Source organism: Patagioenas fasciata, chromosome 29 (genome assembly GCF_037038585.1).
Source record: "Patagioenas fasciata isolate bPatFas1 chromosome 29, bPatFas1.hap1, whole genome shotgun sequence".
NCBI lineage: Eukaryota > Metazoa > Chordata > Aves > Columbiformes > Columbidae > Patagioenas > Patagioenas fasciata.
The window spans coordinates 3,577,158-3,646,589 of record NC_092548.1 but is presented as its reverse complement, the minus strand read 5'-3'; the positions used below and the strand labels follow the sequence as shown (position 1 = coordinate 3,646,589).

Here is a 69,432-nt window from a genome sequence, read left to right as displayed (position 1 = left end):
ATGCTTGTTTTGGGAAATCTAAATCCAAATGTGTATGGGACTCGTATTAGGACTCCAGTGCTGGATTTTATTTTTCTTTTTGCCATTGTTGGCAGGGCCGAATTCACCTCCAGAATAAGCGCAGTCATCGGTCTGTGTGACACTGAGCTCCGTTCTCTGCTTGGACCAGACGGCTTTTGGAGCTGCCCAAAGTGACTGAAAGCTGAAGTGGGCTTTTGCTGCAGCATCTAAATGATTCTGAGGGCTCTAGCGACCCTTACAAAGCCAAAAGTACCTTGCCATCTTCTTTAGTCTCTCACAAACATGCTGAGTCCTGCTTTAGAGGGCTGAGCTCTCCGGAAACATCGGGTGGGACCAGCTTTGGCTGTAGCCCTCATAGCAAGAGTGGGGGACACAGCTCTGACTCAAAGACCAAGCCATTTGGTGACAGTGACAGAACCTTTTTGTCTCCTAGACTTCTCTGGAGATCCCAGACTAGCCAGATTCCCCATGAGGGTTTATGCTTGTGTGAGGAAACTTCTTAGAAATAACTGTAGAATTCAGCCTTTTTTAGTAGGCTGGAAGGTGGCAGGTCAATTGACCTTGCCAAACTTTAACCAACAGTAAGAGAGCAGGGCCCGAGCTGCCATAGCCTGTGAGTCTGTATTATTTCTAATAAAAGAGGAAAGATGGGGCTCTGCAGGTGATCTCCTTCCTATTCTGTCTTGCTACTTCAAACATGTGAGGGCACGGAGGGGTTCAAGGTCCAACCTGAGTATTTGGGTATCTCTGGCATGCAGAGATATGCTTCCTCCATCGCTGTTTCTTTTGAGACATAGAGTCTCTCTGAATGCTATATTGCTGCTCTGCTTTGTGGAGGATGGCCAAGGGGAGCTACTGGTGCTTTTGTCACCAGTTTCTGTGCTATGGTTGTTAGGAGTGATCTGCTAACAGGCTTTCCATTGACTTTGGGCTTCGCTTTGGACGAGGCTCCGCAGATTTAGGGCACGTGGCCAACTTATGGCTCTTGTTTCAGTGGAACTCAATCTTGGACTACATCCCATAGCAAGCCTGGTGGGTAAACTGGATCTCTGGCTGCAAGCGGAGAAAAAGCGAGAGGGATGGCTAAACTGGATATCTGTGGCTTTTCCTGGGACTTGGTTACGTGCCCAGCTCAGTCCTGCAGCAACCCTGGAAAGCCAAGGATGTCCTCCTCCTGGGAGCCGTTCTCAATGCAGCCCCAGCCATCAGCAGCACCCTGACCGTCGTCATCCATGTACGTGCTTGGCAGGGCGATGGGAAGGGGCCGCTTGGACCGGAGGGGCTGAATTTGGCTCTCGTAGCAATCAAGGATTTGGGAGCAGATGACTCAGACAGTGCTGATCCATTCTGTGTGTACATTTTTTTGCTGTGTTATGTTACACTGGGATGGGGGCAGAACCCATTGCCCTCCTCAAGCCTTTACAGTCTTTGAAACATCATCAGGATGGGAAAGGAACCTCTAAGGAACTTCAATTTTCCATAGAATCATAGAAACTGCCTCCAGTTCTGGCTCTGCTTTGCAGGATGCACTTCTTGAATGTGAAGTGCTTACATCTCTTCAAAGCCCTTTCTCCCTGCCCGTTTGCCAAAGGGAAGAATTGATAAATGTTAAATTCAGTAGCAAAATCACTGCAGGCCCCTGGCCATAGAGTTTCCCACAATTTGTGTTACGAGGTGACCCAGATTCTGACGAACCAGAGGCACACAGGGTTGGTTTTGTCCTGTAGTGCTTTTCCTATACAGATGGTGAAGGTGATTTTTTTTCCTCTGCCCTAGTGCCTGAGGTAAATAAACTGTAAATAGCTTGGGAGAGCAGGCTGGGATGTGGAGGAGTAAAAAAGGGTGATTTTTATTCGCAAGGGTGTGGAGGAAAACAGGAGGAGAACCATCGAAGCCTAAATTAACTCCCTCTTGCAAACACAGTTTGATCAGACATTATCAGGCTAAATATATGAGCAGTCTGTAAAAGGAGCAGTTTTCCTCCTGTGCTACTGCTCACATGTTACTTAATTAAAACAGTAGGAGCTTAATGTTGCGCTTACTTTTCCGCTATTAGCGGTACTTGTGTTTTTTTGGGAGGGGGCTACTTTACTGAACATGGACAATGAGGGTTTGTGTCCATGGTAAGACTTCTGCTTAAAGCCAAAGTAAATATTGAAGTGGTTATAGTTATACCGACATAAGCCCCTATATGAACATTCTTGCTCAAGCTTTTCTAAAATTTAACTTCTATTTATTGGAAATAGGTTTAAATCTGAATGGAAAAAGTTGCCGTGTTACTGGAATAGGTGTGTCCATCTGTAGAGCTGTTCCAGTTCAATTTATTAAGCTTTATCTTCAGAAAAGAGTGGCGGGAATTTAATATATATTTCATTGTTGTTTCTTCCTTGTCACTCCACCAACCTTAACTGGTTGTGTCGCACAGGCTGTAGGTTGTAAATCTTGCAGGAGACCTTTTTTGTTTAAATTTTAGCCTTTGTTAATCAGCTCTTGAACATGAAGTTGCCTCCCTTTTAGTGCAAAGGTTGTGGGTCTAACTGGTCTCTTCTGAGGGAATCCTGCTGTTGAAGCCGTCTCCCCCAATAACTGGTTGCAGGCGGAGTGTGTTGGCTTTGGCTTGAGAGGTGCCTGCAGGGAATCTCCTGAACTTCATCAGGTCCTGCACCTGGGGTGGAAGAACCCTTCACAGGGATGTAGGCTGGGGACTAACTAATCCACTCCAAAAATGTGATTTACCTCACCTATCAGGAGCATTTCCCAAGGGGAGTCAGCACGGGATGCTGCCAACAGTGTCCTCCATGTGGTGCTTTCTTACCCCTGGTTTATCACACCTACGGTCTCATCCCATGGCCTCGTCTCACTGTACCGGCCCTGTCACAAGCATTGACTGCTCCATCCCTGCATCTCAACCCTTCCTGACCGTCCTCACCCAGGGAAAGGACGCTCAGTTTGCCAGAAACAAGGAGATGTGCACCATGGACAACAGACCACCAGTGACGGTGGTGACATCTGCAGCAGAAATGCCCTTATGAGTCTCCAAAATGGATTTAGAATCCAAGTGGTCCATCTGAGTTAGAACAATGAAGTTTTAACTGTCTACTCAGCTTCTTGACATCCTACAGACTATTACAGAATGTGTACGATGGGGCATGTCCTGATGTTCCTCTTATGGCTTGAGGAGCTCTCACTGCCAGTGGGAAGTCCTGCTCATATTTTTATTTGCCTGTTTTTTCTTGTGCGGGGGTTGTTATTTCAAAAAAGGGAGGAAAAAAAGAAGTGTCTGTTTTTCCATACAGTGATAACGCAAATACCATAGCTGCTATTTTTTTTCCGGGGGGATAGGTGGACTGGTTCAGATATTAAAATAGGAGTAAGCGCAAATTTTGTTTGATCTTAAATGTTAATTGTTCAGAGACTAATAGTGATAATTACTTTTCAGAATAGCTTGAGTCATTTGTTGGGTTTTTTTTTAAATTGTGTTGTTTTTGAGGCTCCAAGCTGGAAAAACAAAGGTTTGCCAGTTTGCTGGTCATAGGGCAAGTTTCATCCAGGGTGTGGCAAATTTTACTGCCTTTGAGAACTCTTGGGCTTAGAAATGCTGCTGGGTGGATGGTCCTGGAGACTTGAGTGAGGTATTTGCGTCAGTTTTGTCTCATCAATGTCCTTGTTAAAGGTCTACTGGGCTGTGAATTTACCTTTTAAATAACACCACCATTACAGCTTGGGCAGTAAAATGCCATTTTTCTTCTGGCAGTTTCCTTGTGGGTAGATGTAGAGATTCCTGTGTCTCACGTCTGTCTGGGGGTTGTCAGGTGTTGGGGTCTTCTGGGGTGGATTGTGTGCAGAGCATGCTGCCCTACCAGGAGCAGGATGGAGAACCCCAGGTGTATGGGATCTGGTTGTCCCCACTGATCTTACACAAGGATAGAAGGTCTGGGATGGGGCCTGATGAGAGAAACGGGCATGTACACCAGACTCTAGGATTTGTAGGCTTACTTTAAGGGTTTGCAAGATCTTTAAGACTAGCCTGGGCCTGGCAAAGAGGTGGTAAAACACCAGCCAGAGAGGTGGTGGATGAACCATCCCTGGAGACATCCCAGGCCAGGCTGGACGGGGCTCTGAGCAACCTGAGCTGCTGAAGATGTCCCTGTCATGGCAGGGGTGGCACTGGGGGAGCTTTGAAGGTCCCTTCCAACCCAAACTGTGATTCTGTGGTGTAAGATGGACTCTGACGTTCTTCAGGAAGGCCACCATCATCTTTGCTTGGTTTGCATGACACGCACTTGCAGTGTGGTCCTGCTGTGTGGCAGGAGCTTCCTGGTGCCACTGCAGCTCCAGCAATGACAATGAACAACAAAACCGTTTTCACGGTTCTTTGGTATTTTAGGAATTTTGGAGCTGTTGACTGTGCAGCCGGCGTGTGGGAGGAAAGCTGAACGAGAGCAGTGAAATGCGCAAGGGCAGCAGGAAGCCCAAGCAAGTGTATTAGAACAGGGACTGGGGTGGAATCTGCGATCTGTGAAATACATGGAACAAGTTAGACACTAGTCTGTTCTACCAAGTCAACACTGACGGTTTAGTTCAGTTAAACATCCTCGCGAAGCTGGATTTGCAGTGCAGTCCAACCCAGGGTCTTGGTCAAAAGCAAACCCCGAAGTTATGACGAAACCCAGCCTTGCTCTGGCATAGGAGAGCAGCTAATAGCAAAGAAACCAACCCTCATTCACTTGCTGAACTTTCCTTATTTATTGCTTTGCTAGACAGGAATAAATACTCAACAAATAAGCTTCCTGTCCTTAAATTATTGCATTCTTCTGCGTTCTTGATTCCTTTTATTTTTAAATGAAACCAGGCTAAACCCCACGGGATTGATGTCCTCTCATTGCATGAGCTAGAAAGGGTTCATGGTCTGATTCTCGTCTGGAGGATCACACGATGACTTGGGGTGGAGGTATTTTCCTGAAATAGTTTGGAGTAGCTCTAGGGTTTGGGATGTGCTCCCTTTCTCCCTTCAGTGTCTCCCCTCCCTCCTTTCTTCCCTCCCAGCTACAGGGATCTCTGACTTCAAGTAGGATGGAGGATGCTGTGGGAGATGCCTTTGGGTCTCTGGAGCTGGAGGACAAGAGAGGCGATTAAGAGCAGCTGACAGGGGCTTAGCACAGCCTTCCAGCCCCCTCCCCTTGGGGATGTGTTCCATACCCTCTTTGCTGTCTCTCCACGAGACCTTTTGGGAGTATTTCTACTCCCAGATGAATTTAAAGGGATTGTAAATTCTCAGTGGAGCTGTGGCTGCGCAGGTTGTGTCCTGCCATGGGGCTGTGCTGCCGTTTGCCCAGGGAAAAATGAGCAGCCCTTTGGCTGGAGGGAATTTTCGGTGGGATCTACCATGGCCAGGTGTCGGATCCGCAAAGTCGTGGTCCCAGGGAAGCGCAGGCTGGGAATGAGGAGCCGGGCTGTGCCGATGAGCTCCTGGCTTCTTTGGGAGCGTTTCCATGTGATTCCCATCAGGAACATGGATCTGTGCATCCTGTTCCAGTTTGTGCAGCTGCACAGCTCAACCCCAAGGAGGAAAAAAAACCAACATTCTTCAGATGCTGCTTTTGGGGAGGGTGGGGGAAGGAGCAGGCGGGTTCCTTCCACCCCGTTGCTTGAGACTGAGCGCTATTGCAGCGTTTTAAGAGAGCACAGCATCTGCACAAAGCTCCTCTGTGTGTTTTTACAAACTTAGAACCTCCATGTGAGGAAACAGCAGCCGTCTCTGAGCCCCAGCATTTTCAGCTTAAACACAGAGTATGGGGACAATACAGCAAGCAGAACAAAATCCCCGTGCCTCTAGAGGTAGGATCTTCACAGCTATAATAACTTACCTGCGGCCATTCATGTTGTGGTGGCCTGTCGTGTCTTTCCCAGTGGGTGAACTGGACATTTAAAGGGACGTGGCTGGAATCATAGAACCGTTTTGGTTGGAGAAGATGTTTAAGATCATCAAGTCCAACCGTTGACCTCACACTGCCAAGTCCACCTCTAATCCACGTCCCTGAGAGCCTCATCTATGCGTCTTTTAAACCTTCCCAGGGATGGTGACAGTTGGCAAGGAGAATTCACCGTGTGGTCATTAAGAACAGAATTCAGTCCTGTACCTGCTCGATGCTAAAGCTGCTGTGGTCTCGATGAGGCAGGAGGAGATGAGCAGAGGGGAGAGATGTGCAAGGATGCCCGCGTTCTGGCTTTGTGGGGAATCTGGGCTTTGCTCTGTGCTTAAACAAGGACTTGCACCTCTGTGGAGCTGCCCCGAGTTCTTCCAGGAACCGGATGTGCCTGTAATAAATAGCTCGTGCCTCTGTTTGACTCAATTGCTGGCTGGGAAAAAGCGAAGGACCTAAACCGTGTGTTAATGGGGCTCTTTGTGCTGTCATTTTTCCAGGGTGGCCACTGACCACAATGTTGACAGCACCACAGCAATGCTTAGAGAGTGGCTGAAGAACGTGCAGAACCTCTACCACGGTGTGGAGTGGAGGCCGATGGAAGAGCCCCAGTGAGTACTGCAGTGAGGGGCTGACTGGTTGGTCTGTATCTCCGGTTTTCTAGATTTTCTGTTCTCAAATAAGGAGGTGTACTTCAAATGTAGATTTTGCGGGGGGAGGCAGCACGAAACTTGGAATCTTTCTCTCTCAAAACCGCTCCTGGGTTGCCTGAGGTGACTCCAACACTGTTTTTATTTTGGAAAGAAGATAGTAAGGGAACTTTTTATTTTTCTAACTAGCGCAATAGCTTTCTAGACATGGGTTGCAGTCACTTTCTTTTGGTTTTTTTTGCTACGTCTTACCCAGAAGAATTTGGGCCAAAACATTGGCCAAGCTCCCGATTCACTGACGGGACGAAACTCCGACCGGCAGCCCTGCGTGCTGCACGAGAGAAGGGGTCAGACCACATCCTGGTAAGTACAAGGTTTGATTTATTAACTGTCCTCAGGCAAAAGCTTTTCAGATGGTCACTCTGATAACTCCGATGAGCAAGAGAGTTTGCAGCTGGAGAGAGAAGTCCATGGGTAAACCCAAGGTTTGTTGCCCAGCGGTCAGGACTGAACGTAGTCCTGGTGGTGGGTAGGTACCTGCAAGGGGCCCTCAGATGGAAACCCCACCTGTTAGTGATGGAATGTAAGGGAAATAGTTCTACGGAACAGTTGTGAACAGATGTGTGGCTTTGGTGACTGCAGCAGCCACTTTTTAAGAGTGATCCTCTTCGCAGAATAAATGCACCCTGAATTTTCAGCAGTGATGTTTTCCCCCACAGCTCCGTTGCCCCAGTGTTGGAGGAACATTCCGTGGAGTGCGAGGGAAACTCCGCATCTCTTCCCATCTCATAATGTACCTTTAACAGAGATGTGTCCTACGGTATCAAAACCAGCAGCTCAGTGCTTTTTGGGTTTTTTTTGACAACCTCATGCCTCTGGCTGCCTTGTTCCCAAGAAAGCATCAGGGCAAGCATATCATTTAATCTAATAACAAATTTATTTTTCTCTTCCCCTCTTCTCTAATTTATTGATACAGATAACTTACTGACCAACGCAGAAACCCTGAACCTGTTGATAGCAGAAAACAAGACCTTGGTGGCACCAATGCTCGAGTCTCGCTCTCTCTACTCAAATTTCTGGTGTGGCATCACCCCCCAGGCAAGTGACCTCCTGAACGCTACTGGGCGACTGTGCAAGCTGTGTTTGCAAAGGCCTCTTGTGTCTGTGAAGTGGTGGGTTGTGGTTTCTGTCCTGTGGGCTTTCCTGTCTGTTTTTGTAGCGTCCTTTTCTGAAAAGAAGCTGCTGTAGCTCGGTGGCGTGCACTCAGCTCAGCTTGCGCCTCTCTGAGTGGCAGCATCCCAAATCTTGGTGGGTACCTTTGGGAAAGGTCCATACGTTTATAGGAGATCTGGGAATGAGGGCAGAGAGGACACTGCGGTCTATCAGTGTTTTTCAGGCTTTGTTTTCTAACCGAGCTGTAGGTACGAGCAGAGCAATGCGTGTTCTGCATTGGGTGTGCAGGCACGTAGCTGGAACTTGCTGCCTGGTCTGAGATTTCTCGCTTGAAAAAGCTGAATCTGGAGGAAGCTGAGCTTGTTTAGCCAAAAGTCCTGGGAAATGATACAATCCCACTAACTACATCAAAAATACTGATATACACACCAGAATTTATTTGAGGTCACTCCATATGTTTGTTTAATGGCCTTAAATCTCTTGGTACATAATTTTAGACAAGCTTTCCTGTATAGTGATGCTAATCAGAGAGGAATTTGCTTTTCTTTCTACAGCTTTCTGTTGTATATAGGTTGTTTTTCTCACGCATGAACAAGATTTATGTGTTGGGGCAACATTGTTTGCCTTGTAGAAATTAGTTTAGTGCTTCTTTCTCAAATCATATATGCTGCAGTAAATATTGGTACAAAGATGCTGCCTAGTAGGAGTAACATCATTTTTAGAGCCAGAATGAGATTGAGCTATCACTTGACAAGTAGATCCACATCGCTGTGGTCAGTGTGGGTCAGCGGTGATTTTTTGCCTTTTTTCACTCTTTTTCTTTGGAATGTTCTTGACTAAGCTCTAGATGGGCTTCCTCAGACATTCAGCCTTGTGGGATCGTTTCTGGAAACAAATGGACATCGGTGCAGTGAGCAAGACTTCATCGAGCTGATCTAGGCCACAAGGGAAGGGTCATTGAAAGGTCCTTGACCACACAGAATGGGGTAGAAAGTTGATGAGGCACGAGGAGAATGAGGAGTTGAAGTAGTTTGTGGTGAGACACGAGAGGTGATGATTGTCTAAGGTAGCAATCAATCATGTATTAGCTAGAGAAATGTAAGCAGCGCGTAATCTAACTATAATTATCCAAGTATAAATAATGTAACTACAAAATCAGCAGTTTAAGACTATATAACCTGATCAAACTTTACATTAAACAGCTTCAGTTTACAACTCTCATAGAGTTGTCGGAGTCCATTCTTCTCCTGCACAGTCTGAGGTGAGGACTGTAATTAATACTCGTTTCTCCAAGCCCACAGGTAAATCTCCATAATGAGATGGGGTTTTTGACCTGTTTGCTGCTCTGCTGCTGGCAGGTGTTCCGTCATCCCTTGGGGATGTTGGAGAGGCTCCGTGCTCCAGCCATTTCCTGCCCTCTTGCTTTGCTCCAGAGAGCTACCCGGTTACTAATTATTGTCATTATTGCTGCAGTGAAATGAAGAACAAACTCCATTTCCCACTTCTGGTGTAAAACATCCTCTGGCAGTCTCCTTCTGTAGGATTTCTTGAGGAAGGTCTTTGTTTTTAAAGCTCTCGGTGATTATATTTTTTCTTTTACAGAAATCACCGAATCTTTTCTCTTTTGGCCCCCGCACCATCTTATGACAAGGAGTTCCACAAGTCAGACCAACTAATTGAGTAAAAATAGCAGGAAAAGGTCCTGAACTCGCCAAATTCTTGGGAAGTAAATACACAGATAAGAAAAGGGGTGTGTGGGGGGGTGTGTTTACTTGTTTCAGTTTTTGTTTTAAAATGGAGAAATAAACTTTATAGGAAAGGCATTGTCCTTTAAGTGTTTAAGGTGAAGTCCTGATGTAAATCAGCAGTTCTCCACAGCCTGGCATGGGGCTCTGCCAGTGTGCACCAGCCGCAGCCCTGGCCCCTGCTGTTACCTCTCCAGCAGAAAATCTCCATCATTACCAGGATTACTGAGAAAAGGAGGGGAAAAAAAACCTCGCAGCAAATGCATCTTGCAGGATTTGCTGAAAAAAGCTGCTCAGATGAAGAGGAAAGTTCCCACTTTTTTTCCTTTTCTCTTAGTTACTGCTGCTTGTTTCTGTGCTCGCAGTCCTGCAGCTTCGTGCTCTCAGCCCTGCTCTCCCTGGAGACTTGGGGAGGGAGCAGGAACTGGAGAACGCCCTAAAACACAAAGCCAAACCCAGCTGCAGACAGCCTGACATTCAGCTGTCGTGAAGCTGTCCTTAGGAGAGCACAACAGTGCTGACAAGTTGGAGTCTTTCTTGGCTACAGGTGATTTATGAGCCATGAAAAGCCCCACAAGCCCGTAGTGAGCAAGTGGAGGAGGACAAAAATGAAGTTTCCAGCATCTTTCACCTGTGGGCATTCTCGGCTGTCTGTTAACGTTGGATGTTTTAACCCTTCCCGCAGCGGGAATGCCGGTGAGGGCTCTGCCCGCTCGCTGCTCTTCGTGGACATCTGAGACACCCAGGCCTCACAGCGTGGTCAGAAGGTTTCCGAAGGGCAAACCAACAGATGCATAAACAGACAAACGCACCACACGGTGCTTCTGCGCAAAGGCAGGGTAAAGTGGTTCTGCAGTGATTTGCTCGGCTGTTGCTAGGATGCTCTTGGAAAATATAAATCAAAAGTAACTTCAACTGATTTTAGTGACTCATCATTTCTGTAAAGACCAGAATCCACTACGGACCCAACCGTCAGCCATGTTCAGATGTCTAATTGGTGCATTAGGACTTTCTTTCAGGGGGAATTCAGTGTATTGATTTCCAAATCTGATAGCTTTAGACATATGGCACCTGCAGACCCAGCTGTGAGCTGCACAAGGCGGGTGTCGCACCCTCAGTGCCGAAAGGTTGGCAAAGCTCTTTAGGTCGTGGCCAGAAATACTTTGCAGGTCCTATTCGGTGAGACACTGAATGTCCTTTGTGCTTGTTGAACACAGAGGATGCCACAGATGCTCAGCAGCTTCCAGGGTCAGAGCTGAGAGTCTATGTGCAAAAAAAAGGTTTCCAGAGAGCCAGGGGAAAAAAATCCGAGATTTGAAGCTCTGTTGCAAGGGAATTTTGTAGCAGAAAGGCTTGAATTTCCATTAGCTGCTGAAAAGCAGAGAGAAGGTCATATTTTAACCTTTTTGGTTGAAGATTGTTTCTGCATACTTGACTGAGCCCTTTTCAAAATGGGGACACTTCAAAATCTGAGAACTGAGCACTGATCCGTCTCTGCTGAGCAGGACTAAGGGTAGGAGCTTTTGCTGGGGAGCAGCTGTGAAACTGAAGTCTTCTGTCACATCCAGCCCTCTGCTTCTGTTTGCAGGGTATTACAAAAGGACCCTGGATTACCCCCTGATCCGGGAATGGAGGAGGACAGGCTGGTTTGCTGTCCCGATGATTCATTCCACCTTCCTCATCGACTTGAGGAAAGAAGCCTCCGCCAAGCTGATGTTCTACCCCCCACATCAGGACTACACCTGGAGCTTTGACGATACCATGGTCTTTGCCTTCTCCAGTCGCCAGGCAGGTGTGTCTGGAGACTTTGCTGGGCAGGATTCACTCGTAGACATGCAGATCTTTACTTTGGAGTTCACAGACCAAAAGCCAATTTTTTGGCTTCAGTGGTGAGTTAAGACCCTGTTCCCTTTTCTCTTCTGGATCTGGTCAGGGACAACCAGCAGCAAGTGAGTGGCAGTGCAGTTTTGAATCACAGATAGCTTCAAAAGACATGGGAACTATTCTAGGGACGAAGGCAATGTTTCAGAGACAAAATTAGTGGCATCTACCTTTGTTTTTTGTCACAGTGAGATGATAGCGAGCACAAGTGAATGCTGTGAGAGTGGAAGGCACTCTGTAGTTGTCTAAATTCACCACTTCCAGGAGACTCCATGAGGAAGGGGGGAGGACAAGAGACACTTTTTAGACGTTGCAGTGTTTGTGCAAAATAAAACCCAAGTTGCTTGCCTGCAGTGCTTGATGAAGCTTTGCTTTGTGGCAGCTCAGCAGGAATTGTCTGAGAGTTAAGAGGTTTTTCTTTTGTTGGTTCTGTTTGCTTTAAGCAGAATCAGTGCAGCTTTCAGGGAGTGATGTGGGGGCTGTGGGCTGTGCTCAGAGGAAATTTCTTGCTGGCGTGAGAGCGGTAAAATCTCCACAGAACTGACGCCTCACTGGGACTTTGGGAGAATGAGTCAAGAACCAGTCTTGAGATGTTTGGGACCAGTTTCTACCAGACATTGGGAGGATTTCAGTTAGATCTGAAACTCAGGAGTCCTTTCGGGCCAAGGCACCACCTCAGTGTCTTCTTCTACCTGGAACGGCTGTTGGTGTGTGCGGAGCTCCATGTGTCTTGGGGGATTCGCTGTCTCTTAGTGCACGATACCACTGCTACAGCTGCTTGTTCTTCTGGTGAGGATGATTAGTCCTGTTTATTTTTGGATCTGGTGGGTATTCTGTCTCTAGCGAAGTCCTGGCTGGCAGAACTGTGCCACATCTATGAAAGGAGCTCCTGGGAAGGGTATGTTTTTAATGACCATCTGTATTGTTCTTTGCTCTCCTGTGTTGAAAAGGGCAAAGTTTGGGGCCTTATAAAGGAAAAAATGACTGATGAAACCTCAGCGGCACTGATGAAACGCGCTTCTGTTCAGAGCTTCACAACTGGTTTGCTGGCTTACTGGGGTGAATTACTTGGGGAAAGTCGGGTTTTGGGTCTCCTGAGTGATGTGCAGCTGGTGTTATCTGTCCTCTCCTTGTAAAAAGTTAAGGTGAGAAGGAGGGGCTGTTCTTGGGGTGCAGACAAGTAGAGGGAAAGTGAAGAAGTGTGGCTTGTCAACAGTGGCTTCTAGAGAAGAGCCAGGCTGAGAAATCTGCCTTTCCCACCACTTACAGAGCAGTGCAGCGACTGTTCGCAGCTTTCTTTTGAGTGATCCTTCCTGTTGCAAACAGCACTGCGAAAGACAGTGTTCTTGGCATGATAAGCAGGGCTTTTTAAAACTCAGCTTCCAGGGGATGTGGAGCATGGATGAGTGGGAGAGGAGACGCAACCAGAGCTGAAATTGAGCCCTTGGGAGGCAGAGGAAGATGAGAGTTTGCAGGGCACTTTTGGGGCCCTGACCTTTTGAGTCAGGCCGTGGGTTTGTTGGCTCCAAAAGAGAACAGAGGTTTAGGTCCAGTGAGCAAAGCAGGTTCCCTCAAATCTACCTGCCCCTTGTTCCCTCTGACAGCATCCAATTAGTCTGGGAACTGCATTGCATCAGCTCCAACTGCTTCAGAAATATTTCAGGGATTCAAACCCATCATTTTTTCCTTCCATCCTAGAACACTTCAGCTTTTTCCAGAGCTGACCTCGGCAGTCTGGCCCGCTGATCTTCTCAGATTGTTGGCTTGTGTCCTGGGCTGAGTTTTGTCACCCAGGACAAAAGGATGACATCCAAGTTCAGAAATGTGAAAAATGTATGGACTTTGAGGTATACTTCTCTTCAGAGTAATTCCACTTATTTCCCTGAAGCCATAAACGATGTTGGCTTTTGTCTGGGCCAAGTACTGCGCTTAACGCCTCAGGTCAACCCATTGATTTTTCCAGCAGTGAATCTTCTGCTCGAAGCAGGCGGTTTGTGATGCTCCACAGAGACCATCCCACCCGTCCCACTTCTGCCGAGAGGGCGTGGGCTGCGGAGCACAGAACAAAACCCAGCGCAGGTGTTTTATTGAGGAGGGCGGTCTCCGTAGAGCCCTTTGCACTGGCAAGATGATGTTGAGCTGGCCAGACCTTCTGAGCTTCCTTCAGCCTGAGGCTCTGAAGACCTCAGGCCAACCAGGAATGTCCAGTCGCAGGGATGTGGGGGAAATTTAGGTTGCCTAAATATGACTGTGGATTTATTTAAGGCATATGACTGTGAACCCTGCTCACTGCCTTACAAAGGCTAATAGTAACACCAGTATCTCTAGCCTTCTGTCCTTTGTAGCAAACTTTTATTTTATTATAAAAACAGAGCCGGAGAGTGAGTCCTCCTCCCCGTTTTAAGGTAGATTTACCATTTTGAAGTAACTTTTATCCCAGAAGAAACAGAAATACTGGTGTGAATCTATGCAGATTAACTGTGTTTAAGCCAGCGGAAGATAAAAACGGAGATCAGTGAGCCAGATAAGATTAGTTGATTAGATCAGTGCCAAATCCATTAATATTAGCAGGTAGTATTTTTTATTTTGCCATTTACCTAAATTGCAGCTGACAGCTGAATGTGTTTTGGCAGTAGTGTAGCCAGCAGTTTCCTTGCAGAACTTCAAACAGTAGAAACACCGGGGTCAGTAGTGCAGATAATTCTGCCTTGCTAAAAATACCAGGGATTTAGGAGGATTAATACATGAAAGCACCAACTCTCACCAGGTGGTGTCTGCTTTTCATTTATTTCCTAGAGGGACAAGGGTGATTCTGCTTGTTTAATTAAAAAAAAAAAGAAAAGTTATAGCCGATAATGAGCAAACTCTTGGTGAGTCTGGGGGGAACAGCATCTTACTGATCACAGGTTGCGACATTCCCAGCAGCGTGTGGGTCTCTCCCTTGCAAATGGATCTGCTCAGAAGGGAAGCTTTGCATCTTCTTCTTGTTCCATGCCTTCAGATTCAGCTCCTTGAAAAAGCAGTTACAAAAGCTTTTGAGCAGAAGGAAGTTACGGTATCACCTATTTTTGGAAGCATCTCTTTCTCCCTGCTGCTCTCTCTCTCTAGGATTTGGTTGATTTGGATGGTGCAAACCTGCTCCTGCTTCTGGCTCTGTGAAGGGATTGCACCAGGTCTGAGCGGTGCAGGTGGGGTTTGGGGAATACAGGGGTTTCTGGGATGCTCCCCAGTTCTCCCAGCAGATCCGCTGTGTGCATCAAACATCGCTTTGCCAAAGGCCGGTTCTGCCCTCTGCTGAGAGATTGTTTTCATAGCATGAAGGCAAAGGCCAAAAGAGACCCTTTCTCTGGGCTAAGAGGGAGTTTCCAGTCTCTCCTAAGAGAAAACTGATGGCAATTAAAAATACCTTCGGTTATGGAGCAACTGGAAATTGTTTTCAGAGGAGAGACCACGTGCTGCCAGCCAAATGATACAGAAAATGTCACTATGAATTTCATAGACTCATTTTGCTTGGAAAAGACCAAGATCATCGAGTCCAACCGTTAACCCACCCCTGGCACTAACTCATGTCCCTGAGAACCTCATCTCCACATTTGTTCAAGCCTTCCAGGGATTTAAGTTAAACCCCTTCATTTGCTTTTGAAGCAGAACTTTTTGGGACTGGGCTCCTGGCAACGAATTTGATTGTGGGTACATAGCAACAGAGCAGCGAACTCCTTTTAAGAGACCTGACTCTATTTTCTGTTTTTTTATGTGATCCCCAGGTATACAGATGTTCATCTGCAACCGTGAACACTATGGTTTCCTTCCCATGCCCCTGAAATCGCACCAGACGCTGCAAGAAGAAACCGAGAACTTTGTGCACACCCTCATTGAGGCAATGAGTAAGTTACTGTGCCTTGCTGTGATGGACACCCCCAAGTTAAGGTTTGGAGAGCTCTCTTACCCCTGGGAATCTGCCTCCTGATCCGACTGTTCTCATCCTGGTTTGACATGCAGTTTCCCATTTTTCCACTGTTTTTCTACCTAGAGATGCAATCGCTTCACGGTCAGGTCAGCTCCGTTGACAAAACTCCTTAACTTCCCCATATCGAATGCAAAAATGCATCTTTAACGTGGCAAGGATGCTGCAGAACCTCGTGTCTCTCCTGAGCTATGTCTGGCAGATGGCTGCTGGCTTCTGTTCTGTGACATGGACGCTCTGTGCTGCACCCACTCCTGCCTGACTTCATCAGCCAGGTCCCTGGGGCTTTAGGTCCAGAGATGCAAACACACACACACACACGTTATTGTTAGTGCATGAAGGTGATGCTTGGGATCTCTCCTCTCTTCCAGTTGATCGTCCTCCCGTTGAACCCTCACAGTTTGTCTCTGTTCCGCCGAAGAACCCTGACAAGATGGGATTTGATGAAGTAAGGAACTTATTTTGCTGCCATTGTCTTGTCTTCCTGTTTCTCACCTAATGGAGCTGGGATCTCCCTGTAACTGACCTTCCAGCCGTTTCCCATTCCCATCTCTTCATACGTTTAAGCTCTTTCCCAGTCACTCGTCTGTTGGATTTCAGCTTTTTGCCAGGAGCAAACAGCCGTCCTTACGTGGGGAGAACTTCTGAGGTCAGGGAAGCAGAAGGGAAAGGGCTCAGGGAGCATTCTTGCCCTCTGGCATTTGCTGGGGAGAAATGAGGCCACTCAGGTCTGTGGGCATTTCATACCTGCTACAAAACCCCCGATTAAGGTTGGTGTGCCAGGGCAGTGCTCAGCAAATCTGTGGGCTTCCTGCATTGATGGTACGGATGTTTTAATCCAGCCAGGAAGAGATGGCAGAAGTGAGAGTGAAAAACACATCATTTAACTCCCCCGATTCTTGTGCCATTTCCTCTACATCTGACTCTGTGGGGCAGCTTAGCCATCCTTCCATTCTGCAGCAAGAACTGGTCGTTCGGGAAACCTCTCCTGTGTTCCAGTGAGAGACAGGAATGATTTTCTCCCCTGAGAGAGGCACTGGGGAGCCTGGAGAAGATGGGGGAGGCTCTCAGCCGAGTTCTGTCCAAGATGGGGACGTCTAGGAGGGCCGGAAACCATGTGTGCTCCCCCCTTACTGGTGCAGCTCTCCTCCTGCCCTGCTCGGTCACCACATTTTTCTGCTATGGCCTTTAAAAGTGCATTAGAAAGGTGGTTCCTGACAGCGGTCCTGCCCCAAAACCCCGCAGAAATCCCTCTCCTCCCTGTTCTCCATGTTATGGAGGGTGCAGGCATTGAGGGGAAAGGCTGGAGAGGGATCTGCTGTGCTTTAATTAACCAGGAGTTGTGTTTTTATGCAGCTGCCAGGGTGGCAGTTGTGGAGACCAGAGAAGCCTTTGTTTTCTTGGCTTATTCTGTTACATCTGTTTATACGACACGTGAATTCCAAACACGATTTGTTGGAGCGTCTGTGTTTAGGGCGCAGCTGTTGTAGGTTTTTTGCCGTGTTGTCCTTTGTGGCTGCGCTCTATTTATCCAATTTATTATTTTTGCATTTGTGCTGACCTAGAACTGGATCCGCTTCTTACTGGCTCGAGGTTTTTGCTCCACAGGCTACAAAGCTGCACTTGTCTGCCTGGGACTGAAAAACATCCCAGCCCCTCTGCAGTTTACCTGCAAATGAGGGTTTTGGTCCTCTGCCCCCCACCAAAAAGTCTGTCTGCTTAGGCTTGGGCAGAGCCTGGCGCAGACATCTCTGGGTGTGATCTGGGCTCTGTGCTGGGCTTTCTGCTCTGGCAGGGGAAGCAGCAGATTTTTTTTTTGGTGAAAATTCTGTGATTTTTTTGTGAAAATTCTGTGATTTTTTTGGTGAAAATTCTGTGAATTTTCAGTGCCTGAAGTGATTTACAAAAATTCTCTTTGCTGTGTTCTTGTGCTTGGGTGGTGACCCCGCAGATAATCCTAAATACAGGTAGTGGTGGCATTGTGGAGAAACATGTGGGTCGATGTTCCTCTGGGACTGGAGCTGGACATTTGACTCTGTGTTTAATATAAATCAAAACATCTTATATCTTTGGAAATTATAGACTTGGCTGTAACTGGTCTGCTCTCACCTTTATTCATCCTTGATGAGCAGCTTTTCCTTGTGACATAAAACGTCCTTAAAAAGTAGTTGTTAGACAAAGAATGAACCTCTAACCTTCCAACTCAAAACCAACCCCAACTTTCTGACAAATTCTACGCAACCTGGGATAAAATCACAGCTGGTATTTTAAGATCTGCTGCTGAAGAAGGGTAGGCGAGAAGTCACTTCTCCTCCTCGCTCCCAGGCTGTGAGCTTGATGTCTCTCTCTTCAACCCAGATTTTCATGATCAACCTGAAGCGCCGGAAGGACAGGCGGGATCGGGTGCTGCGGACTCTCTACGAGCAGGAGATTGCAGTCAAGATAGCAGAGGCCGTGGATGGGAAGTGAGTTTCGGCTGGGGTTGCTGATGTTTGCAAAGAGGGGGTTGTGCTGGACACCATCTCCTTGGGTGCCCTGACCTCCCTCCTGCTGGGGATGGATGGGCTGAGGGAGAGGTGGACATTTTATTAACCTAACTGCCCCTGCTTTGGGGCAGTTTTACTCTGTTTGTGTCTTCTTTTGTAATTGGTCTTCATGAGAGAACCAGGGCGGTGTGGGTCAGGCTGATAGAATCACAGAATCATTTGGGTTGGAAAAGCCCCTCAAGATCATCGAGTCCAACTGTTCCCCCACCCCTGTCCCTGCCCCATGTCCTGAGAACCGCATGTCCGTCTGTCCAGCCCTCCAGGGATGGTGACTCCAGCACTGCCCTGGGCAGCCTGTTCAATGCCCCACAGCCCTTTGGGGAAGAAATTGTTCCCCAGATCCAACCTAAGATGAAAATCAGGTTAAAATCATACTCCTTTCTGTGAACTGTAACACTTGCACACAATTAGAAAGCAGCGAAAGTGTGTGAGAGCAATCATCTCCTGAGAGATTTGTCTGTCCTCGTGCTACAAAGCTGTTGGGCTACAGTATTAACCCTGACACAGCCCTTACTTTAAGGCATGGTAAGATGTTTTTATCTTGAGAAATCAAGGCAGAAATTTTTGGTCTGGGACTCGCAAAAAGGGAAGTGGGAACCCCCATGCCATCTGGTGGTCTCGGAGACTTGCGCACCCATCAGGACCTCTTAGGAAAATATTTGAAGCCAAGCTCCTGCCATATTGATGGTCCCACAAGAAGTCGTTGGCAGAGTTAAGGATATCATTTCTAAGCTTGATTTAGAATGTAAATCAGTTAGTTAATTTTTCTCCCGGTTTTTGAGCAAAACAAGTGCAGGAATTTCGTGAGTTACAGCTTATCTCTGAACATCAGTAGCACTTCCCCCGTTGTGTCTGTGTCCGACTTGAATTTGCTTTCTATTTAAATGCTGATAGGTGTTCTCTCTTTCTCAGAGCGCTGAACACGAGTCAGCTCAAAGCTCTCAGCATCGACATGCTGCCGGGTTACCGGGACCCGTGCTCCTCGCGGCCCCTCACCCGGGGAGAGATCGGCTGCTTCCTCAGCCACTGCTGCATCTGGGAGGAGGTGAGGGGGGTGCGGGTGCCCTGGGGAGGGTGCTGAGGGCAGGAGCAGTGGGAAGGCACACGGACGGTCCCAGGACAAATATAATACCGGTTTCTGGAAGTGTAGGATGGTTTTACTTGGTTTGTAGGGGATCGCGTACAGGGGTTCTCTTGAACACATTGCTCAGCTTTCTCAGCTCTACTCTCCGTTTGCCAAGTGATTTTTATCAGAATGTTTTCACGATTGGTTTTGCAGACCATCTGATAGCCTGTTTGGAGTGAGTTTGTTTAGGAGAAAGGCAGGAAGGTTTTGAAGAACAAATGGTATTAAAGAAACTCCTGTTTTATTTCCCTGGTTCTTCATGTGTGCTGGAGCAAGTTCCAGTGGCTCTGCTAACTGCTTTTTTTTGAGCTGGTATATCATAAATAAATTTAGCAGCAGGGATCTCTGTTACTTGAGCTAACAGGTATTGTTTGGGTTGTAGTAGCTGTAGCTTCCATCTGTCCTGGTCACCTGGGGAGTCACACTTGAGAGGATCTGGGCTGTGCTGGTTGGAGGTGCTGGAGCTACACAGCCTGACATCAACGGGAGGGATCATTTCGAGCGAGGTGGGATGTGGAGGCAGGGAGAACAACTTGGTGCTTAGAGAAGACCGGTCTAAGGCAGCAGCTGCCCAAATGTGACTGTGATGGTTGGATGATCCAAATACCTTTCAGCCAGCAGCAGGGACTTCAGCACTGAGAAATCAGGCAATGATTTGGGGCTTGAGACTTCTGCATCGCCAATGGTCAGATGGTAAGATGGGAACCCACTTGGAGGATGCCTTTGCATGTGTGTTCTTGAAGTTGCCAGGGCCAGACTTTGGATGTGCTGGATCATTCTCCAGATTCCAGAAACACTTTTTTTCCGAACAGAAACAGGTTTTTCTGAACAGTGGTTTTGTTGTCAAAGGAGGAGGTGGTCGTGCAAGATGGTAGCTCACGGGGTTGAGGTGCTGCAGCATCACATGGAGGGTTTTTCTAGGTTGCAGATGCTCAGCCACAGGATATTTTTGGACAGCTCGTCCCAGCTGAGCTGTGAATCTGGGGCTGGTTCTCCAGCCTCCCTACCTGTATGGTCCAGAGGGCCAGGACCAGGTCAGGATGACCCCCAGAGATTTCGGGGCCACTGTGATCACTTCTGAACCATCTTGTTTCAGGTGGTGAACAGAGAACTGGAGAAGACGCTTGTTATTGAGGACGAGTTCAAGAGGAAGCTCATGAAGCTGATGGATGACATTGAACAAGCCCAGCTAGACTGGGAGCTGATGTGAGTCACTGGCCCTCGTGAAGCTCTGGGCACACAGGGGACATGAGCAGCAGAGATGGAGGGTGATGCTGGAGTGCAGGGAAAGGTGGCAGAGGCTTCTTGATGGCTCTTCCCATCAGGATAACTCTGCTTCTGGGCCAGGCTGGTGCTGGGGTGCCCCGGCTGTGTTGGGTACCACTGGTGCGCTTTGTGGGCAGTGTTGGTCGTCTGGGGACACTGCTGTGACAGAGGAACTGCCACAGCTCAGCGCTGAGGCTTGGACCGTGTCATCTCAGCTGCCTTATCAAGTCTTTCGCATCTGTACCACCCGCTGGGGTAAGATTTGAATGTCTGAGAGTGGTACAGGATAGAAATGTGTCAGGGATTGCTTCTTAGATCCACCCTTTGTCCTTCCCCGCTTGACATGGACAGTTGTGTGGTCCTAACTGCTGCAGATTCACATTTAGGTTCCGATTTCTGTGGTCTTTTCCCCCTTTAAGCTACATTGGCCGGAAAAGGATGCAGGTGCAGGAGCCTGAGAAAGCGGTTCCCAACGTCATGAACCTGGTGGAAGCCGATTACTCGTACTGGACCCTGGGCTACGCGATCTCCTTCCAGGGGGTTCAGAAGCTCATCGGAGCGGAGCCTTTCGGCAAGATGTTGCCGGTGGATGAATTTCTGCCAGTCATGTACAACAAGCACCCGGTGTGAGTAGGTCGGATGTCTTCGTTACTTGGGTTCACGTGAGCTTGGTCTTGCTGAATGATTAAGATCTGGTTGGTAGATTTGTGTAGTGTATATCATATGTGTTAATATCTATATATGCTTATGTATACCCTTGTTTATGTGTGCACACTTAGTGTGGTACATATAAATGATTAATTTTGGAGCTTGGAGTCCAAATTATTCACGTTACAGTTTTCAGCAGGTTGATGACTTGAGTGCTCTGTGGGGCACTTCAGAAAATGGAGCTCACTTCGTGCTCTTCAGCTTCATCTGCAAAAATGTTGATTTATCAACCAGTACTGAGACCTAAACCAACAAAAGATCAGGTTAATAATCATTCGGTTCTTTAGTGTTTTAATGCTGTTTGACTCAAGCTACGCAAAACCTCACGGCGCTTAGTATGCAGCGTGTGATGTTGTGATGCTCACGTTTTATTTTTCTAAAGCTGAATGCAGTGGGTAGAAGGTCAGACCCCACCACAGCAACTACCTGTGCTGCTTGGGACACATTCACTCAGTGGATGGGCTTGTATCTCGCAGTTATAAGCATTTCACTCTGTCCCTGATGATTTTTCTCTCCTCTTTAGAGCAAAGTACATGGAGTACTACAAGTCCAGAGACTTGAAAGCCTTTTCAGCAGAACCCCTGCTCGTCTACCCCACGCACTACACAGGGCAGCCCGGCTACCTTAGCGACACAGAGACCTCCACCACCTGGGACAACGAGACCGTGTCGACGGACTGGGGCAGAACGCACTCCTGGAAATCCGGCAGCAGGGCACGATCCGCAGCGACGCCCAGAACAAGGACGCTCTGCCCTCGCAGTCGTCTCCGGACGCGCCGTCCTCCAGGGACGAGCTGTGACCGCCCGCGGCCCCGCGGCTCTGTCGGCGCTGAACCTGCCTCGCGCTCCAGCTTTTCACCCTTGGCAGTGGCGGAGCCGCTCTTCGTGTGGTCTCCATCCCGCTGCTTCGAGTGGCAGAGCACAGAGCCTGGACCTGATGTGACAGCTGACCGAGACGCGCAGGGCGAGGCGGGAGATGGAGGAGGAAAAAGAACGAGTGATGCAGACTGGCAGGGAAAAAAGCAGAGATCTGAACAAAAGCCCTCGCAAGCTTTTGTAAAAGAAAAACCAAACCTTGAATGACGTCTTTCTACAGTTCCTTGTGTAGAATACTGTATTTATAAAGATTAATATATAGAGGTGTACAAGTGTTCATACCTTTCTGGATCGCTGTCACTAGGCTACTGTGTAACTGTTACTCCTCGTAGGTTCATAGGCTTTTTATAACCCTGTTCGCTGAGAGAAACTGCGGGCGAGTGTTTGGGTATTTGGGTTTGTTTTTTCAAAGGGAATCAAAATGGTTTCCAAAACCATCCAGCTCCCTGGAGCAGCGCTCCATGTAGGGTCATCTCCTTCATCGCACGCTGATAGAAAAGGATCGCTGGCTTCCCCTCTGCAAATCACAAAACTTGCCGGATCTGAACGGGCCTCCCAGTCCGGAGCTGCCATCTTGGCGTGGCTAAAATCCTGGGAGCTGGCAGCAGAAGTGGAGGTTGCAAAAGGGAAGAGTTGGTCCATGCCATGTCCTGCTTCACCCCCTGTGCCTCCACTTATTCCTTCAGGAAAACGAAGCTTCACAGCCTGTTTGCAGGCCTGTTTAATTAGGCCATAAAACCAAGTGTTAGGACTTTCAGGAACTTTAAAATGTTTGGTTACGAACTGCTTGACATTATCCTTATCAAACCAAAGCAACTTACCAAGATGTTGGTGGTGTCATCCGTACTGTTCTCGACAGCCCCGACAGAATTATTGTGCGTTACAGGACGGAAAGGCAGCTTGGCTGGATATTTTTTCACGTGAGGAGCAAACTTGTCTCTTTTTTTGGATGGGTTCTGATGTACTTGCTGCAGAGTATGGTGATTATTTTTAAAAACAAACGATTCTCAGAGGGCAGGTGATACCGGCCTGCACTGCTTGGGTTGGCTGGGATGTTCTCCTGCGCTTCCCACCGAGAAACTCACCTGCTGGAGATCTGTACGGTGGGGTATGTGTGCCTGGGCTTTCACTTGTGTTTGTTCTTTAATAACTCCTGACGGATGTTGTGCTTTCTGCTCAAGAAGATGTGTTCTTACCTGTCAGCCGGTTTGATAATGCATAAAACCTGGTGCAAAATGGCAGCTGTGTGTGCTGTTTCATGGGGTGGGAGCAGGCCTGGCAGGGAAGGCCAGCGCAGGTCGTTCAGCTCTGTCGCTCTACCACGGAGTCCCTGCCCGTGGAAATGCGCCTGTTGTGCCGGGAAGCCGAGTTCCTTCTGCTCCGCAGGCTGGAGCAGCGTCCATGTTGCGTGGTGAGCGTGCGGAGCGGCTGCGCCGCGGGGGCGTCGCTCTCTGACAGCTCCTCTCCTTTCCTCCTCAGCTCTGGCTTTACGAGCGGCAGCCCGGCTCTGTGTGAAGCGCGGTGCAGCACGGCGATGCTCCAGACGGCGGCAGACGCTTGGCGCGGCCCTCAGCAGCAGGACGTCTGCGAAGCGGAGCATCCAGCGCGGTGCCGCTGTCGGTGCGGGTAGGAGCAGCACGTGTGTCAGCACAGCTCTGGGTTCCCAGCCGTTCCTCTTCTGACCCGTTGTGATCCCACGGGAGCAGTTTCTCCATGAAACGGCCCTGGTGTTCCTCACAGTTCTCCCCGCTGGGGGCTGGAGACGGAAGGGACAGACACACTGCAGAGTTCTGTTTAACTTTGATTTCCCTAAGCAGAGCAGTAGCAATTTATTAAAAACTACTTGACACTGCAGCTGGGGTTTTTGCTTTTTTTATTTGTTTGTTTGTTTTGAGGTGCGTGGGTTTTTTTTTTTTAGTTGATTTAGGAAGCGAGTTATTAATAGTACAAGAGGTTTGAAGGTTTCACGGACGGGAGAGAAATAATTAAGGATCTAAATGTAATGAATTAGATGAATGTGTCCCTTTCATGGCCTCAGTGGAGCCGACTGTTCTTTCACCCGTACGTGTGCGTGTAGGTGCACTTTTCTATTTATTTCCATCTGCAAGACCCGGTGGCTGCCCAGCGGTTCCACAGCTCCGACAGGCGCTGGTTCTCTGTCTGTGCTTTCAGCTCCTGGGCTGGTGCTGTCCGGGCTTTCCCTGCTCAGCACTGACTGTGTTTTGGGAAGGCAGGAGCCAGTGCAAACCCTTCTCCGCTGTTCTGCTCTTTTTCTGCTCTTTTTCCCCTTTGCTGTGAAGCTCAGCTGCTCCATGAGTTATTGTGTTCTCCTGTGAGCGTGGGGTTTGTCCTCTGCTGTGGAGCACGAGAGCGAAGCCCCCGGAGCCCCGGCTGGTGCAGACCCCGCAGCGAGGGTGACAGACCCGGAGCCAGGAGCAGTTTCCCCAGGGTGAGGAGCAAGTGGAGCTGCTCACACCAAGGGCACAGGCAGGGTTGGTGCACGTCACCGGTTCTAAGGCTGTCACCAGAACCTGACAACCTGACAACAGTGTGCTGGCTCCCCGGGCAGTTGAAGTACAACCAGAACGCAAGAGGCAGCTTAAATTCGGGGTCGTCTTTTTGCCAGGAGCAACAAATGCCGTGATGGAGACAACGGGGAAAAGGTGGAAACTCTCAGACCGCGGTGCAGTCTCAGAGAGGAAAAGAGATGAACGAGACACTGATGAGCGGGAAGAGTTGACGTATTTATCATAGAAACATTAAAGGTTATAGAGAGATGGAATGTTACACGAGATCAAATATTTAAATACATTCGCTCCAGACACAAAATAGTGTTAAAAAGTTCATCTATTTATTATAGATACATTAAATATTATACAAAGCTCAAACATGATCTAAAGATCAAACATTAAAATCTACTAACTCCAGACAACGTTTGCATATTTATTATATAAGTATTATATAAGTATAAAGTATATAAGTATATAAGTATTATATAAGTATTAAATATTAACTAAAGATTAAATAGAATACAAAATCAAACATTAAAATATATTAACTCCAGACACAAATTAGTGGTCAAAAGTTAATCCATTTATTATAGAAACATTCAATATTATATGAAGATTAAATATCATATAAAGATCAAATATTATCTAGAGATCAAACACTAAAATCTACTAACTCCAGACGGGAATTGGTGGAATAAAGTTCAAGTATTTATTATATAAATATTAAATAAAGATTATGTATTATATAAAGCTTAAATATTAATCCTAGTAACTCCAGATCAAAAAATACTGGAAAAATGTTTACGTATTTTTATAGAAACATTAAATAATATATAGAGATTAAATATGATCTAAAGATCAAATATTAAACTATATTAACTCCAACAAAAATCAGTTGAAAAAAGTTACGTATTTATGATAGAAATGTTACATATCTATAAAAACTAAATACTACATAAGGATCAAATATTAAAATATTTTAACGCCAGACAAGAATTGGTGGGGGAAAAAAGTTCACAGATTTCTTATGTAAATAAAGATTATGTATTAAATAAAGATTATGTATGATATAAAAGTTCAAATCTTAATATATATTAACTCAAGAGAAGAATTAGTGGAAAAAAGTGACGTATTTATGATAGAGCTGTTACATCCATGTAAAGATTGAATATGACATAGGGATCAAATATTAGAATATTTTAATGCCAGACAAGAATTGGTGGAAAAAAGTTCAAGTATTTATTCTATAAATATTAAATAAAGATGATGTGTTCTATAAAGCTCAGTTATTGGTATCTATTAACTCCAGAAAAAAAGGGTGGAAAAAAGTTTCTCTATTTATTTTATATGCATCTCTAGATATGTGATATAAAGCTCAAACACTATCTACAGAAGAAACATTAAAATACATTAACTCCAGACAAAAATGGGTTGAAAAAAGTTGATATACTTATCATATCAATATTAAATATTATACAAGGATCAAATATTGTATAAAGATTTAGTAATAAAATATATCAACTCCAGAAAATAATTATTGGGGAAGGTCTATGTACATAGTAAATAAATATTAAATATTAGTACATTAAATAAACACATTAAATAAATATTAAACATTAGTACATTAAATAAAAATATCACATAAATATTAAATATCAGTATGTTAAATAAAAAATATTAAATAAAGCTCAAATACGAGATACAGCTAAACCATTTCAATATATTAACTCCAAGGAGAAATTAGTGGAAAAAGTTTACGTACTTATTCTATGAATACTGAATATTATACAAAGCTAAAATATTCTATAAAGCTAAGCTATTTAAATATAGGAACTCCAAGCAGACATCAGTAGAAAAAAGATTCTATAATATTGAAGGTTTCTGTAGAAGTATGGAAAGATTAAATATGATCAACACATCAAGTATTAAAATACATTAACTGCAGACAAACACTGGAAAAAAGTTAATATACTCGTTATAGAAATATTAAATATGATACAAAGCTCAAACATTATATACAGGTCACATATTAAAATACATGAACTCCAGACTAAAACTGGGGGGAAAAAAGTTTACATACTTCTAATATAAACAGTAAATCCTATCCAGAGCTCAGCCATTACAACCCATGAAGTGCGGGCTCCTCCTGTGCTGCAGCTTTTCTTCTCAGGATGCAGTCGAAGTTGCCCTGGGTGCTCATGGCGTAGAACACGTTCGCCTTGGGTGGGATCGCCAGCTCCGCAAGAGAGGGAGCAGAGCGAGCGTTCATGGGCGCCCCACTCAGCGTTGGGGGTTTATTCTCACCGGCAGCTGGGACAACGTGGCGATGGCGTTTCTGACGTCGCTCCGCATGTTACTCTGGCCGGCAAAATGCAGCAGAGCTCTTCCAGCAGCAGCAGCAGCAGAGTTCTGCTTCCCCACCTTCGTCCTCGGAGATGATCTGGACCAGCTCGTAATCCTCAGCCGAGCCAGACTGCAGGTTGTGCTTCTCCATGGCTCGCTGGGTGACAGCAGGAGCCTTCTCTTGGTTACTCAGCTGCAAAGAGGGAGTTGCAAGGAGTCGCTTGGTAACCAAGTCGCAGATTCTGCCAGACGCTAAAACACGCTCTTTGCGACACCTGGGGGTGGAGTTAGTTCAAGACAACAGACACTGCTCTAGAAATGCAGCAGGAAATCACAGCCTCTGCTCTCCTGAGCAACCGCTCGGAGAGGTGAGACCTTGTTCTCAGCAGCCATCGAATCCGCAGCAAGAGCTGCCCCAGCTGCTGTTTGCAGACATCCATTAATCCACAGTCTCCCCTGCTAAACACTTTCTGCGATGTCCTGCAAAGATTCTGGGCCTTGGAGCTGGGTTTGCTGGGGAAGGGGCACCTTGTGTCACAGCTCACACACCCCAGTGCTGAGCTGGACACACAACAGCCGGCGCTGGCAGAAGAGCAGGGGCAGCAAAGCCGGCACTTGCTCAGAGTGCTTCCCTTGGCATTGTTGATCAAATACAAGCTTCAATTTCAAGGCCAGAAACCCTGAGAGATGCTCTTTGCAAACCTCTCATTCATCCCCTGCTCCACATGTTTTGATTTGTAACATCGGTCACGTTCCCTGTCAAGGAGGTCTGATCGGGGAATAGGTGTTTCCGAAACTAAAAGCACCATTCAAGTCACCTGGGGTGAAAACACCACCCACAGTAACAGCGCTTTGCTGTTCCCACCGCTCACCAGGATGCTCCTGTAGATGTTGCCGCTTCTGTCCTCTTCTACGCTGGTGCGGATGACGCAGCTCTCTCCGCTCTGCTGGTTGTAGACTGGCAGGACTGGCGGCACTTCTTTTGATGGAACGGGAGTCACGGGGCCGGGGCACTTCTTGGAGCACTTGTCATCAGATGGCAGCAAGGGGGGAGACGAGATCAAACACATTCATTACCATTGAATTTCAAAGATCCAAAAGCTAAAGATGACACTCTTCAGCACAACAGCCTTAACAAGGGCTTCGGCAACCCAGTTAAGGCAGCTTAGGTCAAGAGAGCAGAGTCTGCAGGACAAAGCTCCCTGGGAACGGAACCCAGCCCAGCCCAGGCTTGGTCTGGGCAGTTCCTGGCAGGTCAAACCACAGGGCTGGTGAGCTCTGACCTCACCTGCTTCTCACTTGCTCAGCTGCTCTGCCTGCCCCAGAATTAGGCTGGGCTGATGTACATGAGCCCTCCCCCCAAAATCGCCTTTCCCAGAGCTCAGGTCCCTCCATTCCACTGCCAGCAACGCTCCAGTCAAGATCCACAGGCTTGGGCAAGCGCCTGGGGCCGCCGGCAGCGTCAGCAGCCTCGCACAGGCTGTTTGTGCTGAACACAGGGCCCGGGCCCTACCTTGTGCTGAGGCTCCTCAGCAGTGTCGGTGGGAGGGACGATGGTGACGGTGCTGTCCCCAGAGCTCCCACCTGGAGCAGGTTTGGGCTGCGCGTTGACGGGGGTGCTGTGGGCGCTCACCCCCAAGCCCAGGAACGGCCTAGGGGAGAAAAGAAAGCACAACAGAGCTGGGCTGAGCACAGCTGTCACTTGCTTCAACAATCTGACCTGCTGTTGTGTTTTCCTATCCCGAGTGGCCTATTGTTTGTGTGTGTATAGCAAATTAGACTCTATCCTTATTTGCTCTGTTTTGCTGCTGCAAATTTGAATTGAATTTATAATCCAGCACTAAAATTGTTCCTTTGTTTGACACCTTAGAGTTATTTCTGAAGTCTTTAGTCGATAACCCTCCTGGCTACTTACACCAATAGAAAGAGACAACAGCAATACGTATTTCTAGCTGGCGCTGTCTCCTCGCAGCACTGCAGTGCTCTGGATCCCCAGCCAGGTTTGTCAGCTGGTGTTTGATTTATTCCAGTTCATATTCACACACCAAACCCCCTCCCCGTTGTACTCACAGGCTGAATCTCTTCACCACGCTCTTCTGAGCTCTGCCCGCTGCGGTGCTCTGGTCAGGAGCTGCTCCTTCGATTTCACGTGACAGACGGAAACTGCAGAACAGGCAATACCGTTAGTTAAATATCTCAAAGTGGCCATATTTGAGAAGCCCTGGGTCACTCCCACGTCCCAGAGGGTTCATCCCCACGAGGAGGAGCGCAGCTCTGTGCGTGTGTATTTCCACTCTCCGGGAGCAGCTCCTGGCAGCGCAGAGCTCAAGGCTGAGAGAACCTGAACCTGCCTGCGGGGGAAGAAAAGCTGCTTCGCCAGCTGGGCTGAGACCCTACCTCTCCTCATCACTTCAATGCCGCTGCCTCCTAAACCACTGCACGAATTTCTCATCTCCTGTCACGCAATAGCTGTTACATGAGGACTGCAACAGCTTCATTTGTGCGATTACTTCAAACTCCTAAGAAAACAAATAATAAAATAGGAATTCTAATTAGAAAAATCAAGCCAGTCTCGTTAATACACTAAACACACGCAGCAACAGATCCAGGACAAACTGCCCTCGGACAGAGGAAACCCCGGCACCTTCGCTCCTACTGATCTCTGACCAACAAGGCTCAGGCTGGAAGGCAACGCTCAGCCTTGATTTCTCGGTCCCAGGTACCCGCTTCGCTCTCTGCACCTTTGACCCACAACTATTTACTGCAGCACAAGGAAGATGGTCACAGACTGCATCTTGTGGCCAGCAAAGGTCTCACGCCAGCAGGTCTGATGCGCTCCCAGCACACAGAACACGCTCGTGTAACGTGTTCCCGTGAACACCAAACGGGGGGAACGTGCCCCAGACGTAACTCCCGCGGCAGCGAGTGCCCTGCGGCTCCTCTTCCCCTGCTGCCCGCATCTAAAAGGAATTTCTCTTCCCGCGCCGCCCCGCACAGCCCGGCAGAGGTTCACAGCGTGCCGGGGACTGTTCCTTCCTCACCCTCTGAGTAACGTGAGCGGCTGTTGGATACGCCCAGCAAAGACAACAGGCCTCGCCAAGAGAACGCTCTAGCAGAGAGCGTCAGGCACTAACGATCACAGAACAGTCACCGTTCCGCTTACCCTTCGCCGCTTCTCAAAATTGATCAGGCCGCCCTGTTGGAAGGACAGAGAAGGGATCAGAGGAGAAGAGCACAGGCTCGGCTGGAGTTGATCACAAACAGGATGAACAGGATGAAGTAGTGACACCAAGGGACAGGCCAGAGCTGCCCTGACCAAAGGCCTCTACAAAGACCCGTTTCCAGCTCTAGGATAAGCCACAGCACTCGTGTACCTGAGTCTATTTGTTAAATACATTCCTCTCTTTTTAAGAACTGCACTAGCACCCAGTGGAAGGTGCAGGAGCAGACACAGTGTCTGCAAGGGAGGGAGGAGATTTAGGATTCCAAAAATTGCCCCAAGTTACCTCGAGATAGTCCTGAAGGGCTGTGTCCAGCATGACGAGGTCAGTGAGGAAGGTACCCAGGTAAGGTACCGTGCCTTGTGTGACTCCCTGCAAACGGTCAGAGCAATGGTGGATTAATTGACTGAGAAGTCATAATTATACTAATTAGAATACTCCTGTGGAAGCAAACAAAACACAACTAGTCTGCTTCACCAAACAGCGCTCTTGTAAATGATGCTTTCACGACATCATCCTTGGTATCTCAGCCAGCGGTTCATGTCTGCGCAGAGCGGTATATAAGCCAAAGTGCTCATGCGTAACTCCTCTGCGTCAAATCTCGCTGTGCGGCACCTCTCGCCCCAGCAGAAAAGCCGGGATTTACAGACCCGTCTTCCCCAAAGCACCGCATACGGGAGCTCATTGGTCAGGAACAGGGCTGAGCTCGGCTTTGGGTGAGATCACAACCTGGCAACTCAAGCTCATTCCCCCCTTCAGCAGCAGCTCCCTGCTCGTCGCAAAGTTGTCACAGTCGGAGAAGATTTCGCAAAGCTCTTCGAACATCAGCATTGTGTCCCTGTACAGGAAAAGATTCAATGATTTAAGTTGTTTGTAAGCACTCTGAATCAGACCAGGGTACAATTTTTTTCTCAAGAATCGTTAACAGTTGGGCACAGAAAAGATAAAAGCACCAAAACACATCCAGTGACACACTGCACAGCCTTACTTTGGAACGCAGGCCCAGGTCTTCTTCAGGCGATAAACCGAGGTGGACTGCAAGGCGGAAACGATGGCCTTCAGAGACGAAAAGTTGTTCAGGATCCTACATTGCTGTGAAAGGAGCGGTTAGAAACACAGGAGCGTTAAACGTCAGCATCACCAATAGTCAGTGCTCTTCTGTCTGCCCCGTGTCCTGCTTGCTGCACATTCTCCCTGCTAAGCGGGCAGCTCTACAAATACTGAGCATCAAAAATATCACTCCCCGCTACAACCCCCCTGTCCCCTCCCAGCTCCACGGCACCCGCACAAGGAACGTTAAACAGTCGCGAATAAACGCTTTACACGTCCGATACGGATCCACTTCTCCAAGATCTTCGCTCTTGGCTGTGTCTTTAATTCTTTGCTCTCCAGGATGGTGCTGAGCACGCAGTTGGTGACGGCGTTGAACTGCGAGATGGTGGCTCTGATGCTCTGTGCCAGCTGTTTGTTCTCTTTCTTGTCCCTTCGGGACCAGATGCAGCCCAGGCAGTGGTGGGGCACAACGTTCTGGAAGAGTGTCTAGAGGGAAACAGAGGTGTCCAACTCAGCCTGGAGCGCTACTGCCCACAGCAAGAAATGCACGGTTACAGTACAAACTGCAGCTGAATCCAGTATGGTATTAAAAGGGAAATATTGGTTTTCTCTCCAGTTTAAAATATACACTTTGGTATAACTCTTTAGGCCTGACGCCCTAAAAGAACTGTCAGCTAAACTGTCCTGGAAAAATAAAAGACACCTTTCTATCACTTACATTACCAGGGGGAAAGATTTCTATATCATGATACTTTTGAAGGAGATCGATACAAATAAGCCAAATCGGAGCACTACAGTTACAAAGTACTTCTACATCTTCAGGTGAGGTAGCCTAAGATACAGTCAAAATACGCTATTTCTGAGGGGTCAAATGTTAAACTTTGCAAAAGAGGCCACACAGTCTACATCCACACTGTATAACAAAAAGACAAACACCTTCAGAAGAACTGAAGGAAAAGCCCAATCAATGAAGCAAGTCTGGATAACCAAGCAGAGCTGCGCTCTGTGTCCCAGCAACAGAGCGGTTCTGGAACAACAGACTTACACCGATATAAGTTAAAAAACAAACAAACAAACAATGAGAAGCCCAGAACTCTTTCCCCGAGCATTTCAAGTAATACGTATGATCTACATACCGCGTCCATGTATGTCAGCTGTTCTGCCACCAGGTCTTCTTGGAACAGCGAGAATTCTTCTGGGCCGCTGATCTCCAGTTCCTCTTCCTCGTCCGGGGTGCAGGGAGAAAGGCTGTGGAACGCGTCTGGCCAGCGGGGAAAACACGAGTCAGTGAATTTATACAGAAAACAAGTAATCAAAGCAGGTATTTGGAAAATCACTACATAGAAGAACAGAACATGCAAAGGGACCTGCCTGGGGTAACGGCCTCACCGTGCTGCATATTTTAGGGAGATAGAGAAGGTCCAGAAGATTAAATGGGCAAAGAGAAGGTAGAAGAAAAAGAAATAGGGAGAACTGAGCTGTTCAGGGTCTCTTAGCTGAGAAGTGCCTTAACCCATTCACTAACCATTCTTTGGGAAGAACAAACCCACCAACCCCCCCACAACAACTCCTTATTAACACTGCAGAACTTTGATAATCTGCTTGTCAGCATTTACGCATTCTATACTCTGAAAAACAGCTGAACTGCAAAGAGACAAGACTGCAGTTATACCCCCAAAATATTACGCTGAGAATGCTCTTATGTCCACGTTTCAAGGGAAGAGGAGGAGAAGGGAGAGAGACCAGTTGGAAAGTTAAAACGTGCTTTGCTAGTACTACTGATGAGGAGAGAAAGTAATGCAAAATATACGAAACCAATCGTGGCTCCAGCAGCTTCAGGACAGGCCCCCGGACGCCCTGGGCTGGACTCGGCACTAAACCAGAGCTGGATTCAGGGCTGCAGGGCTGTACAGAATTGATCAGCAGCCTTGGCTGCCGCAGCACTAAGTCTAAACCTGGGCCTTTTCTGCACACCAGTCCTACCGTTATGCGCTCCAGAGCCAACGGGGTCTGAGAAACACGCAGGTAACGTGAGAAAAATGCATGTAGTAGAACTCAGTCTGCCTACTAAGGCTGGAAGTTGATTCCAGTACTCATTCACATACCACGTGAGCTCTTACGACTTTTCGGCTCACGGCACAGGAAGCTTTGTGCCCTGGATAAGGGGATGTGTCAGGCTTGACGCTGGGAGAACACACAGACAGCAGAGAAAGGTACTTTACCATCATTCTCCCATTCTTCTTTCTGGAACTGCTCCAGGAGGTTCTGCGCCCTCTTCTCCGGGTCAGAGCCGGGCATGTTCTTCTTCAGATAACTCAGCACCTTCTGCAGACACACGTAGTCGGGCGGCTCTCGGAAATCGTCGGCACATTGGTCGAGCCAGGCTTGTAAAATCGATGCCATCGCACTGTGAGCAAATTCAGAGAGAACACATGGGTTGTATGCAGCAGGTATTGATGCAATCGCATGGATCTGTACCTAATATAACAACAGGAACACTGAGACATTCATCCCCCACGTGAGGGCAGTATGGACACTTCTGTGAGCACAGAATTTAATTTGTTCTTTTTAGGCAAGAAATATTATTAAGATAATACTTCATAGGAAACTAAAGGCTGCTTCTTCAATTACACCTTGAGAAACCAGCGCAGTCATTCATATTTTCTCTGCGTTGTATTATTGGATGTGTTATGAGACAGCTGATACTTGGCCTTTACACAAGCTCCTTGAAGCAAACAGGGCTGTGAATTGTCAAATGAAACAACAGCTCTGCTGCCCACGTCCCGCTCCAGCACCGAACCCTGACTGGGGCTCGCTGGGCGCTGCAAAACCAAACTTACGTCCTGAGCACTGTGCTGGATCCGGGGGAATTCTGGGTTCCATGTTCTTCAGAGCCCGAGATCTCCAGGTTTCCGTATCTGAAAAAATGAGATGGCTGTTTAGAGGAACCTCTACTGAGCAACCCAAACAGCGTAATCCATATACAATTGGCATAAACATATAGATATTGGCATATTCATATACAATTGGCATGAAGACAAGGGCTTCATGCTGGACAATTCCACCGTGGCTGGGGAAGCTGCGGCAGAGATGAAGGGTTTGCACATATCCCCCGTGCACTGGTCTTTTTTTAAGGGACAAGCTGTATTGGTTTTCTTGTGTCGGTCCCAGTTTGGTTCCTTAGCGGTCAGACCACGCACGCTTTCCCCACCTGGCGCTTAAGCTTTAATGAGATTTGGGATGTGGGCAACGTGCATTTACACATGGTGTGTTTACGCTGAAATCCTGAATTTTGCAGGATTCTTTTCTGTCAACGTCCCCCTGTCGTGTATAATAAATGACGGCTCAGTTTCCATTCTGTCCCGGCTCTCACCTGTCCAGGAGCAGTTCCAGGACTGTGCTGGTGGAAGCAAAGGCCCTGTACGTGGAGAGGAAGATGCTGATGTATGTGAAGTCATTATCGGCAAAGGCCGTCGGAAGCGTCTCCACCAGCTTTTCCAAAGTTCCAGCTTTCAGGGCCCTGCTGTTGCACGTCTCGTCCGGGCTGACAGTGTGTCCTGCAGGGAACTGGTCCCCTTCAGCCTACAAAGTGGAAACAAAGACAAAGCACAAAACTCAGACAGAAGCCAGAGCCCCGACAGAGCTTGCACAACGAAACACAGATTCCATTCCACCTTTTCACAGGAACAGTCCATCTCTAGTTACTAAACAATTTTGTCGGTTTGGGCTCTCCAAACACCAAATGCTGTATCAAATACTGGAGGACAATCAAGACATTTCTTATTGAAACAGCCAAGTGTTTCCAGTGCTTAAGCTGTAATCTCCTGGTTGCCTTTGAAACTGACCATTCTCTCATAACAGGGCCAACCATTCAAAAACCCCGGATGCTTTCTTAGCATCCAGAAGTTTAAGAAAGGTTTCTCAGACTTCTTGCAGCATGAAAGATCTAAGTTCCTTCACTTACTCCAACCTCTACAAGAAAATACTAAGCAAGGTTTCAAGCTTCTCAGTACTTAAAGGAATTGGTAATAAAGCCCAACTCACTCAAAATGAACAAAAACAGTTGTATTCCTTTCAACACGGGTTCTATGAAATTTTCAGTTAGAGCTGCATTTCTCTCAGACACATCCACTACCAGCCAACGCTTTTCAGCTGAAAAGCCTCCAAATCACTCTACAAATGCAGCATCACTAAGAACTCTTCCCATCAGCTGGAAAATGTACAGGAGGTCAAAAATACTTTCTGCTGTTTCTCCCGGTAAAAACAGGAGGCAGAGATGGGAAATCTGCCACTCAAAGTCTCTATACTACCAACCTGGACACCACACCAAAGCAAGTTCTTATATTATTGCCTTGGATCCTGAAGAAAATGTAGAAACATCGCAACATAACATGAAAGTTCTACCCACCTCCTGACCCTCTGGCTCAAACTGCCACAGCTGCACCGATTGCAATGAAGTGAGGACACTTTGATCAGCTGGGGGCTTGGCCACCATGCCAGCTTTACTCACCCCGAGCCATCTTGCTCCTTCGCTGTCAGTCTGCTGGATCTGCGCTCTTCTCAGGCTGTCGCAGTCAACAGCTCCTTCTTGTGCGTCTTCAGCTCCATCCTCAGTTGTGCTCTGCCAGGAAAAGGGCCAAGAGAAACAAGTCAGAGAGAAAGGAACATGGTCCCTGCACAAGCGCAGGCTGCAGACACCAGCATGCCAGCACCAGGATCTCACAACACCTCAACAACGCTCACTTCAGTTGCCACTTTTTAGCTGCCTTCAGTTACCTGGGCCTTTTTGGGCTTTTAACTGAAAGCAGAGAGGAGCTGAGTGCACAACTTACTGCACAAGTCAATGAAAGAGGTAAGAATTAAACCAGAGAGTCCAGATCTCCTGAACCCCACCACTAACAGCCGCTGTATTAACATGCTGATACATGTTGAGGAGCAAAGCACTAGAGAATTGAAAACAGATGTAACAATTAACTTCAGAAATACATATACTGGTCCCCCTGCAACCACATAATGCTTTTTCTGCATACATACCACTTGAATAATTAAAGTTTCAGGGCTTTACTGACTACCATAGCCTTAAGCACAGCAACAACTCAATTAGAAAGGATCTGAGTGCAGTGCAACCAAATCCTGGTTTGGGGAAGCTGGGGTTTGGGGTTTTTTTGGGGGTTGCTTTTCTGGTTTTTTTTTACCTCTTTTAACTCTAAAATATCCCTAAGTCATACAGAACTGTCTGTGCACCAGTGACTTGCCTCTTGAACGCTCTGTGGAACCTCCACGTCTTCCCCAGGTTGGTTCCTCACATTTTCTTCCAGGCTCTGTGGAGTCTCCACGTCTTCTTCAGTTGGCTCGCTTGGAGTCTCCTCTGTGCACTCTGCAGTCTCTGTGTCTTCCTCTGTTGCCTTGCTTAGACCGTTCTCAACGCGCTCTGGAGTCTCTGCGTCTTTGTCTGATACCTTGCTTGTAGTCTCCACATCTTCCTCTCTTGTCTCGCTTAGAGTCTGCTCAATGCGCTCTGGAGTCTCCTCAACGCGCTCTGGAGGCTCCTCAGTACACTCTGGGCTCTCCACTTCTTCCTTGGTTGGCTTGGTCAGAGTCTCCTCAAGGCTGTGCAGAGACTCCACATCTTCCTCGTCTCTCTTCTGCCTGGGTGTCCTCCTCCTTGGTCTTCTCCAGCATCTCCAAAGAGACAGGTTCCGAAAGGGGAAGTTCCGAGCCTGTTAGAAAACAACGGAAAAACAGTTTTGAATTGCAGATAGCAACACATTTACTTTTAACGTCCTTGCAAAAGTACCGGGACAAGATCACATGAACCCTGAAATTCAGACACTATTACAATGCAAAAAATAGATAGGATCATAGAAACATTTTGGTTGGAAGAGACCATCGAGTGCAACCGTCAACCCACCCCTGGCACTGCCCCATGTCCCTCAGGACCTCATCTATGTCCCTTTTAAACCCCTCCAGGGATGGTGACCCCACCGCTGCCATGGGCAGCCTGTTCCAATGTCTAATAACCCTTTCACAGAATCCCAGAATCCCAGAATGTCAGGGGTTGGAAGGGACCTGGAAAGCTCATCCAGGAGCAGGAACACCCAGCTGAGGTTCCACAGGAAGGGGTCCAGGCGGGTTTGAATGTCTGCAGAGAAGGAGACTCCACAACCCCCATGGGCAGCCTGGGCCAGGCTCTGACACCCTCACCATGAAGAAGTTTCTTGTCAAATTTAAGAGGAACCTTTTGTGTCTCAGTTTGTACCCGTCACCCCTTGTCCTGTCACTGGTTGTCACTGAGAAGAGCCTGGCTCCATCCTCCTGACACTGCCCCTTTCCATACTGATCACCAGGAATGAGTCCCCCCTCAGTCTCCTCTTCTCCAGCTCCAGAGCCCCAGCTCCCTCAGCCTTTCCTCACCCGGGAGATGCTCCACTCCCTTCAGCATCTTGGTGGCTGCGCTGGACTCTCTGCAGCAGTTCCCTGTCCTTCTGGAACTGAGGGGCCACAACTGCACACAATATTCCAGGTGTGGTCTCCCCAGGGCAGAGCAGAGGGGCAGGAGAACCTCTCTGACCTACTGACCACCCCCTTCTAACCCACCCCAGGTACCATTGGCTTCCTGGCCACAAGGGCCCAGTGCTGGCTCGTGGTTTTCCTTCCTCAGTGTGATATATCACACTATATTTCAAATTTAATCTCTTTTTTTTAGCCATGCCTTTTAAGAAATGAGAAAGCATTACATAAATCCCTTTTATGAAGTGAAACTACAAAAAGAACTATTACATTTTTTAGCACTAAAGGGACAATTTACCTGTGTAGGGTTTGGGGTTTTCTGGGGGGAGAGGGGGGCAGTGGGGGGAGGTGGGGTGGTCGAATTTTGTGCTCAGAAATAAAATCACTGCTTCTGAGTACAAAACAAATACCTTCTATATAACGGACAAAATGGAAATTGTTATTGCTGCATCATTAACACATCTCTTGTTTAGACATCAGAAGTGCTTTCCGTAAAAGGTGAGGTCTTGATCATATTACATTTATTCATCTGAAAGATGAATAAATGTCCCCAGGACCCCCAGGTCCCTTTCCCCTACACTGCTCTCTAACAGGTCATTCCCCAACTTACACTGGAACCTGGGGTTGTTCCTGCCCAGATGCAAGACTCTACACCTTCCCTTGTTATATTTCATCAAATTTTCCCCTGCCCAGCTCTCCAGCCTGTCCAGGTCTCTGGATGGCAGCACAGCCTCTGGTGTATCAGCCACTCCTCCCAGCTTGGTGTCACCAGCAAGCTTGCCGACAGGACACTCTAGTCCCTCATCCAAATCCTTGATGAATATATTGAATAATACAGGCCCCGGCACTGACCCCTGAGGCACTGCATGAGATCCAGGCCTCCAACTGGACGCCACCCCATTGACCACGACTCTCTGGCTTCTTCCCCTCAGCCAGTTCGCAGTCACCTCACTGCCCGCTCACCCAGACCGCACTCCCTCCCGCTTCTGGGAGGAAATGTTCCCAATAGCCAACCTGAGCCTCCCCCGCCCAACTGGAGGCCGTTTCCTCCCGTCCCGTCACTTGTGCAGTCACCAGCTCCCTGCTCTCGCCACTCGGAGCTGCCCCCCCACCCCCGGCCCCGTGTGCCCCGCGGCCCCGGGGGAGGCCGGGCGGCGGGGCCCGGCTCGCTCATACCCGTCCGCAGCAGGGCCCGCAGCCGATCCCGCACATGGCGCTGTGTCCGCGTCCGCAGGCAGGGCTGCTGCCGGCTCCGCCAGCCCCGCACTCCCGCTCTCTCTCGCACCGACCGCTCGCCCCCACGCCAACGGCGGCGACGGCTCCGCCGGCACCACGGCGACCGGACGCGGCCTCGCGGCGGCACGCGCCGCCCGCAGCCGGCCAATCGCAGCTCGCCGCCGCTCCGCGCGCGCCCCCTTGCCCCGCCCTCAGCCCGCCCGCAGTCCGAGCCCTTGCTCAGCCGGACAAGGCGCCGGGAGCGGGACAGACGGACCGAGCCGGGAGCGTGGGCATCAGACTGTGCGTGGAACACAACGTGTGCTGCGGCAGAGCCCGGGGCGAGCGCTCCCGGAGCTGCTTCACGCACACGCACCGCGCGCTGGGATTTTACTCCTGGCCCTTTAAAGATTCCTAGCACAATTGCTTACATACAGTTCTGAACTAGATATTCATTCTGTGGCTTAAAGTGTTAGTTCGTTAGTAGGCTCTTACTATGTAGTTGGTTAACCCTTTAAAATGTTATTTCCCTCTATCAATATAACTTCATAAACAAGTTTCCTAACTTTTTACATAGAACTTCACCACCTTTTCCTTTTCCAGGTTCAGAGCCCGTGCCCCATTTGGTTATATCTGTAAACATTAAACATCTTCTCAGCACGAACCACAGCTGCATTTCTCACAGTTCCCCTTTTTGCTTTTTATCCCATTGATTCGTGCTTTGACTTCAAAGTTAGCCAGCACCTGCCTAAAATCATTAATTTATACCCCGTTCCTTTTGCTGCCATTTCAGGATCGATAGGCATGGCTGAGATTTGCATGCCTTGGACTGCTGAATGTAGTAACTGAATAAAGCACGGGATCATGCACGGCACAAACAGTAAACGCAGAAATGCACATACTATCACGAACCCTATTTTCTTCCACCAGGCTACAGTTTCGAGACCAATATCCATTAGGTGGACCTGGCCACCAAGTGGGAGGAATAGAGGTACTTGACGAATTTGCCCTCAACGCTAACTGACAAGGGGTTCGTCCAACGTATTCAGTCATTTGAGACCCCCCACATATCCAGCACGAGGTGACATTTAATTCTCGGGCTGTCTTTTCCATAAGATCTATAAACAGGTTTTTCCCTGCTGTCGGTAATTGTAATCCTTTGTCTTTTTGCCTTATTTCCTCATACCAATCACTGCTGTTCTGTACCAATTTCTGTTGCTCTTGCTTTCCTTTTAATTCCTGAGTGGCACTCTTAACTAACTCCTCCTTCTACTGATCTTGCACTCCCCCCCGTCTGAATAGCCCCACTCACCACCTTGTGTAAAACAGATGCTCTGTTCTCCCCTAGGGCAGGAGACACAGCCTACAGCGAGTCCGCCTTTCTCTAGGTTAGTTGCTACCCATCATTCCTGCCCTTGGATTTCACACTTCTCCAATTTTGTTCTATCATAACATCCAGAATTAATAGGAGCGTGATAATGTAGAACATATTGGGTTAGTCTCCCTATTCTCACACGCTCGTAGCACTTGGTACAGGGATTGGCCAGGCTAAGTTGGGAACAATAAGTCACCACTGCCAGCAAGGGGATCAGGTCCAGGGTTCTGCACCCTCTGCCTCTCTGGCCGACCAGGCTGCAGCCGCAGCCGAGTTCGTCATCTTCTCGGCAGCAAGGGCCGTGTCCCCGCCTTTCCTGTTTTTACCGTTAGCGTGGCGACTTTTTATCGTTTCCCAACTCTTGGCCTTCACTTCCCAGGAACAACAGGAGCAACACGGAATGTGGTTTCTCTGTCTGCACTCTGTTCTCCTCATCACTGGTGGGCTCTAAATTCCCATTCACCCCTTCCGTAAATACCTCCCACCATTCTCCGCTATTCTTTTTCTATTCTTCCAGCGGCAACTGGAATCCTCAACCGAGCCCCGGTTTCCTTATCTTCTGTTCTTAGACATTTCTTACACAATCCTGTCGGTAAGTTCCCTTTGTGGATATGCTTATACCACAGTCCATTTACAACCTAAACATCAGATATAAAATGAGAATTACATATACAACTCGGTTCAACACATTTAGCTATTAAGCCATTCTCATTTTCATTTATACTGGGCATTCACATCAATAACACTAATAGTAGTTACATCACCAATCCCGTGTCAACTTCAATTTCAGTTCCCCTGGTTCTTGAGTTACTTTCCAGATTCTTTCTTCCATCAGGGCTCCTCTAACTCGAGAGACGCGTGTCCATCCTTTCCCTGCCCTCCCAACAGCTGTTTCTGTAGTTAACAAAACAAGAAAAGGTCCCTCCCATCATGGGGTTGGAGTTTCTTCTATCCAGGTTTTCATTAGTGTTGCCCCCATATCTACCAGAAATTCTACTTGTTTGTTCATTTGGGTTTCTTCTTCCCAATGCGGTGAGCACCACCCAGGCTGCTCACCCAGAAGGACTAAAACTGCTTCCCAGTGCAACCCCAAACACCCTTCACTTCAGCAGGTGACCGCACTTGTGCTTTCAGCTCCTGGGCTGGTGCTGTCCGGGCTTTCCCTGCTCAGCACTGACTGTGTTTTGGGAAGGCAGGAGCCAGTGCAAACCCTTCTCCGCTGTTCTGCTCTTTTTCTGCTCTTTTTCCCCTTTGCTGTGAAGCTCAGCTGCTCCATGAGTTATTGTGTTCTCCTGTGAGCGTGGGGTTTGTCCTCTGCTGTGGAGCACGAGAGCGAAGCCCCCGGAGCCCCGGCTGGTGCAGACCCCGCAGCGAGGGTGACAGACCCGGAGCCAGGAGCAGTTTCCCCAGGGTGAGGAGCAAGTGGAGCTGCTCACACCAAGGGCACAGGCAGGGTTGGTGCACGTCCCCGGTTCTAAGGCTGTCACCAGAACCTGACAACCTGACAACAGTGTGCTGGCTCCCCGGGCAGTTGAAGTACAACCAGAACGCAAGAGGCAGCTTAAATTCGGGGTCGTCTTTTTGCCAGGAGCAACAAATGCCGTGATGGAGACAACGGGGAAAAGGTGGAAACTCTCAGACCGCGGTGCAGTCTCAGAGAGGAAAAGAGATGAACGAGACACTGAGGAGCGGGAAGAGTTGACGTATTTATCATAGAAACATTAAAGGTTATAGAGAGATGGAATGTTACATGAGATCAAATATTTAAATACATTCGCTCCAGACACAAAATAGTGTTAAAAAGTTCATCTATTTATTATAGATACATTAAATATTATACAAAGCTCAAACATGATCTAAAGATCAAACATTAAAATCTACTAACTCCAGACAAGAATTGGTGGGAAAACGTTTGCATATTTATTATATAAGTATTAAATATTAAATAAAGATTAAATAGAATACAAAATCAAACATTAAAATATATTAACTCCAGACACAAATTAGTGGTCAAAAGTTAATCCATTTATTATAGAAACATTCAATATTATATGAAGATTAAATATCATATAAAGATCAAATATTATCTAGAGATCAAACACTAAAATCTACTAACTCCAGACGAGAATTGGTGGAATAAAGTTCAAGTATTTATTATATAAATATTAAATAAAGATTATGTGTTATATAAAGCTTAAATATTAATCCTAGTAACTCCAGATCAAAAAATACTGGAAAAATGTTTACGTATTTTTATAGAAACATTAAATAATATATAAAGATTAAATATGATCTAAAGATCAAATATTAAACTATATTAACTCCAGACAAAAATTAGTTGAAAAAAGTTACGTATTGATGATAGAAATGTTACATATCTATAAAAACTAAATACTACATAAGGATCAAATATTAAAATATTTTAACGCCAGACAAGAATTGGTGGGGGAAAAAAGTTCACAGATTTCTTATGTAAATAAAGATTATGTATTAAATAAAGATTATGCATGATATAAAAGCTCAAATCTTAATATATATTAACTCAAGAGAAGAATTAGTGGAAAAAAAGTGACGTATTTATGATAGAGATGTTACATCCATGTAAAGATTGAATATGACATAGGGATCAAATATTAGAATATTTTAATGCCAGACAAGAATTGGTGGAAAAAAGTTCAAGTATTTATTCTATAAATATTAAATAAAGATGATGTGTTCTATAAAGCTCAGTTATTGGTATCTATTAACTCCAGAAAAAAAGGGTGGAAAAAAGTTTCTCTATTTATTTTATATGCATCTCTAGATATGTGATATAAAGCTCAAACACTATCTACAGAAGAAACATTAAAATACATTAACTCCAGACAAAAATGGGTTGAAAAACGTTGATATACTTATCATATCAATATTAAATATTATACAAGGATCAAATATTGTATAAAGATTTAATAATAAAATATATCAACTCCAGAAAATAATTATTGGGGAAGGTCTATGTACATAGTAAATAAATATTAAATATTAGTACATTAAATAAACATATTAAATAAATATTAAACATTAGTAATTAAATAAAAATATCACATAAATATTAAATATCAGTATGTTAAATAAAAAATATTAAATAAAGCTCAAATACTATATACAGCTAAACCATTTCAATATATTAACTCCAAGGAGAAATTAGTGGAAAAAGTTTACGTACTTATTCTATGAATACTAAATATTATACAAGCTAAAATATTCTATAAAGCTCAGCTATTTAAATATAGGAACTCCAAGCAGACATCAGTAGAAAAAAGATGATATAACATTGAAGGTTTCTGTAGAAGTATGGAAAGATTAAATATGATAAACACATCGAGTATTAAAATACATTAACTGCAGAGAAAAACTGGAAAAAAGTTAATATACTCGTTATAGAAATATTAAATATGATACAAAGCTCAAACATTATATACAGGTCACATATTAAAATACATGAACTCCAGACTAAAACTGGGGGGAAAAAAGTTTACATACTTATAATATAAACAGTAAATCCTATCCAGAGCTCAGCCATTACAACCCATGAAGTGCGGGCTCCTCCTGTGCTGCAGCTTTTCTTCTCAGGATGCAGTCGAAGTTGCCCTGGGTGCTCATGGCGTAGAACACGTTCGCCTTGGGTGGGATCGCCAGCTCCGCAAGAGAGGGAGCAGAGCGAGCGTTCATGGGCGCCCCACTCAGCGTTGGGGGTTTATTCTCACCGGCAGCTGGGACAACGTGGCGATGGCGTTTCTGACGTCGCTCCGCATGTTACTCTTGCCGGCAAAATGCAGCAGAGCTCTTCAAGCAGCAGCAGCAGCAGAGTTCTGCTTCCCCACCTTTGTCCTCGGAGATGATCTGGACCAGCTCGTAATCCTCAGCCGAGCCAGACTGCAGGTTGTGCTTCTCCATGGCTCGCTGGGTGACAGCAGGAGCCTTCTCTTGGTTACTCAGCTGCAAAGAGGGAGTTGCAAGGAGTCGCTTGGTAACCAAGTCGCAGATTCTGCCAGACGCTAAAACACGCTCTTTGCGACACCTGGGGGTGGAGTTGGTTCAAGACAACAGACACTGCTCTAGAAATGCAGCAGGAAATCACAGCCTCTGCTCTCCTGAGCAACCGCTCGGAGAGGTGAGACCTTGTTCTCAGCAGCCATCGAATCCGCAGCAAGAGCTGCCCCAGCTGCTGTTTGCAGACATCCATTAATCCACAGTCTCCCCTGCTAAACACTTTCTGCGATGTCCTGCAAAGATTCTGGGCCTTGGAGCTGGGTTTGCTGGGGAAGGGGCACCTTGTGTCACAGCTCACACACCCCAGTGCTGAGCTGGACACACAACAGCCGGCGCTGGCAGAAGAGCAGGGGCAGCAAAGCCGGCACTTGCTCAGAGTGCTTCCCTTGGCATTGTTGATCAAATACAAGCTTCAATTTCAAGGCCAGAAACCTTGAGAGATGCTCTTTGCAAACCTCTCATTCATCCCCTGCTCCGCATGTTTTGATTTGTAACATCGGTCACGTTCCCTGTCAAGGAGGTCTGATCGGGGAATAGGTGTTTCCGAAACTAAAAGCACCATTCAAGTCACCTGGGGTGAAAACACCACCCACAGTAACAGCGCTTTGCTGTTCCCACCGCTCACCAGGATGCTCCTGTAGATGTTGCCGCTTCTGTCCTCTTCTACGCTGGTGCGGATGACGCAGCTCTCTCCGCTCTGCTGGTTGTAGACTGGCAGGACTGGCGGCACTTCTTTTGATGGAACGGGAGTCACGGGGCCGGGGCACTTCTTGGAGCACTTGTCATCAGATGGCAGCAAGGGGGGAGACGAGATCAAACACATTCATTACCATTGAATTTCAAAGATCCAAAAGCTAAAGATGACACTCTTCAGCACAACAGCCTTAACAAGGGCTTCGGCAACCCAGTTAAGGCAGCTTAGGTCAAGAGAGCAGAGTCTGCAGGACAAAGCTCCCTGGGAACGGAACCCAGCCCAGCCCAGGCTTGGTCTGGGCAGTTCCTGGCAGGTCAAACCACAGGGCTGGTGAGCTCTGACCTCACCTGCTTCTCACTTGCTCAGCTGCTCTGCCTGCCCCAGAATTAGGCTGGGCTGATGTACATGAGCCCTCCCCCCAAAATCGCCTTTCCCAGAGCTCAGGTCCCTCCATTCCACTGCCAGCAACGCTCCAGTCAAGATCCACAGGCTTGGGCAAGCGCCTGGGGCCGCCGGCAGCGTCAGCAGCCTCGCACAGGCTGTTTGTGCTGAACACAGGGCCCGGGCCCTACCTTGTGCTGAGGCTCCTCAGCAGTGTCGGTGGGAGGGACGATGGTGACGGTGCTGTCCCCAGAGCTCCCACCTGGAGCAGGTTTGGGCTGCGCGTTGACGGGGGTGCTGAGGGCGCTCACCCCCAAGCCCAGGAACGGCCTAGGGGAGAAAAGAAAGCACAACAGAGCTGGGCTGAGCACAGCTGTCACTTCAACAATCTGACCTGCTGTTGTGTTTTCCTATCTCGAGTGGCCTATTGTTTGTGTGTGTATAGCAAATTAGACTCTATCCTTATTTGCTCTGTTTTGCTGCTGCAAATTTGAATTGAATTTATAATCCAGCACTAAAATTGTTCCTTTGTCTGACACCTTGGAGTTATTTCTGAAGTCTTTAGTCGATAACCCTCATGGCTACTTACACCAATAGAAAGAGACAACAGCAATACGTATTTCTAGCTGGCGGTGTCTCCTCGCAGCACTGCAGTGCTCTGGATCCCCAGCCAGGTTTGTCAGCTGGTGTTTGATTTATTCCAGTTCATATTCACACACCAAACCCCCTCCCCGTTGTACTCACAGGCTGAATCTCTTCACCACGCTCTTCTGAGCTCTGCCCGCTGCGGTGCTCTGGTCAGGAGCTGCTCCTTCGATTTCACGTGACAGACGGAAACTGCAGAACAGGCAATACCGTTAGTTAAATATCTCAAAGTGGCCATATTTGAGAAGCCCTGGGTCACTCCCACGTCCCAGAGGGTTCATCCCCACGAGGAGGAGCGCAGCTCTGTGCGTGTGTATTTCCACTCTCCGGGAGCAGCTCCTGGCAGCGCAGAGCTCAAGGCTGAGAGAACCTGAACCTGCCTGCGGGGGAAGAAAAGCTGCTTCGCCAGCTGGGCTGAGACCCTACCTCTCCTCATCACTTCAATGCCGCTGCCTCCTAAACCACTGCACGAATTTCTCATCTCCTGTCACGCAATAGCTGTTACATGAGGACTGCAACAGCTTCATTTGTGCGATTACTTCAAACTCCTAAGAAAACAAATAATAAAATAGGAATTCTAATTAGAAAAATCAAGCCAGTCTCGTTAATACACTAAACACACGCAGCAACAGATCCAGGACAAACTGCCCTCGGACAGAGGAAACCCCGGCACCTTCGCTCCTACTGATCTCTGACCAACAAGGCTCAGGCTGGAAGGCAACGCTCAGCCTTGATTTCTCGGTCCCAGGTACCCGCTTCGCTCTCTGCACCTTTGACCCACAACTATTTACTGCAGCACAAGGAAGATGGTCACAGACTGCATCTTGTGGCCAGCAAAGGTCTCACGCCAGCAGGTCTGATGCGCTCCCAGCACACAGAACACGCTCGTGTAACGTGTTCCCGTGAACACCAAACGGGGGGAACGTGCCCCAGACGTAACTCCCGCGGCAGCGAGTGCCCTGCGGCTCCTCTTCCCCTGCTGCCCGCATCTAAAAGGAATTTCTCTTCCCGCGCCGCCCCGCACAGCCCGGCAGAGGTTCACAGCGTGCCGGGGACTGTTCCTTCCTCACCCTCTGAGTAACGTGAGCGGCTGTTGGATACGCCCAGCAAAGACAACAGGCCTCGCCAAGAGAACGCTCTAGCAGAGAGCGTCAGGCACTAACGATCACAGAACAGTCACCGTTCCACTTACCCTTCGCCGCTTCTCAAAATTGATCAGGCCGCCCTGTTGGAAGGACAGAGAAGGGATCGGAGGAGAAGAGCACAGGCTCGGCTGGAGTTGATCACAAACAGGATGAACAGGATGAAGTAGCGACACCAAGGGACGGGCCAGAGCTGCCCTGACCAAAGGCCTCTACAAAGACCCGTTTCCAGCTCTAGGATAAGCCACAGCACTCGTGTACCTGAGTCTATTTGTTAAATACATTCCTCTCTTTTTAAGAACTGCACTAGCACCCAGTGGAAGATGCAGGAGCAGACACAGTGTCTGCAAGGGAGGGAGGAGATTTAGGATTCCAAAAATTGCCCCAAATTACCTCGAGATAGTCCTGAAGGGCTGTGTCCAGCATGACGAGGTCAGTGAGGAAGGTACCCAGGTAAGGTACCGTGCCTTGTGTGACTCCCTGCAAACGGTCAGAGCAATGGTGGATTAACTGACTGAGAAGTAATAATTATACTAATTAGAATACTCCTGTGGAAGCAAACAAAATACAACTAGTCTGCTTCACCAAACAGCGCTCTTGTAAATGATGCTTTCACGACATCATCCTTGGTATCTCAGCCAGCGGTTCATGTCTGCACAGAGCGGTATATAAGCCAAAGTGCTCATTCGTAACTCCTCTGCGTCAAATCTCGCTGTGCGGCACCTCTCGCCCCAGCAGAAAAGCCGGGATTTACAGACCCGTCTTCCCCAAAGCACCGCATACGGGAGCTCATTGGTCAGGAACAGGGCTGAGCTCGGCTTTGGGTGAGATCACAACCTGGCAACTCAAGCTCATTCCCACCTTCAGCAGCAGCTCCCTGCTCGTCGCAAAGTTGTCACAGTCGGAGAAGATTTCGCAAAGCTCTTCGAACATCAGCATTGTGTCCCTGTACAGGAAAAGATTCAATGATTTAAGTTGTTTGTAAGCACTCTGAATCAGATCAGGGGACAATTTTTTTCTCAAGAATCGTTAACAGTTGGGCACAGAAAAGATAAAAGCACCAAAACACACCCAGTGACACACTGCACAGCCTTACTTTGGAACGCAGGCCCTGGTCTTCTTCCGGCGATAAACCGAGGTGGACTGCAAGGCGGAAACGATGGCCTTCAGAGACGAAAAGTTGTTCAGGATCCTACATTGCTGTGAAAGGAGCGGTTAGAAACACAGGAGCGTTAAACGTCAGCATCACCAATAGTCAGTGCTCTTCTGTCTGCCCCGTGTCCTGCTTGCTGCACATTCTCCCTGCTAAGCGGGCAGCTCTACAAATACTGAGCATCAAAAATATCACTCCCCCCCACAGCCCCCCTGTCCCCTCCCAGCTCCACGGCACCCGCACAAGGAACGTTAAACAGTCGCGAATAAACGCTTTACACGTCCGATACGGATCCACTTCTCCAAGATCTTCGCTCTTGGCTGTGTCTTTAATTCTTTGCTCTCCAGGATGGTGCTGAGCACGCAGTTGGTGACGGCGTTGAACTGCGAGATGGTGGCTCTGATGCTCTGTGCCAGCTGTTTGTTCTCTTTCTTGTCCCTTCGGGACCAGATGCAGCCCAGGCAGTGGTGGGGCACAACGTTCTGGAAGAGTGTCTAGAGGGAAACAGAGGTGTCCAACTCAGCCTGGAGCGCTACTGCCCACAGCAAGAAATGCACGGTTACAGTACAAACTGCAGCTGAATCCAGTATGGTATTAAAAGGGAAATATTGGTTTTCTCTCCAGTTTAAAATATACACTTTGGTATAACTCTTTAGGCCTGACGCCCTAAAAGAACTGTCAGCTAAACTGTCCTGGAAAAATAAAAGACACCTTTCTATCACTTACATTACCAGGGGGAAAGATTTCCATATAATGATACTTTTGAAAGAGATCGATACAAATAAGCCAAATTGGAGCACTACAGTTACAAAGTACTTCTACATCTTCAGGTGAGGTAGCCTAAGATACAGTCAAAATACGCTATTTCTGAGGGGTCAAATGTTAAACTTTGCAAAAGAGGCCACACAGTCTACATCCACACTGTATAACAAAAAGACAAACACCTTCAGAAGAACTGAAGGAAAAGCCCAATCAATGAAGCAAGTCTGGATAACCAAGCAGAGCTGCGCTCTGTGTCCCAGCAACAGAGCGGTTCTGGAACAACAGACTTACACCGATATAAGTTAAAAAACAAACAAACAAACAATGAGAAGCCCAGAACTCTTTCCCCGAGCATTTCAAGTAATACCTATGATCTACATACCGCATCCATGTATGTCAGCTGTTCTGCCACCAGGTCTTCTTGGGACAGCGAGAACTCTTCTGGGCCGCTGATCTCCAGTTCCTCTTCCTCGTCCGGGGTGCAGGGAGAAAGGCTGTGGAACGCGTCTGGCCAGCGGGGAAAACACGAGTCAGTGAATTTATACAGAAAACAAGTAATCAAAGCAGGTATTTGGAAAATCACTACATAGAAGAACAGAACATGCAAAGGGACCTGCCTGGGGTAACGGCCTCACCGTGCTGCATATTTTAGGGAGATAGAGAAGGTCCAGAAGATTAAATGGGCAAAGAGAAGGTAGAAGAAAAAGAAATAGGGAGAACTGAGCTGTTCAGGGTCTCTTAGCTGAGAAGTGCCTTAACCCATTCACTAACCATTCTTTGGAAAGAACAAACCCACCAACCCCCCCACAACAACTCCTTATTAACACTGCAGAACTTTGATAATCTGCTTGTCAGCATTTACGCATTCTATACTCTGAAAAACAGCTGAACTGCAAAGAGACAAGACTGCAGTTATACCCCCAAAATATTACGCTGAGAATGCTCTTATGTCCACGTTTCAAGGGAAGAGGAGGAGAAGGGAGAGAGACCAGTTGGAAAGTTAAAACGTGCTTTGCTAGTACTACTGATGAGGAGAGAAAGTAATGCAAAATATACGAAACCAATCGTGGCTCCAGCAGCTTCAGGACAGGCCCCCGGACGCCCTGGGCTGGACTCGGCACTAAACCAGAGCTGGATTCAGGGCTGCAGGGCTGTACAGAATTGATCAGCAGCCTTGGCTGCCGCAGCACTAAGTCTAAACCTGGGCCTTTTCTGCACACCAGTCCTACCGTTATGCGCTCCAGAGCCAACGGGGTCTGAGAAACACACAGGTAACGTGAGAAAAATGCATGTAGTAGAACTCAGTCTGCCTACTAAGGCTGGAAGTTGATTCCAGTACTCATTCACATACCACGTGAGCTCTTACGACTTTTCGGCTCACGGCACAGGAAGCTTTGTGCCCTGGATAAGGGGATGTGTCAGGCTTGACGCTGGGAGAACACACAGACAGCAGAGAAAGGTACTTTACCATCATTCTCCCATTCTTCTTTCTGGAACTGCTCCAGGAGGTTCTGCGCCCTCTTCTCCGGGTCAGAGCCGGGCATGTTCTTCTTCAGATAACTCAGCACCTTCTGCAGACACACGTACTCGGGCGGCTCTCGGAAATCGTCGGCACATTGGTCGAGCCAGGCTTGTAAAATCGATGCCATCGCACTGTGAGCAAATTCAGAGAGAACACATGGGTTGTATGCAGCAGGTATTGATGCAATCGCATGGATCTGTACCTAATATAACAACAGGAACACTGAGACATTCATCCCCCACGTGAGGGCAGTATGGACACTTCTGTGAGCACAGAATTTAATTTGTTCTTTTTAGGCAAGAAATATTATTAAGATAATACTTCATAGGAAACTAAAGGCTGCTTCTTCAATTACACCTTGAGAAACCAGCGCAGTCATTCATATTTTCTCTGCGTTGTATTATTGGATGTGTTATGAGACAGCTGATACTTGGCCTTTACACAAGCTCCTTGAAGCAAACAGGGCTGTGAATTGTCAAATGAAACAACAGCTCTGCTGCCCACGTCCCGCTCCAGCACCGAACCCTGACTGGGGCTCGCTGGGCGCTGCAAAACCAAACTTACATCCTGAGCACTGTGCTGGATCCGGGGGAATTCTGGGTTCCATGTTCTTCAGAGCCCGAGATCTCCAGGTTTCCGTATCTGAAAAAATGAGATGGCTGTTTAGAGGAACCTCTACTGAGCAACCCAAATAGCGTAATCCATATACAATTGGCATAAACATATAGATATTGGCATATTCATATACAATTGGCATGAAGACAAGGGCTTCATGCTGGACAATTCCACCGTGGCTGGGGAAGCTGCGGCAGAGATGAAGGGTTTGCACATATCCCCCGTGCACTGGTCTTTTTTTAAGGGACAAGCTGTATTGGTTTTCTTGTGTCGGTCCCAGTTTGGTTCCTTAGCGGTCAGACCACGCACGCTTTCCCCACCTGGCGCTTAAGCTTTAATGAGATTTGGGATGTGGGCAACGTGCATTTACACATGGTGTGTTTACGCTGAAATCCTGAATTTTGCAGGATTCTTTTCTGTCAACATCCCCCTGTCGTGTATAATAAATGACGGCTCAGTTTCCATTCTGTCCCGGCTCTCACCTGTCCAGGAGCAGTTCCAGGACTGTGCTGGTGGAAGCAAAGGCCCTGTACGTGGAGAGGAAGATGCTGATGTATGTGAAGTCATTATCGGCAAAGGCCCTGTACGTGGAGAGGAAGATGCTGATGTATGTGAAGTCATTATCGGCAAAGGCCGTCGGAAGCGTCTCCACCAGCTTTTCCAAAGTTCCAGCTTTCAGGGCCCTGCTGTTGCACGTCTCGTCCGGGCTGACAGTGTGTCCTGCAGGGAACTGGTCCCCTTCAGCCTACAAAGTGGAAACAAAGACAAAGCACAAAACTCAGACAGAAGCCAGAGCCCCGACAGAGCTTGCACAACGAAACACAGATTCCATTTCACCTTTTCACAGGAATAGTCCATCTCTAGTTACTAAACAATTTTGTCGGTTTGGGCTCTCCAAACACCAAATGCTGTATCAAATACTGGAGGACAATCAAGACATTTCTTATTGAAACAGCCAAGTGTTTCCAGTGCTTAAGCTGTAATCTCCTGGTTGCCTTTGAAACTGACCATTCTCTCATAACAGGGCCAACCATTCAAAAACCCCGGATGCTTTCTTAGCATCCAGAAGTTTAAGAAAGGTTTGTCAGACTTCTTGCAGCATGAAAGATCTAAGTTCCTTCACTTACTCCAACCTCTACAAGAAGATACTAAGCAAGATTTCAAGCTTCTCAGTACTTAAAGGAATTGGTAATAAAGCCCAACTCACTCAAAATGAACAAAACCAGTTGTATTCCTTTCAACACGGGTTCTATGAAACTTTCAGTTAGAGCTGCATTTCTCTCAGACACATCCACTACCAGCCAACGCTTTTCAGCTGAAAAGCCTCCAAATCACTCTACAAATGCAGCATCACTAAGAACTCTTCCCATCAGCTGGAAAATGTACAGGAGGTCAAAAATACTTTCTGCTATTTCTCCCGGTAAAAACAGGAGGCAGAGATGGGAAATCTGCCACTCAAAGTCTCTATACTACCAACCTGGACACTACACCAAAGCAAGTTCTTATATTATTGCCTTGGATCCTGAAGAAAATGTAGAAACATCGCAACATAACATGAAAGTTCTACCCACCTCCTGACCCTCTGGCTCAAACTGCCACAGCTGCACCGATTGCAATGAAGTGAGGACACTTTGATCAGCTGGGGGCTTGGCCACCACGCCAGCTTTACTTACCCCGAGCCATCTTGCTCCTTCGCTGTCAGTCTGCTGGATCTGCGCTCTTCTCAGGCTGTCGCAGTCAACAGCTCCTTCTTGTGCGTCTTCAGCTCCATCCTCAGTTGTGCTCTGCCAGGAAAAGGGCCAAGAGAAACAAGTCAGAGAGAAAGGAACATGGTCCCTGCACAAGCGCAGGCTGCAGACACCAGCATGCCAGCACCAGGATCTCACAAGCCCTCAACAACGCTCACTTCAGTTGCCACTTTTTAGCTGCCTTCAGTTACCTGGGCCTTTTTGGGCTTTTAACTGAAAGCAGAGAGGAGCTGAGTGCACAACTTACTGCACAAGTCAATGAAAGAGGTAAGAATTAAACCAGAGAGTCCAGATCTCCTGAACCCCACCACTAACAGCCGCTGTATTAACATGCTGATACATGTTGAGGAGCAAAGCACTAGAGAATTGAAAACAGATGTAACAATTAACTTCAGAAATACATATACTGGTCCCCCTGCAACCACATAATGCTTTTTCTGCATACATACCACTTGAATAATTAAAGTTTCAGGGCTTTACTGACTACCATAGCCTTAAGCACAGCAACAACTCAATTAGAAAGGATTTGAGTGCAGTGCAACCAAATCCTGGTTTGGGGTGCTGGGGTTTGGGGTTTTTTTGGGGGTTGCTTTTCTGGTTTTTTTTTACCTCTTTTAACTCTAAAATATCCCTAAGTCATACAGAACTGTCTGTGCACCAGTGACTTGCCTCTTGAACGCTCTGTGGAACCTCCACATCTTCCCCAGGTTGGTTCCTCACATTTTCTTCCAGGCTCTGTGGAGTCTCCACGTCTTCTTCAGTTGGCTCGCTTGGAGTCTCCTCTGTGCACTCTGCAGTCTCTGTGTCTTCCTCTATTGCCTTGCTTAGACCGTTCTCAACGCGCTCTGGAGTCTCTGCGTCTTTGTCTGATACCTTGCTTGTAGTCTCCACATCTTCCTCTCTTGTCTCGCTTAGAGTCTGCTCAATGCGCTCTGGAGTCTCCTCAACGCGCTCTGGAGGCTCCTCAGTACACTCTGGGCTCTCCACTTCTTCCTTGGTTGGCTTGGTCAGAGTCTCCTCAAGGCTGTGCAGAGACTCCACATCTTCCTCGTCTCTCTTCTGCCTGGGTGTCCTCCTCCTTGGTCTTCTCCAGCATCTCCAAAGAGACAGGTTCCGAAAGGGGAAGTTCCGAGCCTGTTAGAAAACAACGGAAAAACAGTTTTGAATTGCAGATAGCAACACATTTACTTTTAACGTCCTTGCAAAAGTACCGGGACAAGATCACATGAACCCTGAAATTCAGACACTATTACAATGCAAAAAATAGATAGGATCATAGAAACATTTTGGTTGGAAGAGACCATCGAGTGCAACCGTCAACCCACCCCTGGCACTGCCCCATGTCCCTCAGGACCTCATCTATGTGCCTTTTAAACCCCTCCAGGGATGGTGACCCCACCGCTGCCATGGGCAGCCTGTTCCAATGTCTAATAACCCTTTCACAGAATCCCAGAATCCCAGAATGTCAGGGCTTGGAAGGGACCTGGAAAGCTCATCCAGGAGCAGGAACACCCAGCTGAGGTTCCACAGGAAGGTGTCCAGGCGGGTTTGAATGTCTGCAGAGAAGGAGACTCCACAACCCCCATGGGCAGCCTGGGCCAGGCTCTGCCACCCTCACCATGAAGAAGTTTCTTGTCAAATTTAAGAGGAACCTTTTGTGTCTCAGTTTGTACCCGTCACCCCTTGTCCTGTCACTGGTTGTCACTGAGAAGAGCCTGGCTCCATCCTCCTGACACTGCCCCTTTCCATATTGATCACCAGGAATGAGTCCCCCCTCAGTCTCCTCTTCTCCAGCTCCAGAGCCCCAGCTCCCTCAGCCTTTCCTCACACGGGAGATGCTCCACTCCCTCCAGCATCTTGGTTGCCCTGCGCTGGACTCTCTGCAGCAGTTCCCTGTCCTTCTGGAACTGAGGGGCCACAACTGCACACAATATTCCAGGTGTGGTCTCCCCAGGGCAGAGCAGAGGGGCAGGAGAACCTCTCTGACCTACTGACCACCCCCTTCTAACCCACCCCAGGTACCATTGGCTTCCTGGCCACAAGGGCCCAGTGCTGGCTCGTGGTTTTCCTTCCTCAGTGTGATATATCACACTATATTTCAAATTTAATCTCTTTTTTTTAGCCATGCCTTTTAAGAAATGAGAAAGCATTACATAAATCCCTTTTATGAAGTGAAACTACAAAAAGAACTATTACATTTTTTAGCACTAAAGGGACAATTTACCTGTGTAGGGTTTGGGGTTTTCTGGGGGGAGAGGGGGGCAGTGGGGGGAGGTGGGGTGGTCGAATTTTGTGCTCAGAAATAAAATCACTGCTTCTGAGTACAAAACAAATACCTTCTATATAACGGACAAAATGGAAATTGTTATTGCTGCATCATTAACACATCTCTTGTTTAGACATCAGAAGTGCTTTCCGTAAAAGGTGAGGTCTTGATCATATTACATTTATTCATCTGAAAGATGAATAAATGTCCCCAGGACCCCCAGGTCCCTTTCCCCTACACTGCTCTCTAACAGGTCATTCCCCAACTTACACTGGAACCTGGGGTTGTTCCTGCCCAGATGCAAGACTCTACACCTTCCCTTGTTATATTTCATCAAATTTTCCCCTGCCCAGCTCTCCAGCCTGTCCAGGTCTCTGGATGGCAGCACAGCCTCTGGTGTATCAGCCACTCCTCCCAGCTTGGTGTCACCAGCAAGCTTGCCGACAGGACACTCTAGTCCCTCATCCAAATCCTTGATGAATATATTGAATAATACAGGCCCCGGCACTGACCCCTGAGGCACTGCATGAGATCCAGGCCTCCAACTGGACGCCACCCCATTGACCACGACTCTCTGGCTTCTTCCCCTCAGCCAGTTCGCAGTCACCTCACTGCCCGCTCACCCAGACCGCACTCCCTCCCGCTTCTGGGAGGAAATGTTCCCAATAGCCAACCTGAGCCTCCCCCGCCCAACTGGAGGCCGTTTCCTCCCGTCCCGTCACTTGTGCAGTCACCAACTCCCTGCTCTCGCCACTCGGAGCTGCCCCCCCACCCCCGGCCCCGTGTGCCCCGCGGCCCCGGGGGAGGCCGGGCGGCGGGGCCCGGCTCGCTCATACCCGTCCGCAGCAGGGCCCGCAGCCGATCCCGCACATGGCGCTGTGTCCGCGTCCGCAGGCAGGGCTGCTGCCGGCTCCGCCAGCCCCGCACTCCCGCTCTCTCTCGCACCGACCGCTCGCCCCCACGCCAACGGCGGCGACGGCTCCGCCGGCACCACGGCGACCGGACGCGGCCTCGCGGCGGCACGCGCCGCCCGCAGCCGGCCAATCGCAGCTCGCCGCCGCTCCGCGCGCGCCCCCTTGCCCCGCCCTCAGCCCGCCCGCAGTCCGAGCCCTTGCTCAGCCGGACAAGGCGCCGGGAGCGGGACAGACGGACCGAGCCGGGAGCGTGGGCATCAGACTGTGCGTGGAACACAACGTGTGCTGCGGCAGAGCCCGGGGCGAGCGCTCCCGGAGCTGCTTCACGCACACGCACCACGCGCTGGGATTTTACTCCTGGCCCTTTAAAGATTCCTAGCACAATTGCTTACATACAGTTCTAAACTAGATATTCATTCTGTGGCTTAAAGTGTTAGTTCGTTAGTAGGCTCTTACTATGTAGTTGGTTAACCCTTTAAAATGTTATTTCCCTCTATCAATATAACTTCATAAACAAGTTTCCTAACTTTTTACATAGAACTTCACCACCTTTTCCTTTTCCAGGTTCAGAGCCCGTGCCCCATTTGGTTATATCTGTAAACATTAAACATCTTCTCAGCACGAACCACAGCTGCATTTCTCACAGTTCCCCTTTTTGCTTTTTATCCCATTGATTCGTGCTTTGACTTCAAAGTTAGCCAGCACCTGCCTAAAATCATTAATTTATACCCCGTTCCTTTTGCTGCCATTTCAGGATCGATAGGCATGGCTGAGATTTGCATGCCTTGGACTGCTGAATGTAGTAACTGAATAAAGCACGGGATCATGCATGGCACAAACAGTAAACGCAGAAATGCACATACTATCACGAACCCTATTTTCTTCCACCAGGCTACAGTTTCGAGACCAATATCCATTAGGTGGACCTGGCCACCAAGTGGGAGGAATAGAGGTACTTGACGAATTTGCCCTCAACGCTAACTGACAAGGGGTTCGTCCAACGTATTCAGTCATTTGAGACCCCCCACATATCCAGCACGAGGTGACATTTAATTCTCGGGCTGTCTTTTCCATAAGATCTATAAACAGGTTTTTCCCTGCTGTCGGTAATTGTAATCCTTTGTCTTTTTGCCTTATTTCCTCATACCAATCACTGCTGTTCTGTACCAATTTCTGTTGCTCTTGCTTTCCTTTTAATTCCTGAGTGGCACTCTTAACTAACTCCTCCTTCTACTGATCTTGCACTCCCCCTCCATCTGAATAGCCCCACTCACCACCTTGTGTAAAACAGATCCTCTGTTCTCCCCTAGGGCAGGAGGCAGAGCCTACAGCGAGTCCACCTTTCTCTAGGTTAGTTGCTACCCATCATTCCTGCCCTTGGATTTCACACTTCTCCAATTTTTTTCTATCATAACATCCAGAATTAATAGGAGCGTGATAATGTAGATCATACTGGGTTAGTCTCCCTATTCTCACACGCTCGTAGCACTTGGTACAGGGATTGGCCAGGCTAAGTTGGGAAGAATAAGTCACCACTGCTAGCAAGGGGATCAGGTCCAGGGTTCTGCACCCTCTGCCTCTCTGGCCGAGCAGGTTGCAGCCACAGCCGAGTTCGTCGTCTTCTCAGCAGCAAGGGCCGTGTCCCCGCCTTTCCTGTTTTTACCGTTAGCGTGGCGACTTTTTATCGTTTCCCAACTCTTGGCCTTCACTTCCCAGGAACAACAGGAGCAACACGGAATGTGGTTTCTCTTTCTGCACTCTGTTCTCCTCATCACTGGTGGGCTCTAAATTCCCATTCACCCCTTCAGTAAATACCTCCCACCATTCTCCGCTATTCTTTTTCTATTCTTCCAGTGGCAACTGGAATCCTCAACCGAGCTCTGGTTTCCTGATCTTCTGTTCTTAGACATTTCTTACACAATCCTGTCGGTAAGTTCCCTTTGTGGATATGCTTATACCACAGTCCATTTACAACCTAAACATCAGATATAAAATGAGAATTACATATACAACTCGGTTCAACACATTTAGCTATTAAGCCATTCTCATTTTCGTTTATACTGGGCATTCACATCAATAACACTAATAGTAGTTACATCACCAATCCCGTGTCAACTTCAATTTCAGTTCGCCCGGTTCTTGAGATACTTTCAAGGTTCTTTCTTCCGTCAGGGCTCCTCTAACTCGAGAGACGCGTGTCCATCCTTTCCCTGCCCTCCCAACAGCTGTTTCTGTAGTTAACAAAACAAGAAAAGGTCCCTCCCATCATGGGGTTGGAGTTTCTTCTTTTCAGGTTTTCATTAGTGTTGCCCCCATATCTACCAGAAATTCTACTTGTTTGTTCATTTGGGTTTCTTCTTCCCAATGCGGTGAGCACCACCCAGGCTGCTCACCCAGAAGGACTAAAACTGCTTCCCAGTGCAACCCCAAACACCCTTCACTTCAGCAGGTGACCGCACTTGTGCTTTCAGCTCCTGGGCTGGTGCTGTCCGGGCTTTCCCTGCTCAGCACTGACTGTGTTTTGGGAAGGCAGGAGCCAGTGCAAACCCTTCTCCGCTGTTCTGCTCTTTTTCTGCTCTTTTTCCCCTTTGCTGTGAAGCTCAGCTGCTCCATGAGTTATTGTGTTCTCCTGTGAGCGTGGGGTTTGTCCTCTGCTGTGGAGCACGAGAGCGAAGCCCCCGGAGCCCCGGCTGGCGCAGACCCCGCAGCGAGGGTGACAGACCCGGAGCCAGGAGCAGTTTCCCCAGGGTGAGGAGCAAGTGGAGCTGCTCACACCAAGGGCACAGGCAGGGTTGGTGCACGTCACCGGTTCTAAGGCTGTCACCAGAACCTGACAACCTGACAACAGTGTGCTGGCTCCCCGGGCAGTTGAAGTACAACCAGAACGCAAGAGGCAGCTTAAATTCGGGGTCGTCTTTTTGCCAGGAGCAACAAATGCCGTGATGGAGACAACGGGGAAAAGGTGGAAACTCTCAGACCGCGGTGCAGTCTCAGAGAGGAAAAGAGATGAACGAGACACTGAGGAGCGGGAAGAGTTGACGTATTTATCATAGAAACATTAAAGGTTATAGAGATGGAATGTTACACGAGATCAAATATTTAAATACATTCGCTCCAGACACAAAATAGTGTTAAAAAGTTCATCTATTTATTATAGATACATTAAATATTATACAAAGCTCAAACATGATCTAAAGATCAAACATTAAAATCTACTAACTCCAGACAAGAATTGGTGGGAAAACGTTTGCATATTTATTATAGAAGTATTAAATATTAAATAAAGATTAAATAGAATACAAAATCAAACATTAAAATATATTAACTCCAGACACAAATTAGTGGTCAAAAGTTAATCTATTTATTATAGAAACATTCAATATTATATGAAGATTAAATATCATATAAAGATCAAATATTATCTAGAGATCAAACACTAAAATCTACTAACTCCAGACGAGAATTGGTGGAATAAAGTTCAAGTATTTATTATATAAATATTAAATAAAGATTATGTGTTATATAAAGCTTAAATAGTAATCCTAGTAACTCCAGATCAAAAAATACTGGAAAAATGTTTACGTATTTTTATAGAAACATTAAATAATATATAGAGATTAAATATGATCTAAAGATCAAATATTAACTATATTAACTCCAGACAAAAATTAGTTGAAAAAAGTTACGTATTTATGATAGAAATGTTACATATCTATAAAAACTAAATACTACATAAGGATCAAATATTAAAATATTTTAACGCCAGACAAGAATTGGTGGGGGAAAAAAGTTCACAGATTTCTTATGTAAATAAAGATTATGTATTAAATAAAGATTATGTATGATATAAAAGCTCAAATCTTAATATATATTAACTCAAGAGAAGAATTAGTGGAAAAAAAGTGACGTATTTATTATAGAGATGTTACATCCATGTAAAGATTGAATATGACATAGGGATCAAATATTAGAATATTTTAATGCCAGACAAGAATTGGTGGAAAAAAGTTCAAGTATTTATTCTATAAATATTAAATAAAGATGATGTGTTCTATAAAGCTCAGTTATTGGTATCTATTAACTCCAGAAAAAAAGGGTGGAAAAAAGTTTCTCTATTTATTTTATATGCATCTCTAGATATGTGATATAAAGCTCAAACACTATCTACAGAAGAAACATTAAAATACATTAACTCCAGACAAAAATGGGTTGAAAAACGTTGATATACTTATCATATCAATATTAAATATTATACAAGGATCAAATATTGTATAAAGATTTAATAATAAAATATATCAACTCCAGAAAATAATTATTGGGGAAGGTCTATGTACATAGTAAATAAATATTAAATATTAGTACATTAAATAAACATATTAAATAAATATTAAACATTAGTACATTAAATAAAAATATCACATAAATATTAAATATCAGTATGTTAAATAAAAAATATTAAATAAAGCTCAAATACTATATACAGCTAAACCATTTCAATATATTAACTCCAAGGAGAAATTAGTGGAAAAAAGTTTACGTACTTATTCTGTGAATACTGAATATTATACAAAGCTAAAATATTCTATAAAGCTAAGCTATTTAAATATAGGAACTCCAAGCAGACATCAGTAGAAAAAAGATTCTATAATATTGAAGGTTTCTGTAGAAGTATGGAAAGATTAAATATGATAAACACATCGAGTATTAAAATACATTAACTGCAGACAAACACTGGAAAAAAGTTAATATACTCGTTATAGAAATATTAAATATGATACAAAGCTCAAACATTATATACAGGTCACATATTAAAATACATGAACTCCAGACTAAAACTGGGGGGAAAAAAGTTTACATACTTCTAATATAAACAGTAAATCCTATCCAGAGCTCAGCCATTACAACCCATGAAGTGCGGGCTCCTCCTGTGCTGCAGCTTTTCTTCTCAGGATGCAGTCGAAGTTGCCCTGGGTGCTCATGGCGTAGAACACGTTCGCCTTGGGTGGGATCGCCAGCTCCGCAAGAGAGGGAGCAGAGCGAGCGTTCATGGGCGCCCCACTCAGCGTTGGGGGTTTATTCTCACCGGCAGCTGGGACAACGTGGCGATGGCGTTTCTGACGTCGCTCCGCATGTTACTCTTGCCGGCAAAATGCAGCAGAGCTCTTCAAGCAGCAGCAGCAGCAGAGTTCTGCTTCCCCACCTTTGTCCTCGGAGATGATCTGGACCAGCTCGTAATCCTCGGCCGAGCCAGACTGCAGGTTGTGCTTCTCCATGGCTCGCTGGGTGACAGCAGGAGCCTTCTCTTGGTTACTCAGCTGCAAAGAGGGAGTTGCAAGGAGTCGCTTGGTAACCAAGTCGCAGATTCTGCCAGACGCTAAAACACGCTCTTTGCGACACCTGGGGGTGGAGTTGGTTCAAGACAACAGACACTGCTCTAGAAATGCAGCAGGGAATCACAGCCTCTGCTCTCCTGAGCAACCGCTCGGAGAGGTGAGACCTTGTTCTCAGCAGCCATCGAATCCGCAGCAAAAGCTGCCCCAGCTGCTGTTTGCAGACATCCATTAATCCACAGTCTCCCCTGCTAAACACTTTCTGCGATGTCCTGCAAAGATTCTGGGCCTTGGAGCTGGGTTTGCTGGGGAAGGGGCACCTTGTGTCACAGCTCACACACCCCAGTGCTGAGCTGGACACACAACAGCCGGCGCTGGCAGAAGAGCAGGGGCAGCAAAGCCGGCACTTGCTCAGAGTGCTTCCCTTGGCATTGTTGATCAAATACAAGCTTCAATTTCAAGGCCAGAAACCTTGAGAGATGCTCTTTGCAAACCTCTCATTCATCCCCTGCTCCGCATGTTTTGATTTGTAACATCGGTCACGTTCCCTGTCAAGGAGGTCTGATCAGGGAACAGGTGTTTCCGAAACTAAAAGCACCATTCAAGTCACCTGGGGTGAAAACACCACCCACAGTAACAGCGCTTTGCTGTTCCCACCGCTCCCCAGGATGCTCCTGTAGATGTTGCCGCTTCTGTCCTCTTCTACGCTGGTGCGGATGACGCAGCTCTCTCCGCTCTGCTGGTTGTAGACTGGCAGGACTGGCGGCACTTCTTTTGATGGAACGGGAGTCACGGGGCCGGGGCACTTCTTGGAGCACTTGTCATCAGATGGCAGCAAGGGGGGAGACGAGATCAAACACATTCATTACCATTGAATTTCAAAGATCCAAAAGCTAAAGATGACACTCTTCAGCACAACAGCCTTAACAAGGGCTTCGGCAACCCAGTTAAGGCAGCTTAGGTCAAGAGAGCAGAGTCTGCAGGACAAAGCTCCCTGGGAACGGAACCCAGCCCAGCCCAGGCTTGGTCTGGGCAGTTCCTGGCAGGTCAAACCACAGGGCTGGTGAGCTCTGACCTCACCTGCTTCTCACTTGCTCAGCTGCTCTGCCTGCCCCAGAATTAGGCTGGGCTGATGTACATGAGCCCTCCCCCCAAAATCGCCTTTCCCAGAGCTCAGGTCCCTCCATTCCACTGCCAGCAACGCTCCAGTCAAGATCCACAGGCTTGGGCAAGCGCCTGGGGCCGCCGGCAGCGTCAGCAGCCTCGCACAGGCTGTTTGTGCTGAACACAGGGCCCGGGCCCTACCTTGTGCTGAGGCTCCTCAGCAGTGTCGGTGGGAGGGACGATGGTGACGGTGCTGTCCCCAGAGCTCCCACCTGGAGCAGGTTTGGGCTGCGCGTTGACGGGGGTGCTGTGGGCGGTCACCCCCAAGCCCAGGAACGGCCTAGGGGAGAAAAGAAAGCACAACAGAGCTGGGCTGAGCACAGCTGTCACTTGCTTCAACAATCTGACCTGCTGTTGTGTTTTCCTATCTCGAGTGGCCTATTGTTTGTGTGTGTATAGCAAATTAGACTCTATCCTTATTTGCTCTGTTTTGCTGCTGCAAATTTGAATTGAATTTATAATCCAGCACTAAAACTGTTCCTTTGTCTGACACCTTGGAGTTATTTCTGAAGTCTTTAGTCGATAACCCTCCTGGCTACTTACACCAATAGAAAGAGACAACAGCAATACGTATTTCTAGCTGGCGGTGTCTCCTCGCAGCACTGCAGTGCTCTGGATCCCCAGCCAGGTTTGTCAGCTGGTGTTTGATTTATTCCAGTTCATATTCACACACCAAACCCCCTCCCCGTTGTACTCACAGGCTGAATCTCTTCACCACGCTCTTCTGAGCTCTGCCCGCTGCGGTGCTCTGGTCAGGAGCTGCTCCTTCGATTTCACGTGACAGACGGAAACTGCAGAACAGGCAATACCGTTAGTTAAATATCTCAAAGTGGCCATATTTGAGAAGCCCTGGGTCACTCCCACGTCCCAGAGGGTTCATCCCCACGAGGAGGAGCGCAGCTCTGTGCGTGTGTATTTCCACTCTCCGGGAGCAGCTCCTGGCAGCGCAGAGCTCAAGGCTGAGAGAACCTGAACCTGCCTGCGGGGGAAGAAAAGCTGCTTCGCCAGCTGGGCTGAGACCCTACCTCTCCTCATCACTTCAATGCCGCTGCCTCCTAAACCACTGCACGAATTTCTCATCTCCTGTCACGCAATAGCTGTTACATGAGGACTGCAACAGCTTCATTTGTGCGATTACTTCAAACTCCTAAGAAAACAAATAATAAAATAGGAATTCTAATTAGAAAAATCAAGCCAGTCTCGTTAATACACTAAACACACGCAGCAACAGATCCAGGACAAACTGCCCTCGGACAGAGGAAACCCCGGCACCTTCGCTCCTACTGATCTCTGACCAACAAGGCTCAGGCTGGAAGGCAACGCTCAGCCTTGATTTCTCGGTCCCAGGTACCCGCTTCGCTCTCTGCACCTTTGACCCACAACTATTTACTGCAGCACAAGGAAGATGGTCACAGACTGCATCTTGTGGCCAGCAAAGGTCTCACGCCAGCAGGTCTGATGCGCTCCCAGCACACAGAACACGCTCGTGTAACGTGTTCCCGTGAACACCAAACGGGGGGAACGTGCCCCAGACGTAACTCCCGCGGCAGCGAGTGCCCTGCGGCTCCTCTTCCCCTGCTGCCCGCATCTAAAAGGAATTTCTCTTCCCGCGCCGCCCCGCACAGCCCGGCAGAGGTTCACAGCGTGCCGGGGACTGTTCCTTCCTCACCCTCTGAGTAACGTGAGCGGCTGTTGGATACGCCCAGCAAAGACAACAGGCCTCGCCAAGAGAACGCTCTAGCAGAGAGCGTCAGGCACTAACGATCACAGAACAGTCACCGTTCCACTTACCCTTCGCCGCTTCTCAAAATTGATCAGGCCGCCCTGTTGGAAGGACAGAGAAGGGATCGGAGGAGAAGAGCACAGGCTCGGCTGGAGTTAATCACAAACAGGATGAACAGGATGAAGTAGCGACACCAAGGGACAGGCCAGAGCTGCCCTGACCAAAGGCCTCTACAAAGACCCGTTTCCAGCTCTAGGATAAGCCACAGCACTCGTGTACCTGAGTCTATTTGTTAAATACATTCCTCTCTTTTTAAGAACTGCACTAGCACCCAGTGGAAGATGCAGGAGCAGACACAGTGTCTGCAAGGGAGGGAGGAGATTTAGGATTCCAAAAATTGCCCCAAATTACCTCGAGATAGTCCTGAAGGGCTGTGTCCAGCATGACGAGGTCAGTGAGGAAGGTACCCAGGTAAGGTACCGTGCCTTGTGTGACTCCCTGCAAACGGTCAGAGCAATGGTGGATTAACTGACTGAGAAGTAATAATTATACTAATTAGAATACTCCTGTGGAAGCAAACAAAACAGAACTAGTCTGCTTCACCAAACAGCGCTCTTGTAAATGATGCTTTCACGACATCATCCTTGGTATCTCAGCCAGCGGTTCATGTCTGCACAGAGCGGTATATAAGCCAAAGTGCTCATTCGTAACTCCTCTGCGTCAAATCTCGCTGTGCGGCACCTCTCGCCCCAGCAGAAAAGCCGGGATTTACAGACCCGTCTTCCCCAAAGCACCGCATACGGGAGCTCATTGGTCAGGAACAGGGCTGAGCTCGGCTTTGGGTGAGATCACAACCTGGCAACTCAAGCTCATTCCCACCTTCAGCAGCAGCTCCCTGCTCGTCGCAAAGTTGTCACAGTCGGAGAAGATTTCGCAAAGCTCTTCGAACATCAGCATTGTGTCCCTGTACAGGAAAAGATTCAATGATTTAAGTTGTTTGTAAGCACTCTGAATCAGATCAGGGGACAATTTTTTTCTCAAGAATTGTTAACAGTTGGGCACAGAACAGATAAAAGCACCAAAACACACCCAGTGACACACTGCACAGCCTTACTTTGGAACGCAGGCCCAGGTCTTCTTCAGGCGATAAACCGAGGTGGACTGCAAGGCGGAAACGATGGCCTTCAGAGACGAAAAGTTGTTCAGGATCCTACATTGCTGTGAAAGGAGCGGTTAGAAACACAGGAGCGTTAAACGTCAGCATCACCAATAGTCAGTGCTCTTCTGTCTGCCCCGTGTCCTGCTTGCTGCACATTCTCCCTGCTAAGCGGGCAGCTCTACAAATACTGAGCATCAAAAATATCACTCCCCGCTACAACCCCCCTGTCCCCTCCCAGCTCCACGGCACCCGCACAAGGAACGTTAAACAGTCGCGAATAAACGCTTTACACGTCCGATACGGATCCACTTCTCCAAGATCTTCGCTCTTGGCTGTGTCTTTAATTCTTTGCTCTCCAGGATGGTGCTGAGCACGCAGTTGGTGACGGCGTTGAACTGCGAGATGGTGGCTCTGATGCTCTGTGCCAGCTGTTTGTTCTCTTTCTTGTCCCTTCGGGACCAGATGCAGCCCAGGCAGTGGTGGGGCACAACGTTCTGGAAGAGTGTCTAGAGGGAAACAGAGGTGTCCAACTCAGCCTGGAGCGCTACTGCCCACAGCAAGAAATGCACGGTTACAGTACAAACTGCAGCTGAATCAGAGGCCTCGCTGCTCACAGGGGGGACAGCAGGCAGTGACAGGCCCGGGGATGACAGGCCCCCCCTCCCCTAGGGGGCGCTCGGCTGGGCCAAAGGACGTTTCCTTGCTTTATATTTTCTACCACATCCATCTGGAGACGAGGAGGAAAGCCATCAGACAGTACCACTGTTCAAAAACAGGTACAGGCCTGGACTAAGATGTTTACAAAAGGTGTTTTTCCACTAATTGTTGTTAAAAACACACTAAACTCATGTGATGTTTGTCTCCCTTGTTTTTCCACTCGTTCACAGACCAGGCCCAAGGACATTCACACATCCCATGCACTTGGGGGCGGTTATCCGGCCCGAGATACCATTCTCACGAGTCTGGGCTATAACTTTTTACAGTTATGAGAAACATAGTTCAAAGTAATCTGTCCAAGGCCCTTTATATATTATTATGTTAGTATTATGTCTTTGACCGTCCAGATGGTCACGTTAGTATTGATCTTCCTTTATCATCCAGGTGGCTGGAACCGCACATCTTGCTTTTCCACATTTACTTTCCAACATGAGTCCTCAAGACATTACCTTAGAATCTCTCCCATATGGCCAGTTGAACAGCTTGTCAGAGGAAACAAGGTGAAGTGGGTGCACTCTGATGAAAAGAAGGTTTCATACAAGTTAATCATTGTTTTACTTATCTAGTAATACTATATAACAGATTTAAAGCAGTGCAGAGAATGCCACGTTGTACACCTCGTGTTGCAAACATCGGCACTGAGCGTATTTCTGATATGAAATACAGGTGGATGCCTCTTGCAAAATTTTTGTTTCCTTATAGAATGTTTTTCCATTTTGTTTTCCATTGTCTGGACTGCTTTTCCTATTTCTCTTTTTTTTTTTCCATCCTAGGATGTGAATGTAACTTCCTACGATCGGCTCTTTGGGAAAGAGAGTGAAATGCAGGTGTTCACTTTGCTCTAGTTGGGAGGGGAGCAAACACAGCAGTTTTGACTATTGATGTGATTCAGAGCAGCACATCAGGCACATGCGCTGGGTGCAGCTTTTTAGTGCAATACTTGCAGAATCATGAGGGTAAAAACCTCCTCTGCTGAGGCCACGACATGAGGGGCAACGTGTCGGGCAGAGTGACAGAGAGGACCCAGGTGTCCGGGCACCGGCACAGCAGTGGGAGCATGGACACGGACACACATCCACACGCAGGCGTAGCTTTGCTGAAGGGATTTACTGATCATGAGAGGGAAATGGCCCAGGGCTCCCAGGGGATCAGACGGGGTCATCCAGGGATGATCATCTCCTCATGTCACTGGAGGGGGACAGGACACGGCTGTCACCATCAGTTTCAGTTCTGAAATCAGAGCCCAAAATGAGACCTCCAGTGTCAGCTGGGACATGAGGGGAGGCTTCTCCCCACCGTCTCTCTGCAGAGACCCAGGGAAGGAGAGAAGAGTTGGAGCCCTCAATCAGCCCAGGACAAGACTTGGTTCTCCTGAGATCCACGTGGCACCCAGAGCTCCTTGGCCAGTGTGTCATTAGCCCCGGATGCCCCTACATCTCCCAGAACCCTGCCCAGCCCTCAGGGTGATCCTTGGGGTCTGTAAGGCCCCAGAGCCCCAGCCTGGCCTGCACGGTGACCCTCTGGGTCCGTAGAGCCCCGCTGGGTGCAACAAAAGTCATGGGGGCAGCTCTGTCCAGCGTGGCCTGGGACACAGGGCATGGACAGTCTCCTCTGTTTGCTTCTAGATCCACGTTCTGCCCACCCAGGACCCTTTGTGGGGCTGGAGATGCCCTGATGCTGCTCACCAGCAATGGAGGAGATGGGTGCACTAGCACTTCAGCATCTGGAAGATCTGGAACCTGGTGTTTCTGCTGCAAAACATCATCCACCCTGAGAGACAGAGGGAGCTGGGGAGAAAGGTTGGGTGAGGGACACACTTGGGTGCACTGGGAGGCAGGGGAAAGCGATGGGGTCCTTGGGGAAGGTGACTCCAGGGAAAATGGGGTGCGTGAGCTTGTGTGGTGGGGCACAGAAAGCAGTGGAGGTCCTGGGGAAGGGGCTGTGTCCTGGGGTATCCTGGGGTGCACTGGGCTGTAGTGGGTTGTGATGGGATGGAAGGGAATGCAATGGGAGCCCTGGGCAATGGGGCATCCCTGGGAAAACACTGGGGAGCAGGGATGTTCTGTGGGGCTGCAGGGGGTGCATGGGAGTGTACTGGGGCACACTGGCATGTTCTGGGGCACACCGGGATGCCCTGGAGTTTCGTGGCCGTGGGAGGGAGGGTGTGGGGCAGCAGAACTTGTGACACCTACCGCAGCCCTCTTCACTCGCCCCAGTTTGAGTCCCTGCTGTAGAGAGACCATGAGACCTCACTGGTCACTGGGATGTCCCAGCCCCAGCAAGGGAGGGGAGGACCAAGGTGCCCTCCAGTTCCCAGACTGGATGCCCTCCAAGTCCGCCCCACTACTCACATGCAGGAGAGACCCTCCACTTGCTTCCAGCAATGTTCCTGGAAATGCCTATGAAAGAAGAGAAAGGGGTTGGAGACAAATGGGGCTGTGGGTGGGGCACAGGTGTCCCCAGCCCCACCAAGGCCCCTGGATTCTCCCTCATCTGAGCGTGAAAATCCCTTCTGCTCCCCCCAACCTCATTCCTCCAAGTTTCACCTGGGATACCTGTTCATGGCGGACCAGGGCTTGGGTTGGAGAAAAGGATAACATGGGAATTTGGGGCCTCCAAGGAGGACGGTGGCTGGGGGGGACCCAGAGGCAGGGCACTGTTGTGAACTCGCAGAACCCAAGGGACCGGGCTGGGGGTGCTGGAGGGACAGGACTGCATGGGATGCAAGTGAGGGGTAAAGAATTCAAGGGGAGGGGACACGGGGAATTCAAGTGAGGTTGTTGGTGGGGGCAGGAGGAAGAGGACAGCAGAGGAACAAAACACGGGGATCAGGAAAGTGTTTGGGAGGGGGTGTTCAAGGAGGGGGATCTGGGGGCACTACCGCAGGGGACAGGGTGAAAGGCAAAGGGCGGAGTGGAAAGATGGAAAGAAAGGCGTTGGCATCCATCAAAGGGAGAGCATTTGGGGACCCTCTATAGGACACAGAGGAGATCCTGAGGAGGAGATACCTGAGGGGTCTTAAAGGATGGAATGGGGAGGCCCAAAGAAGAGGGGTGTGGGGGCACCAAGACAAGACACCGGTGGGGGCCCTCACTGGAGCCTCACCTGCGCATCCTCTGGGGTGCACAGCAGGATGGTGAAGAGCAGGGCCACGCTGAGCACTGCGACCTTCATCTTCCTCTGCGGTGCAGCGAGTCCTGGGTGATGCCAGAAAAGGTGAGGGCACCTTTATCCCTCCCAGGAGGACTCCCTGCCCCTCCCCATGCCTCCAGCCCCCAGGGCAAAGCTTGGCAGAGACACCCGCCCTGGCAACCCAGCCTTGGCACAGAGTCACTCCCGCCTTGAGCACTGATCCAGCT

General features: G+C 48.0%; 3 protein-coding genes across 6 annotated transcripts; 1 reads left to right on the top strand and 2 right to left on the bottom strand.

Moving 5' to 3' along the window:
• The first annotated feature begins 9,370 nt into the window (after positions 1–9,370).
• On the top strand, positions 9,371–23,733 carry LOC136113848 (procollagen galactosyltransferase 2-like). 3 transcript variants are annotated; one of them, XR_011736016.1, is made up of 10 exons: positions 9,371–10,352; positions 11,102–11,305; positions 15,159–15,278; positions 15,730–15,806; positions 17,717–17,823; positions 18,817–18,949; positions 20,127–20,236; positions 20,716–20,922; positions 21,528–22,987; positions 23,359–23,733. XR_011736016.1 is itself a non-coding variant. In XM_071800214.1 (10 exons), the coding sequence occupies exons 2-10, from the start codon at positions 10,304–10,306 to the stop codon at positions 22,084–22,086; spliced, it is 1,566 nt and encodes a 521-aa protein (XP_071656315.1). In that variant the 5' UTR covers positions 9,388–9,467; positions 10,199–10,303; the 3' UTR covers positions 22,087–23,733. The 3 variants fall into 3 exon arrangements, 2 of the variants coding, with proteins under 2 accessions (XP_071656315.1, XP_071656316.1); XM_071800214.1 differs by having other exon boundaries at positions 9,388–9,467; positions 10,199–10,352; positions 21,528–23,733; XM_071800215.1 differs by lacking the exon at positions 9,371–10,352 and having other exon boundaries at positions 11,275–11,402; positions 21,528–23,733.
• A 4,714-nt stretch (positions 23,734–28,447) lies between these two features.
• On the bottom strand, positions 28,448–38,811 carry LOC139825810 (ral guanine nucleotide dissociation stimulator-like 1). Its single transcript, XM_071800109.1, has 12 exons — positions 38,693–38,811; positions 36,262–36,726; positions 34,380–34,588; positions 33,847–33,924; positions 33,229–33,413; positions 32,143–32,267; positions 31,277–31,492; positions 30,942–31,045; positions 30,683–30,791; positions 30,239–30,325; positions 29,896–29,928; positions 28,448–29,251 (listed from the first exon to the last, which is right to left on the bottom strand). Exons 1-12 carry the CDS (start codon positions 38,726–38,728, stop codon positions 29,144–29,146), a joined length of 1,755 nt encoding a protein of 584 aa, XP_071656210.1. The 5' UTR covers positions 38,729–38,811; the 3' UTR covers positions 28,448–29,143.
• A 7,149-nt stretch (positions 38,812–45,960) lies between these two features.
• LOC139825852 (ral guanine nucleotide dissociation stimulator-like 1) lies at positions 45,961–56,018 on the bottom strand. 2 transcript variants are annotated; one of them, XM_071800225.1, is made up of 14 exons: positions 55,903–56,017; positions 53,470–53,934; positions 52,726–52,836; positions 51,535–51,797; positions 51,002–51,079; positions 50,384–50,568; positions 49,298–49,422; positions 48,432–48,647; positions 48,097–48,200; positions 47,862–47,946; positions 47,394–47,480; positions 47,051–47,083; positions 46,285–46,406; positions 45,961–46,050 (listed from the first exon to the last, which is right to left on the bottom strand). In XM_071800225.1, the coding sequence occupies exons 1-13, from the start codon at positions 55,936–55,938 to the stop codon at positions 46,299–46,301; spliced, it is 1,896 nt and encodes a 631-aa protein (XP_071656326.1). In that variant the 5' UTR covers positions 55,939–56,017; the 3' UTR covers positions 45,961–46,050; positions 46,285–46,298. The 2 variants fall into 2 exon arrangements, with proteins under 2 accessions (XP_071656326.1, XP_071656327.1); XM_071800226.1 differs by lacking the exons at positions 45,961–46,050; positions 52,726–52,836 and having other exon boundaries at positions 46,058–46,406; positions 55,903–56,018.
• Positions 56,019–69,432: the final 13,414 nt, after the last annotated feature.

What these genes read in the sequence shown, in the direction of transcription:
- LOC139825810 (XM_071800109.1), bottom strand. Translation starts at nt 38,728, where the DNA reads ATGTGCGGGATCGGCTGCGGGCCCTGCTGCGGACGG. An exon ending in AGAAGAATGGGAGAATGATG is followed by an intron (nt 32,268 to 33,228) that starts GTAAAGTACCTT and finishes CCCGCTGGCCAG; the next exon opens with ACGCGTTCCACAGCCTTTCT. An exon ending in AGTGGATCCGTATCGGACGT is followed by an intron (nt 31,046 to 31,276) that starts GTAAAGCGTTTA and finishes CTCCTTTCACAG; the next exon opens with CAATGTAGGATCCTGAACAA.
- LOC139825852 (XM_071800225.1), bottom strand. Translation starts at nt 55,938, where the DNA reads ATGTGCGGGATCGGCTGCGGGCCCTGCTGCGGACGG. An exon ending in GCGGGCCCTGCTGCGGACGG is followed by an intron (nt 53,935 to 55,902) that starts GTATGAGCGAGC and finishes GTTTTCTAACAG; the next exon opens with GCTCGGAACTTCCCCTTTCG. An exon ending in AGAAGAATGGGAGAATGATG is followed by an intron (nt 49,423 to 50,383) that starts GTAAAGTACCTT and finishes CCCGCTGGCCAG; the next exon opens with ACGCGTTCCACAGCCTTTCT.
- LOC136113848 (XM_071800214.1), top strand. Translation starts at nt 10,304, where the DNA reads ATGCATAAACAGACAAACGCACCACACGGTGCTTCTGCGCAAAGGCAG. An exon ending in GCAGAGGCCGTGGATGGGAA is followed by an intron (nt 17,824 to 18,816) that starts GTGAGTTTCGGC and finishes TCTCTTTCTCAG; the next exon opens with AGCGCTGAACACGAGTCAGC. An exon ending in ACTGCTGCATCTGGGAGGAG is followed by an intron (nt 18,950 to 20,126) that starts GTGAGGGGGGTG and finishes ATCTTGTTTCAG; the next exon opens with GTGGTGAACAGAGAACTGGA.